The 72,089-nt window shown below is 41.8% G+C and overlaps 2 long non-coding RNA genes across 2 annotated transcripts; both read left to right on the top strand.

Annotated features, from left to right (window-relative positions):
- Nucleotides 1–13,927: 13,927 nt before the first annotated feature.
- LOC147572135 (uncharacterized) lies at nucleotides 13,928–20,533 on the top strand. The gene is made up of 4 exons (XR_015246591.1): nucleotides 13,928–14,229; nucleotides 14,349–14,419; nucleotides 15,481–15,780; nucleotides 19,372–20,533. It is a non-coding gene; the product is annotated as an uncharacterized LOC147572135 (long non-coding RNA).
- An 8,690-nt stretch (nucleotides 20,534–29,223) lies between these two features.
- On the top strand, nucleotides 29,224–60,478 carry LOC147572134 (uncharacterized). Its single transcript, XR_015246759.1, has 2 exons — nucleotides 29,224–29,710; nucleotides 60,446–60,478. It is a non-coding gene; the product is annotated as an uncharacterized LOC147572134 (long non-coding RNA).
- Nucleotides 60,479–72,089: the final 11,611 nt, after the last annotated feature.

The raw sequence follows: 72,089 nt of genomic DNA, 5'->3' as shown, positions 1-72,089 counted from the left end.
CCCCAAAATAAATAAACGTTGAAAAAAAAAAAAAAAGAAAGAAATATAGGCCTTGGGATCTGAACACTAGCTTTCTCCAAACACAGTTGCTTTTTAGTGGTTATTAATTATTCAGTGTAGAGGTTACCCAGGGCTTACTGCTTTCCCTCCTTGGTCCTGCCTCTGTTTTAAAACGTTTTCTAATTGTATCTGATAGGGCGGGGAGGTAGACCCTCAGTCAGTCAATTTTGTGCTCTTTAGTAGATTGGGTAACGATTTAGTGGGAGGGAAGGAGTTATTTAAAAGATAAAGATAAGCTCTTTACAAGATTCTGTGATTTATATCTATGTGATTATATCTATTTTGATCTATTTCCTCTTGTTAATTAAAAATATTTTAGTGTGTGTGTATTTATATATATTGTACCAACATAGACTTATATCAATATATTATCAGAAATATGATTCCAGATAATATTATTGATTAACAGGCTTCATTCTATGATGTAAACAAAAGAAACAGAAAATGGTGCTTTGCAATCTGGTTCAGTTGTCACACATAGGTAGCAATAAACAGTGCACGTCCGTGTAATTCATGCCACATTCTTGGAAATAAAATTAAAAAAAAAATCTGAAGCTAGAGATGGGTTAGAGATACAGGTGTGGCAGAGGTTGGATTGATGGAGAAAGATTTTTAAAGTATAGTGTGAAAATGGGGCGCCTGAGTGGCTCAGTCGGTTAAGCATCTGACTTCGGCTCAGGTCATGATCTCACGGTTCGTGAGTTCGAGCCCCATGTCGGGCTCTGGGCTGACCGCTCTGAGCCTGGAGCCTGTTTCTGATTCTGTGTCTCCCTCTGTCTGCCCCTCCACTGCTTGCACTCTGTCTCTTGCATTGTCTCAAAAATAAATAAACATTAAAAAAATTAAAACAAAAAATAAAGTATAGTGCGAAAGTGGTTCTGCTAGTTGAATAAAATTTAATTTTTTTATGTATGTTATACACTAAAGGCAATTATAACATTTTTTCCCAGTTTTGCATAAGATATTTTTAAAAAGACTTGCATAGGATTACCACGATACCCATCATAAAATTGTCATTGTCAGTATACTTATAGAAGACATAATTTCCAAATTTACTTCTGTCTTGGGTTTAAAAAAATACTAGAGATATGTCCAAAAAGAAAAAAAAGTGAAAGTAAGAAAGAAATACAGAGAGAAAGAGAGAGAGGGAGAGAGAGAGAGAGAGAGAGAGAGAGAGAGAGATCCTTACAGAGGCTCATGTTTAAAAAACAGCCAGTGATGACAAAATTGCCATACACACATGGTTCTTAACACTTTGGTGGCTTGATTAGGGGCGTTTCTTCAACAATTCTCTTCTCCGTAGCATCAATGTTTCTTTTCATACTTAATTACTCCCCTCATCTTTAAAACACAAATAAACTTCTCCTGAGGCCACCTCTTCTCCAGCTACCACCCAAGAGTTACCTCCTTACCATCCTCAATTCCTTTGCTTCCTTCCAAATTGTGTCCTTTTTATTTCCTTTTCTTGTCTTGTTACATTAGCTAGAACTTCAGTTTGATGTTGAACAGGAGTGTCGGAAGGAGGCATCCTTTCATCATTCCTGATCTTAGTGGGAAAGCATTGAGTTTCTTACCATTAATTACGATGCTAGCTGTAGGTTTTTGGTAGATATCCCTTATCAAGTTGAAGAAGATGCCCCTCTGTCCATAGTTTACTGAGAACTTTTATCGTGAATGGGGTAAGATTTTGTCAAATGCTTTTTCTGCATCTATTGATACGATAATCACGTCATTTTGCATGTTCAACACGTCGATGTGATGTATTATATTATTACATCGATTTTCAAATGGTGAACCGATCTTGCATACCTGGAATAAATCTCATTTGGTAATGGCGTACAATTCTTTTTGTATATTGTTGGATTGGATTTGCTACTGTTTTGTTGAGGGTTTTCGCACCCGTGTTCGTTCCAGTCCCTTTTTTGCCGTTGTCTCTTAAACCACTTGAAAGTGTTTATTTCCACCCCTGCCCGGAGACTGCTTTATTCACAGGCCCCCAAAACCGCAATATGTGAAACCAGCGGCCTTTTCCTGTTCCCACCTGCTCTAGCAGAGGACACGGATGCAACTTGTTACTTCTGATCCTTGAAGCTTTGTCTTTACTTGGGTTTCCTCCAGAGTCTTGTGCTCTTCTTCCTCTCTCCTCCCCTGCTGACCCTCCTCTTTGGACCTCATCTGTATCACACCCAGGTTCATGGCATTAGATATCAGCTCTACAGTATCTATTCCCAAATATTTATCTTCAGCTCAGTCCCGTCCTCCAATATCTGATCACGTATCCAGTGTTCTAGGTGAAATCTTCAAAATCTGTCCAAATCGCACTCTTGATTCTCCAAACTCTCCTGCATCTGGCAACTTGATCTTCCAACTGGCTTGGCTCCAAATTCCAAGTTATCCATGATTCTTCCCTTTTGCTCTCACACTTCAAATTCAGTCATCAGGAAAATTCTCTTGGCTCTACCTTCAAAATATCCACTGACACTTGTCACTCCGCCACTCCTATGCCCTGGTCTAAGCCACCGCTGTCCTCTTCCTCAAACCATTTTAATGGACACTTAACTCTTCTGCCTGCGTGCTCTCTTTCCCCATTCTCTCTCCCCAGCGTATTGTCAACTAGAGTGTCACCTCATAGCTGAATTCTGGGCGTGTCGTCACCCTGCTCAAACCCTCCAACACCAAACGACCTCCGGGCAGAAGCTTCTCTGTCTTCACTGTTGCTACCTTCCTTCTCCTGGCCACTTTGGTGCTCCTTGACCACCGGACACGTTTCACCTCAGTGTCATGGCGATGTTCCCATTCTGCTACCTGTGTTGCTCCTCCCCCACATGTCCCCATGACACCTGTTCTCAATCAGCGTTTCTAAGTCTTTGTTCAGTTGTCATCTTCATGATGAAGTCTTCCCATACTGTCCCTTTTAAAGCCTCAGCCCGTCCGACCTGTGGCACTGGCTGTTCCGCTTCTTCACTTTATTTTTTTCTCCCAAGTATTGATCTTCTTCTTTTTTAAAAAAATGTTTTCTAGGGGCGCCTGGGTGTCTCAGTCAGTTAAATGTCAGACTTCAACTCAGGTCATGATCTCACGGTTCGTGAGTTCGAGCCCCGCATGGGGCCCTGGGCTGACAGCTCAGAGCCTGGAGCCTGCTCTGGATTCTGTGTCTCCCTCTCTCTTTGCCCCTCTCCAATTCACACTCTGTCTCTCTCTCTCTCTCTCTCTCTCAAAAATAAGTAAACATTAAAAATAATGTTTGTTTATTGGGGCCCCTGGGCGGCTCAGTCGGCTAAATGCCTGACTCTTGATTTCAGCTCAAGTCACAATCTCACAGTTTGTGGGATTGAGCCCCAGGTCAGGCTCCACGCTGATGGTGCAGAACCTGCTTGGGACTCTCTCTTTCCCTCGCTCTCTGCCCCTCCCCCACTCGTGGGCACTCGCACATGTGCTCTTTCTCTCAAAATAAACAAGTATGCCTATTTATTTTCTCAAAATAAAGAAAATGTTTACTTATTATTTCTCTTAAAATAAATAAATAAGCAGATTTATGACAGAAAGAGAGAGAGAGCAGGGGGAGGGGCAGAGAGAGAGAGGGGAAAGAATCCCAAGTAGGCTCTGTCCTGTCAGTGTGGAGCTGACGTGGGGCTCGATCCCAAGAACCGTGAGATCGTGACCTGAACTGAAATAGAGTCAGACTCTTAACTGACTGAGCCACCCAGTGCCCCCCGCAGCCCAACATTTCTCTTCTAATAGCATATTGTTTTACTTATTTTTGTGTTTATGGACTGTTCTCCCCCTAGGATGCAGGCTCCACTGAGGTATACATTTTTTGCCAGTTTTTTCACTGTTCCATATCCTCTGCCTAGTGCAGTTCCCGTCGCTCGGCAGACACTGAAATGTTTGTTCAGTGGACGCATGAAAGCAAGTTGGGGTCCTATAAACCTGCTGAAAATCCCGCCGGTGTAACTCAGGGTAGGTAATGGCCCTCCCTTGGGACGAAGTTTATTGATTTGTAAAACAAAACCAATAAGACCTCTCATATGTTGTTTTGAGGCATAAATTTTATAATTGTGCGTAACGCGCAGAGCAGAACCCTTAGTGAGTTCTTCACATATTGTAATTGCGTGCATGTTTTTACTCACTTTCCACCTGTGTATTCTTTCAATAGTGGGTTTTTTTTTTTTTTTTCAAAGTCAAGTAGAAAAATTTTAGTGACTTGTTTCTTCCCTGGCTGGTAAAATACTTGCCACATAACCTTCAGATCTTCGTAGTTGTAGTTGAAAATATTTTGAGTTATTTTTCCTAAAATTTCATTCAAGAAAACTTTCAATGCTATTATTTATAAGTTGGTTTTTTTTTCCTCTAGAAAATGTTTGCACACACTTTAGTATCACTGTTCACGGTGAAGAAGCACATGTGGTCTCCAGAGATTGCTGGTATCTTATTCATGGTGTTTCAGGCTAAATAGAGCATTTCGCTTTTCCTTTCATAAACCATAATAAAGTAAATTTTTAGAAAATTAATTGCCTTTTGATGTTTAATATTAAGTGGAAAAAAGTCAACAGCATGAATGCTAGATGTGTTTTCCTTCACTGCTAATATTTGATAATAGCTTTAGTTTTAAAAAATAAATTGCTAATGATTTTCCCAATGGCAGATACCATTTATTATTTTAATCAAAAATAGGTATTGTATTAACATTTAATATTACTACTTGTACCCATCTTAGCTAACATTCTAAAAACAAACTTTACTGTGAATAATATTGTTTTTAAAGACTCAGTGCTGTAATGGTACACAGCTGCCTAAGAATATTGCTCAAATTGAAAATATCTATGATGTATGGTTTTGACAAAATTTTACAGATACCTCAAATGCACCTGGCCTAAAATTAAGTGCACATATCTTCTGAACTTTTCCCTCTGTTCCTTCTCTCAACTAAGAGCATCCCACAAAGCTGGGGGGCAGGTGATTACCTGGGGATGATCTTAAATCTCTTTCTGTCTCTGCACTCTGACAATACCTGGTTAGGAAAAAAAGATTGATGTTTGCCATTCAAATATCTCATAATAATTCCTATTACCTTAGATGAATATGAGTTGCTCTTTCCTATAAAAACTACTTTGAAGACAAGCTCGTCATTGAGCCTCTGGCTTTGGCCCCTTTGGATCTATTCATCTGGTTCCTCGAGTGATGTGTCTGTAGGTCTCGGTGGCCTCTATGCTCCCGTCCAAATATCTTAACAGAACACATACCATCTGATGTTCAGACCACTTGGGGCTGGAGTCCTGTTAGACGATGAGCTGAGGAGAGCACTTTAGCCAGAGCAGACAAGTCTCCCTTGGTCACCCAGTGTGTGCCATGTTGTTCGTACAAACACAGTCCTCCGCAAAGGGGAGAACGCCTGGAAAGGGTGTGGGTTGGCAGAGGATGGGGCCACACAGGTAAAGCGAGACCTGAAAGCTAAGACAATATGAAAGAAATAATAAAAGACAGCCCTATGAAGCAGGAGGCGAGGAGGAGAGATTTTTTTTTGTTTTACGCTTTTTACTTCATTTAAAATTAGTAAAATGATAAACACAGTTTTAGGTAAATGACGATTCAGTACACTTAACTGGGTGATATAAAAATATACATACTCACAAGCGCCTTCACCAACATCGAATATTTCAACCCTTTTCGTCAGAGTACCCTCGAATCCCAAAATTTTGTTGTCAATTTATTTTTTTCAAATCCAAATTCTCTTTTGGCCCAAGAGTTTTACAAATATGTGATCACTCCATCTGTTAACAGCTTCTTTGGCTACTTTATTTTCTCGGTGTGTTTCCTCTCTGACTTCCGGGTCACAATCTTTGTATTTTTCTACTGCTGCCCTTAGCTATTCCCTTTGGTCTCAAAGTTAAAAAGGAAAAAAAGCTCTTTTTCTAGCATGGTTGGCTCCTACCAACTCATGTTAGTTTCCGGATGCTGTTTGGTAGTCCATGTCTTTAACCGAAATTTATTTTTATGTCAAAAACTATTTCCAGCAGGTGGGTTCTCTTTTCCTCTGAGCTCAGTCCTTGTTTTCTTCGCAGGATCTAACCCAGCGTGGCATGCAAGCAAGGCTGAGTGAGGTGCTTCCCTAATAAAGCCACTAACTCCCTATCAACCAGCAGCCAAAGGGCAGAGGGGCAGTGATTCCCACCCGTTAGTGAAAACCCACAGATTTTCACCGAAATCATCTAACTAGTGTTGAGTGATGATTCGTTAGGCTACTTTTGAAACTGTGAGCAATTTGGAATTGTGCCCTACATGCACATACATGTACACAGAAGGCTCATGGGTCAAAGATCAAGAGAGCCTTTGGGGATCTGGGGTGTCCCAAGGCACCTGCCTGCCAGCCGGCTGACACCTTGTTTCTCTCTCCTGATAAGGGGTTGCACCTTTGGTGGCCCTAATCCAGGAGCCTGGGGCACCGGTCCTGAAGTGACTCGTGGTGCTTTTGAGGCTGTGCGATGTTCAGGTAACTTCTCCAAAGCCCGGTGTGTTCAACGGAACCTGCCCTCGAGGGCGCGGTCAGAGGGGAAGGAGGTGGCGGGTCCCCACGCTTAGGTCCCATGGTTCAGGGGCGCCGAGGAGAGGCTCGAAGACACTGGGCTCCCTCGGTTGGTTTGTGATGAGGGAAAGGACTGCACAGGCATCGCGTCCCCCGTCTTTTCCCAGGCCAAGTGCGGTCAGTGGTCTCCCCCTGGGCTGGATGCCAGCCGTGAGCGCTTCCTGTCCCCACCGAACCCAACCTGCTCTTACCTCCGCCTTTTTGCGAGCTGCTCCCTCTGCCTGGCAAGCTTTACTCAAGGTGCTTGCAGAGTTCTCTCCTCCCCACCGAAATGAAGGCGTCTGTGCATCTCCTCCCAAACCCTTATTTTCCAAGAAGAATAAAGCACCTGTCCTTACCCGCATCACACCTTTGTAATATTGTTGCCACTCGAATTATCAACTTGCGTGTAGCTTTCTTTTTATTGACAGCCTTACTCCATTATCAGCTGGATCCCGGAGGGCTTTCCCCCTTCCATTTTCTTGCACAATATCCCATATAGATCAAGCTCTCAAAATGTTTTCTGCGCTTTAAATGTCAAACACAATCTTAATTCTTTCCCCATGGAGTGATGGTAGAAAAGGAAGAAAGTCACCCCCACCCTCCAGAGGGTACTGTTAAAAACATGTAAGTTGATTTTATACTAAAAGAAGATTTTATTTTTGTCATTTTGTTTTCGTTTTTTAAATGTGTATTTATTTTTGAGAGAGAGAGCACAAGTCGGGGCAGGGATAGAGAGAGGGCGGACAAGACCCAAAGGGGGCTCTGTGCTGACGGTAGTAAGCCTGATGTGGGGCCCGAACTCAGGAACTGTGAGATCAAAGTCAAAGTGGGTCGCTCAACTGACTGAGCCACCCAGGCGCACCGAAAAGATTTTAAATGGTTTGCATCCTTTTTCTACTTTTCAGTGTTTCACTTGTTTCATGATTTTGAATGTTAAGGTGGCTCGGGCAGTCGACCTGAAGAGATCAAGGTTTTCCATTGGCAAAAATAACATAGTAAGGTTGAGTTTAACGAGGATATAACACCTGCTGGGTCCCAAACTCTAGTCACCAGGCGGGGTGGGCTGGGGGTGGAGGGTGGCCGTGGAACATAAGGAGGCAACTCTGGTCAAAATTTGGCTTCGAGGTATTTTGAGTGGAGTTTCTAGGAGTGGAATTTTTACGCTTCTAGCCCACAATTTAGAGTTGCCAGCTGTCGTAGAGTTGGGAGAAATGACAACTTCTTCATCCCTCTGCTTCTTTTTCTTGAATCTGTCGATTCGCCACGCAGGCAAAAAGCGACGCCTTGGGGTCAACTGTCTAGTAAGAGAATCTATCAGAATCTGTGTTCCGGCAGTGGTAGGAAGAGCTGTGTGTGATGAAGTCAGGAGAGTTTTGTTGTGGGTTCTGCTGTCCTTTATGGGGTGCGGGTGTTTCTGGTTTCATATGTGTAGTGTTTGTTTAATTCTGAGTAACCTAGATTTTGCAAAATGTGGTGCCGGCTGATCGCAGCAGTGGAAATGAAGCAGAGGAAACCGAGACTACAGACTTCTCCTAGGGTTCTCAGGCTTAAAATTAGACTTGCTGGCGAGTTTTCTTTTTTGTGAGAATGTACCTTCTGAAAATAGAAGTGATATTTTAAGTCTTTGCAAAAATATGCACCCCATATATAAAGTCTATGAGGTTCCTGCGTAACTGATCTCAAAACGTACTGTCTGCATTCTCCCGTTTAAAAAATTGTGTAATGGATTAAAGTATCACTTTGCGTACCATCGATGAATGTTCCCCTACTTACCAGAGTGATATTCTTTCCTTTTTCTTTCCTTTTATGATTGTGAAAAAAAAAATGTCTGCCCTGACATCTCTAGCAATATGAAAGCATATAGAAAGTGCATATATATGCTTTGTAACTTCTTTCTTTTCTCCCCTCTCATTCTAGAGCTCAAGAAGCCACCTCTATTTTCAGTTGGGTGGACATCTTCCTAAAATCCTTATTGCGTGTGTTAGTTTCCTAAAAACTAGGCTTAGTCCTTACTGTGTGTATTAGTTTCCTACGGCTGCCATAACAAATATGACAGACGGGGCGGCTTAAACAGCAGAATCTGTTTTCTCCTAGTTCTAGAGGCTGGAAGTCCAAGATCAAGATGTTGGCAGAGTTGGTCTCTCCTGAAGGCTCTCTCCTTGCCTCGCAGATGGTTTCCTTCTTGCTGTGTCCTCATATGGTCGTTTCTCTCTCAGGTCTCTCTCTCTCTCTCTCTCTCTCTCTCTCTCTCTCTCTCTTTTTAATGTTTATTTATTTTTGAGAGAGAGAGGCAGGGGAGGGACTGAGAGAGATGGAGACACAGAATGCGAAGCAGGCTCCAGGCTCTGAGCTGTCAGCACCAGAGCCCGATGTGGGGCTCGAACTCACGAACCACGAGACCGTGACCTGAGTCGAAGTTTGATGCTTAAATGACCGAACCACCCAGGAGCCCCGCAGATGCCCATTTTTCTGTTGGGTTGTTGGTATTTTTCTTATTCATAATGGCTCTTCATATGTTATGACCATTTATCTTTCATCTGTTATACACTTTAAAATACTTCTTTTAGATATGACTTGAGTTTTAATTTTGTGTGTGGGTTATTTTGACCTGGAGAGGTTTTACATTTTTATGTGACCAAATCTACACATGTTTTCCTTTGAAAAGTTTGCATGTTTTTTAGGAATGCCATCGCTACTAATAGGCAATGGTGCTTTTCCTCTACTTACATGCATCCGTATCTCTCATTATAAAAACATAAGATCAGGAGTTATGTCTGTTCATTTCACTTACTTTTTCCATGCAGCAGTATGGCTCAGAAACTTTAAATGTCAGGCCAAATAAGTCTACCTTATTCTTCTTAGTTTCTTGGAAACTTTAAATGTCAGGGCAAGTCAGCGTACCTTAAATGTTGGTGCACAGTGCTGTGTTATACTTTATTTAAGTACTTCGACCGTGATAACCATGCAGCCTTTTCCAAATTGTTTTGCCATTATCACAGTTTCAGAAAGCAGAGTCGCTAGTCTCGGTGATTAATGTTTAGATTTTAATTCACTTGATATTCTGTTGTATAGACAACATTACAAGATTCTTAGACATGTAACAGCCCATCTTTTCTTTATCATTTTGAAATGCAGCTTTCTTATGTTTCACACTATTATACCTCATTCTGCTTCTTTTTTTTTTAATTTTTTTTTAACGTTTATTTATTTTTGAGACAGAGAGAGACAGAGCATGAACGGGGGAGGGGCAGAGAGAGAGGGAGACACAGAATCAGAAGCAGGCTCCAGGCTCTGAGCCATCAGCCCAGAGCCCGACGCAGGGCTCGAACTCACGGACCGTGAGATCGTGACCTGAGCCAAAGTTGGACGCTTAACCGACTGAGCCACCCAGGAGCCCCTCATTCTGCTTCTTGACTCACTTTTATTATTTTCCTATTGCCGTGCCAAGACAATACTCTTTTAATTATTGAATAATTATAAAATGTTTGATTATCTGCTACAGCAAGTTAATCTAGATTATATATATATATTTTTTTTCCCTAAGAGTGTTTAGGTAGTTCTTGCCATTGGCTTTATTTCCTTAACTAGCTGGAAACAGCTTGTCAAATTATAGACTCTTTTTGAGTCTGATTTAGATTGACAAACTGATTTGGGAAATGTTGACTTTTTTAGCGTATCAAGACTCCTAGGGTATCAATGGTATGTCTCTATTTTTTCTAGTTCTCTTTGCTGTCCTTCAATAAAGGTTTCTTTATAAAGGCTTCACCTGTTTATCTTTAATTACATTCCTAGGTATAGCATTGCTTTGGTGTTAGAAATGAGATTTTTTCCTATTACATTTTAGAATTGGATATCGCCGTTATGTAGGAAAGTTATTGTTTTCGTTGGATATTTATCTTGCATCCCGTTACATAGCCCTGTCCCCAAGAGCTTACAAATTTAATGCAAACAAAAGCCAATCTCTAAATTGGAACATAAGGATAATTAGAGGCACAATCGCCAGAGATAGCAATGAACCAAAAGAAAAGGTGGGGATGATTATGGAAGTTCCTCAAAGCTCTTCGAAGTGAGTATTTTGGCTTTAATTCAATAAATGATGGGAATCATTTTGGGGTCAGAGAAAGGCCATTGAGACCTTGGAGTTGTAGAATTTTTTTTGTCACCCTGGATGCAGTCTGGAATCAAGGTAGCCTCCTAGGAGGCTATTCTGGTACTATAACCTCATAGAGAAAAGGGCCTCACACAAAGTGGCAAATAAGTCAATCACTTCCAAAGAAGACACAGGGGCGCCTGGGTGGCTCAGTCGGTTGAACATCTGACTTCCGCTCAGGTCATGATCTCACAGTTCATGTGTTCGAGCCCCGTGTCGGGCTCTGTGCTGACGGCTCAGAGCCTGGAGCCTGCTTCAGATTCTGTGTCTCTCTCTCTCTCTCTCTGCCCCTACCCCACTTGTGCTCTGTCTCTCAAAAATAAATAAACATTAGGGGCGCCTGGGTGGCGCAGTCGGTTAAGCGTCTGACTTCAGCCAGGTCACGATCTCGCGGTCCGTGAGTTCGAGCCCCGCGTGGGGCTCTGGGCTGATGGCTCGGAGCCTGGAGCCCGTTTCAGATTCTGTGTCTCCCTCTCTCTCTGCCCCTCCCCCGTTCATGCTCTGTCTCTCTCTGTCCCAAAAATAAATAAACGTTGAAAAAAGAAAAAAAAGAATTACTAAAAATAAACATTTAAAAATTTTTCAAAGAAGACACAACTAGGACTTAAAAAGGTTGCATATGAGAGAAGAGCATGGTATTTATAATTTTTATTTTAGTAGAATGGAATAACAACGATATGATTTTCCGCAGCGAGTGGGAAGCTGGTTTAATGAAAGACAAACGACGTTTGGATTAAGACACATTTAGATAAGTTTTGAAATAGAAAAGCACGCTTGGTATGAAACCAAATCTGGGTGATCGGTGCACTGAAATAATTCAACAGCATAGCACGCTTCTGTTCTTGGGACAACTCACCATTTCCCAATCTGCTTTTGAGTCGCGATGTAGTTAAGACCTATTCCTTCCGGGGTGCTTCCTGATGTGGTTAAAGGTCTTCTGTTTTTGCTTTTGTTTTGTTCGAAAATTATTAAACTGGTGAGAAATGATTAATTGGAATGAGTTTACAGGGAGTGTGATTCTCTAACAAGTACACCTGTGCTCAAGTTGAGCTCTTTGTAAATGGTGTTTTGATGATCGAAAAAGGGTAGAGACATTAGATTTAAAGTTAAAGGTCACATGTATGGGGAATAGGAGGGAAAATGAGAGATGCTTTCAAAAGCCTTTGCAAAGGAATAATTTCTGTTGATGGACAGTACGGATGTTTGAATCATAGAAAGTCACCAAATGCAACTTACGGTATTTATATGTATCATTAATGTTTTTTATTTTAATCAATAAACAGTTATTGACTATTCCATATTAAAAGTTTCCTAAAAGTACTCTCGAGAAATCTCAAAAATAAGGGGGGGGGGGGAATATTTGATTGACAAAAATAAATTTTTGGAATTTCAAAGTTATCTCTTTCATAGGATAGATGTTATGAATAATATCCAAGCAGCAGTTGTAGATGTAAGTGAAAATACTATAGGTGAATTTTAGGCATCCTCTTGTTAAGCTTCTTGTTAAGGGATTATGAGAACATAATGCATTTTATGGTCCATAGCACATTATAAGGGCCAATCAGAAAACTAATAGCATTTCAAGGATACAGAGATTTCCAGTAGGAACTCAACATTTATTCGATGGTCAATGCTAATTACCTATCCATACAAATAGTTGAAAAAAATAGAAATGCTTGATTGAGAGCTGCCATCAAGTGTTCGGACTTTTTTTTTTATGTACAGTTTTACCAGTTTTATTTTATTTTATTTTTATTTTAGAGGTGCGGGGAGAGGGGCAGAGGGAAAGAGAGAGAAAATCTAAAGCCGGCTCCACGCTCAGCATGGAGCCCCACGCCGGACTCCATCCCAAGACCCTGGGATCATGATCTGAGCTTCAATCGAGAGTCGGATGCTCAACTGACCGAACCACCCAGGAGCCCCCAGTTCCACCAGTTTTAACACATAGAGAGTCGTGTTGCTGCCACCACATTCAATATACAGAACAGTTCTGTCACTAAAAAGTCCCTCATGATGCCCCTTTGTCATCATTTCCTTCCTTGACCACCGACCGTTGGCAACAAAGGATCTGTTCTCTGTCACTGTGGTTTTGTGTTTTTGAGAGTATCAGACAAACAGTATCATACAACATGCAACTTTTGAGACTGGCTTCTTTCACACAGCCTTATGCGTTTGAAATTCATCCAAGGTGTTGAGTCCGTCCACAGTTCATTCCTTTTCATTGCTACAGCATCACTTCGTTGTGTTGTCGGACCTCCATTTATACATCCACTCGGCCACTCAAGGACATTTGGATTGTTTTTGGCTTTTGGCAATTATGAATAGAACAGCTATAAATATTTAGCTAAAGGTATTTAAGTGAGTATAAATTTTAATTTCTCTAAGGAAAATAAGTACCTAGGAATGGGATTACCAGGTCATATAGTAAAATGTAGGTTTAATCTATTGAGAAAGCGCTACATTATTTTTCAGAGTGGCTGTGAGATTTTGCGTCGCCGTCAGCGATGTTGGAGATTTCCAGTTACTTCATATCCTTTTAGCACGTGGCGTTTTAGCCATTTTCATTGGTGCGACTCTCACTGTGGCTTTAACACGCATTTCTCCAACGGTTGGTATTGTTGAACATGTTTTCTGCGTGTTTATTGGCCATCCTTATGCCCCCTTTGATGAAGTGTACGTGTAAGTTTTTGTCTATTTAAAAAAATTTTTTTAGTGTTTATTTTTTTTTAGTTTTTAACGTTTATTTATTTTTGAGACAGAGAGAGACAGAGCATGAATGGGGGAGGGTCGGAGAGAGAAGGAGACACAGAATTGGAAACAGGCTCCAGGCTCTGAGCTGTCAGCACAGAGCCCGATGCGGGGCTCGAACTCACGGACCACGAGATCGTGACCTGAGCCGAAGTTGGACGCTTACGGACTGAGCCACCTAGGCGCCCCAGTTTTTGTCTATTTTTAAACTGGATTATTTTCTTAATGTAGAGATATGAATTTTATTTACTTATTTATTTTTTTGGTATAGTCTGAACACAAGTTGTTTGTACAAATGAATATTTTTTCCTAGTCCGTAACTTGCCTTTTCAATCTCTTAACAATGTCTTTCCCAGTTCAAATGTTTTAGAATTTTAATACTATTTAAGTAATCAAGATTTCATTTTAAAGATTGTGCTTTTGGTATCATGTGTACTCTAAGTCACAAAGATTTTCTCTATTATTTTCTTGTAAAACTTTATAGTTTTATGTTTTTTTATTAAAAATTTTTAAAAAAATTTTTATTTATTTTTGAGAGAGAGACAGAATGTGAGCAGGAGAGGAACAGAGAGAGGGAGACACAGAATCGGAAGCAGGCTCCAGGCTCTGAGCCATCAGCACAGAGCCCGATGCAGGGCTCAAACTCAGGAACCATGAGATCATGACCTGAGCTGAAGTCGGAGGCTTAACCGACTGAGCCACCCAGGTGCCTCTATGTTTTATATAAAACATAAATGTTAGGTCTGCAATCCACTTTGAGATAATTTTGGTATAAGTTGTAAGGTTTAAGTCAAGTTTTACTTTTTTTTTTTTTTTTTTTTTCAGGCATTGGTTCATTTACCTGGGTTGTTGAATTTCTGTGTGTAGAGTTATCAGGACATTCCCTCCTCCTCCTGGTAAGGTCTGTGGAGTCTGTTGTGATATTCCACCCCTTCCCACACCCCCACTCTCTTCCCCCCCTCTTATAACCCCCCTCCAATTTCTCCTCCCCCTTTCATTCTTGATATTGATGGTTGTGTCTTTCCTTTTTTTCTTTGTCAGTCTTGCTTGAGGTTTATCAACTTGAACGATTGTTTCAAAGAATGAGCTTTTGGTTTCCTTGATTATCTTTATCTTATTTTGGTTTGCTTTCCATTTTATCAGTTTCTGCCCTTTAAAAAAAAACATTATTTCCTTCTTTCTATGTCTTTGCTTCCCCCCGCCCCCCTACTATCTTAATGGGGAAACTGAGACTATTGGGTTGAGATTTTTGTTCTTTGCTCTGACTTTCCCTCTAAGCACTGCTTTATATTTGTTCAGTTCAGAAGGTTTTCTAATATCCTTTGAGGTCTTTGACCCATGAATTACTCAGAAGTGTATCGGTTAATTTGCAAGTATTTAGAGACTTTTTTGTTCTTACTGCTATCGATTTGTAGTTTAACTCCATTACTGTCAAAAAATATTCTTCGTATAATTTAAATACTTTGAGTTTGTTAGGGCTTGTTTAAAACTTAAGATGTGGTCCATATTGTTGCATGTTTCACGTGCACCTGAAAAGAATGTCTTTTTGGTGTAATGTTCTACACATACCAGTTACATTCAGGTGATTGATTGTATAGTTCTTTTATATCTCTTCTGTATTCATTTCTTCTCTACCTGTTCTGTTGATTACCGAGAGAGGAATGTTAAAGTCTACAACTATACTTGTGAATTGCTCTCTTTCTTTCTGTTTTCTCAATTTTTTTCCATTGTGGTGAAAAACATATATAAAGTTTATCATTTTGGCCATGTTTCGATGTACGATTCAGTGACATTCGGTACGTTGACTTTGTTGTGCAAACATCTCTACTACCCATTTCCAAAACTTTTTCATCATCCCAAATGGAACCCTAAATGTTAGCGACTCCCCACTCCTGCCTCCCCGCAACCCCTTGTAACCCTTATTCTACTTTCTGTCTCCATGATTTGCCTATTCCAGGTACCTCATGGAGGGAAGATCACACAATATTTATGGTCTTCTTGGTCTGGGGCTGCCTTGAGCCTAGGCCCGGGCACAGCCGAGGAAAAATGGGAAACTCATCACTCGTTTGGAGTCGAAGAGTCAGGATGGATGTGCTCATTCTGTCTTGCCTGGAACTAAACCTCTTCCCTTCGACATGATTGTTTTATCACAGCTTGTTGAGAAAACTGCAGGATGGAAAATGTTTGCCAGAAAACATGTATGGGGGCACCTGGGTGGCTCCATCGGTGGAGACACGAACTCTGGATTTTGGCTCAGGTAATGATCTCACGGGATTCGTGGGACGGAGCCCCATGTCAGGCTCTGTGCTGACAAGCAGGGAACCTGTTGGGATTCTCTCTCTCCTTCTCTCTCTGCACCTCCCTCCAGCCTCCGCGTGCACTCGCACCCACGTGGGCTCTCTCTCTCTCTCAAAATAAATAAAAAAATAAATAAATAAATAAACATTAAAAAAATCACTTATAGGGGTACCTGGGTGGCTCGGTTGGTTAAGCATCCGACTTCAGCTCAGGTCATGATCTCACAGTTTGTGAATTCGAGCCCCGTGTCGGGCTCTGTGCTGACAGCTCAGCGCCTGGAGCCTGCTTCCGATTCTGTGTCTCCCTCTCTCTCTGCCCCTCCCCTGCTTGCACTCTGTCTCTGTCCCAAAAATAAAATAAAAACATTAAAACATTTTTTAAAAAATCACTTAGAAACTAGAAACTAAATTTATTCTTAAAGTTATTTTTTACTATCTAGGTAATGTATTATTAATTCTCCTTGCAATAGTTAATTAACATAGTTAGGACCAAAAGTTTCCTTTCATCAAACTGTCTTGTCTCAGTTTTTTTTTTTTTCCCCCTTTCCTAGAGGGTACTTCATTAAACAGCTTTATTCTCCTTTCAGTGGCATGTCTTAGAGGTCTAGCCATGTTTGTCCATATGGAGAAACCCCACTTTTAACTGGTTCATTGTATATGATCGTTGCGATTTACCTCAGTTCATTAGGCCATTCTCCTATTTAAGTACCTAGATTTTTAAAATAAAGACCATGTTTGCTTAGAAAGAATGTTAACATCTGTGTTTTAAATGATCCCTGCGGCTTCAAGTAGTCTGATCCTGTGAGTTTTAATGGTGTTTGCTGAGGTTCTTAATTTGATTGCTAAAAGCTCACATTTTTTGTTTCTCAGCATCAAACTGTAGTCTTAACACTATTAAACCAAATGTCAAGTCTCTTTGCTCAAAAGCAATGCACTCAATTGAATGCCGGTGGAAATCAGTCACCTTTAATTGAATTCCAGTAGCTTTCCCAAGAGTATAATTAAAATAATTGGCTCAATCCATAGCCACAAAAACTCAGTCCAGAATAACATAGCTTTCCTTATAATACTCTAATAGGATTTGATTTCTATACAAACTGGATTTTTGCCAGACTCCAAATCCTCATCTAACATCATTATTTATTTATCGGGCCATACACGGTTCTGCTTCTTGGGGTATTGAGAATTGCATTTTACTCCAGCTACAATACTGATGTTCTCTAGAAATCCATACATGAAGTCTCTATTTCCCTTTCCCCTAAGGACAGACTATGTGATTAGCTGAGTTTAAGTCATGTCTCTGCTCCCTGGAGGTACTGGGGAGGGGAGAGAGAAGGTAGATTTTCTGTTCCTTAGTGTGAAATGGGTGCCATGGAGGTCACAATGGGATCAGTCATTTTCCAAAAGAAAATCATTTAGCTGCTCAAAAGTGATGTTAATTACATTAATGCCAGCTGCTAGCCTTTTAAATGAGCATGACCCTTCCCATCTTTTTATTTTTATTTTTTTAGTTTATTTATTTATTTTGAGAGAGAGAGACAGAGAGACAGGCAGAGCGAGCAGACTGGGGATCTGTTTGTGTGTGGAAGTCCTGGACCCAGAAAAACTTGATTTTCTCTCCCTCTTACTCTTTGATTCCCAGCTGGGAAAGAGCACGTGTGTGTTTGGTCAGGGATCATCCCTCACTGTTCCAGTTCAGCATGCAGAGGGGTGTAGGGAAATTATTTGCTACTTGATTTAGCTATGCTTTGCTGCAAGGAGTAAGTAGGCGATTATGGAAAGCCTAGAGAAGAAGATATCTAAAAAGAGAGAGAAGCAGAGGAAGTGATGGTTAGATATGTTGGGGATGGAAGTAGTAATTAACTACGAATTCAGAATAGAGCTTCAAAGTCTGTTCTACTTAATCGCCACACTAGCTTGTTGGCTATAGACAAAGATAACCATAAAATAGGGGGAAATAATTTCAGTATTCACTGCTACCTAAGTAGGCCTGGGAAACAGTCAAGGAATAGTGCTTGTACTTGTGGGAAAGTGTTCAGAGGGTGTGCATTGACATGCGTACATACACGCACAGCAGGGGAACTAACAGGCAAGCAGCAAGGCGGAACCACTCTGAAGAGAAGAATGGTAGGTTTTTGTTTCCAGATCTGAGTTTGGGGAGTAATTACAGCATTTGGGAGAGAGCTTCAAGACCAGAGGGGTTCTTTAGTCCCTCTGCTTCTTCTTCTTCTTCTTTTTAAGGAACTTTATTTTTTCTTTAATGTTTATTTATTTATTTGTGTGTGTGAGAGAGAGAGAACACACAGGAGGAAGGGCAGAGAGAGAGGGAGATGAAGAATCCAGAGCAGGCTCCAGCCTCTGAGCTGTCAGCACAGAGCCTGATGTGGAGCTGGAACCCACGAACCATGAGATCATGACCTGAGCCAAAGTCAGATGCTTAACTGAGTGAACCACCCAGGCACCCAGAGTCCCTCTGCTTCTTTTTTTTTTTTTTTTTTTAAATGTCGCAAAGCCTTTGATATGCAAATGGACATGTGAGTCCCCAAGGGAAGAGCTTCTGGAGAAGCCCTGCCTTTTTAGTAAATGCTGCTCCTTTTTTTTTTTTTTTTAAGTTTTTTTTTTCAACGTTTATTTATTTTTGGGACAGAGAGAGACAGAGCATGAACGGGAGAGGGGCAGAGAGAGAGGGAGACTCAGAATCGGAAACAGGCTCCAGGCTCTGAGCCATCAGCCCAGAGCCCGACGCGGGGCTCGAACTCACGGACCGCGAGATCGTGACCTGGCTGAAGTCGGACGCTCAACCGACTGCACCACCCAGGCGCCCCCCCCTCTGCTTCTTTAGAGGGGCTGAGTTGCTAGTGGTCCAGCTGTCTCCTTTCTACATTCCTGCCCCCCTGGTGGGGAAGTGCTACAGGAGAAAAACACCTTCAACACAACTGGAGCTATGACAAGTTGTCCTTCCATACTTGATGAGTCTTTAATGCTTTCTGTTTCCTTGTTCAGCATTCTCTCTTGTGGCCTCATAGGAGCTATTTTCTATTTCCTGCATTCTCTGACATCTCCTTTTTTGGTTACTATTGGGAAATAACTCTACTTCCTAGTTTATGAAGAAAGACGGCACCATAAGCCTGTACTTTCCACAGCTTCTGTTGCCATCTGTGTATTGATAACTCTGGGTCTCCAACTCCGTCCCAAATGCGTCTACCGAACCTGAGTTCTACAGACACTTTGGGTGTTACTGAACGTACTCTCCTTGTCACCCCTTGTGATCAGCACCCTATAAATAGTACTCAAGTTAGGACCCTAGGGAGGGATCATTCTTGATGTCCCCTCCCCTGTCCTTAAAACCATGTCTCCTCCCCTTCACTACCATATCCCATGGGACCAATCACCAGTTCTAGTCGGTCCTGCTTTCTTACTATTTCTCTTCAGCTCTTCTGTCCTCTGGATGACTCTGCCTGAGTCTCTCCCAGTTCCAGGGCATTCTTCCATGCTGCCTCTAGAGTGATTTTTCTAAAGTAGAATTCTATTCCCTTTTTGTTTTTATGTAGATCCTGGCTGTGGCTCCTCCATTGGACTCAGGAAAGTCTCAAGTTCCAAACCTTTGGTGTTCAAGAACCTCATGGTCCAACACTGCTCACCTCACCAGAATCCTCTCTTGCTACCTCCCCCCTTCCCAGACTTCTGCCTTGCCAGAGGATATACAATCCAGAGTGCCTATGTATTCTCTGGAATGCTTATTTAAAATACAAAGTCCTAGGCTCCAGATTCTGAGGTAGTAGATAAGCCTCAGGGCTCTGGAAGCTGCATTGCAACAAGCTGGGCAACTCATATGGAGGGGACTTATGGACCCCACCTGAGAAATCCTGCTGATCAGGTTCAAAGCTAGGCTATTTCTTAAAGCTTCATGCTGTTTAGTCTCTAGCATTTCCATGTGCTGCATTCACTACCTGGAGTACCCCATTTTTCATCTTCTGCCTTCCTTACTTCCAACCCTGCGTGGTTCTTTATCCTTCCCTTCCAGGATGCAGCTTTCAGGTGGTGTCTTCTGAGAAACCCTCACCACCCTTTCAAAGCTAAGCGGGTGAACCCCCCTTCTTTGTACATGCTAAGGAATTTATTACACTATCACTGCCTGGTCACTGGTTTCTCCTATATAAGCGGATGAGCTCCTTATGGGCTTGCCTCTGATTGGTGAAATCTTCCGAACTTGACATTTTCAAAAGAATGGCAGCGCTGTACGAGGGCCATTAAATAAGTCCTATCCCCTGGCAGCACAAAATACCACAGAAATGGCATGGCGACCTCCTTCCATCTTTCTGTTCAACATAATACCAAGAGTGAATTTCTTTTAGCCTTAGTTATATAACATGTTGGCTTTGCTTAGGGAGAAGCATGGAAACATCTCCCAATAAGCTCAGTATTGAGCCCAGAATTAGCTAACTTTCTTTCTGTCTTTCATTCATTTGATTTTTAAGTAATCTCTACACCCAACATGGGACTCAAACTCATGGCTCCAAGATCAAGAGTCGCATGGTCTACCAACTGAGCCAGCCAGAGTGCCCTTCAGAATGAACTAACTTTCAACACAACATTTCAGGGGAGGATAATTAACCTCACTGAAGTGGAGGATGAGTGTTTTTGTAAATATATTTTAAAAATTGAAGTCTTATTTTTAATAAGACCCATGGTAGTAAATCTCTATGAAAAGCAGATCTTAAGCTGTGTAGGGTTTTTGTGTTCGTTTGCAGGTTTCCATTGGAAGAGGGGAACATTTCTGACAACAGCTAGAGCTATTGGCAATAGCAGGAAAAAGATTATTAGTTTTTGAGCTTTCAGGCAAGAAAATTGATGAATTCAAAAGCCTAACGCATCACTGTAAGCAAACCAGATTTAGGTGAACAATTATCATAGAATGGGCCGAACTGCCACCCGTGCTTCTAGGTGTCCAGGGCAGGAATAATTTTCCCTCAAGCTTAATTTTGAATTGTTTAAAAACAATTTTTCCCCATAAACAGGAAACAATTGTGTGACTCAATTCCGACATTTTTGTATTTATTACCACTCCTGCTTGGCGGTGTGTCAGGTTTGTGCAAATCAGCGATGATCTTGGGTCACGTTAACTGAGGTGTTCTAAGGAGTTTGAAAGTCAGAGAGTCTTCGCTTGGTATTCTTCCCTAGGGTGTGTGCAGCTTATTGCTTTGACCATGCTACTGTTAGGTGGGAGAGAACTTTAAATGTGGCATAGATTGGGTTTTAATGAGAAAAATGAAATCAAAGAAAAGGGAGTGACTGAAGGCACCATCGGCATTTTATGGGATATGTTCCCTGGTCTCACTTGAGTTCATTGACTGCACCAAATGCACCACATCTCAGACATATTTTGTTCAAATACAATTGTTGAAGTATTTTTTTAAAGTCTTTTTTTTTTTTACTGATTTTGAGAGAGAGAAAGAGAGAACGGGGGAGGGGCAGAGAGAGAGAGAGAGAGAGAGAGAATCCCAAGCAGGCTCTGCACTGTCAGCGCATAGCCTGACGCTGTGGCCTGACACGGGGCTCGAACACACAAACCATGAGATCATGACCTGAGCCAAAATCAAGAGTCGGATGCTCAGCCGACTGAGCCACCCAGGTGCCCTGTGAAGTGTGTTGTAACTGATGGCCCCATCCGGGGGACTTCTTCCAAAGCATTCTGTTTTGATTTCCCCAATATAATCGTCTAGACTTAACATCCTTCTCTATAGTCTTTGTAGAGACACTATATTTTTGTGGGCATTTTTTTTTGTCAGATAAATACACAGGAAGTGTTTACCATTATATCTGATAGCTGTACCATGCCATTAGAAAAATATATGCACAGTACATGCTGATGACTAATCAGTACCCATACAAGCCCCAGAGCAAGGCTGACAAGTAGCTTCGTAAGCTGGACGTCTCTCAGCTGTCCTTTAGACACTGTGTTTCCACCTTTAGTCATCCCATTCCTTCCTTGTGTCCAAGAGACCAGAGTTCCAATGCCAAAGTCAGTGGTCCTGAGCCTGGAACCTGAAATTAAGTTTGCCTCTTGGTGGAGATCAAGGCAAAAGAGTGGGAAAAGGAAGGGTTTTACTTGCAACCAGTAAGGGGAAACCAGGATATTTCTCACAGCAGTGCCCGCCCCTTCCCCAACAACAACGTTGGGGAGGTTTTAAGCTGAGGGGGCATGCACATTCATGGACGGTCTTGGCAAAGGAGAGCTCCGTGTAGAATTGGGGCCAGAGTCATCCTGGGTGGACAGAATCCGGGTCCTGGTTGATCGAAGTCATGGGGGCCAGCAAGGGTCCGCATCAAGGGTTCTCTGGATCCAGTTGGTCCAGGGTTTGACTTCTCAGAGGGGCTTCACTCCTGCAAAAATGACTTAATACTCTGCCCTAGGTCATTGCTTTTGAAATAGCACTGGGAGTGTTACCATTGCTTTATTGTCTCTGATAGTGTTAGGCTATTTTTAGGCCTGGTAGAGGCTGTTAGATTTTGCGTTCTCTTTATTTCCTAAAATATTGAACTATCGTGGTCTATTTTTCTGCAATTTGAACATATCCCAGGCAGATCTGCAAGAAATTGGCTTGGGCAAGTAATGCCGGTCAGGCATGGGTCACAAAATGGCGGGAGGGGGGGAGGGGGGGCGCCTAAAATGATATTCCTTATGTTAAGAAAGCTATGTCTCATCTTTCTTTTTCCAGGGGACCCCTAACTTATCTGTCGATAAGCCCATCACCATGGTAACCCTTCTGGGGCTGCTTTTTCCCTCAGCACCCAGTTGCTTGAACATACCCTCTCTCTCTCTTTGACTTCCCATTTCTTCAACAAGAAGGTACAGGAAAAGGTGTTTGAATTTGTGGCCTGCATGATGCTGCTTCCTACTTCTGTACCTGTTGGCCTCATGGATCCAAGGACAGAGATTTGTTGATCATTCAGGGGGAGGAGTCTACTCTGTTTCCTCATGTTTTTAAAAAGAGGGCTAGGAGTACCAGGCACGTGAACATTCAGCTTCCATGGTAAAACATCTAACTTTGTTCATGCAGAGATAGTTCCAGAAATGAAAGATGATTAAAGTTCTCAGAAAAAGTGCATCAACTCTCTCCAACCTTCAAATTAGCTTGTCTACATTTTGGCACAGATATCTTGATCTAGGGATCAGAAAGAACCCTGGATGTAGTTACCTAGCAACAAGCTTTAAATGATAATGAGGTTAAGTAAGTTTGCCCAGGATCCAAACTGAATGAGGAACAGACACCTGGCCAAGGTACAGCAAAACCCATTAACTTGAAAAGTCCCAGGAGTCAAGGTTGCCTTCTTAGGTATAAATAAATATAATACTTCAAAGAAGGTAAATTGTGTTGATGTTTTGAGCTTTTATTGCATTTGAAACTGTCCCTGTGATTGTTTTCTTTTTTTCTCATTTTGTTTCTCTTTTTGTTTCTCTCTTTGTTTCTCTTTTTTCTCATTCTGCCTGTCCTCGCCCCGTCCTTCCTCTTCAAACACATCCAGCCCACCACTGAGTCTTGCCAGCCGTCCCTCCTCACACCTGTGGCGTCAGGTGTCCTTCCATACTTGCTCTCACCCTCTCCAGTTTACGTTGCTATGGCGTCCCCTTGACGACACTCTTCTCTGTATCTTCCGAAACCAGTCCATGGAGACAAAGTGCAAACTTTTATAATTAATTTGGCTTAGACTTTTCTGTTCCTCTTTCTAGTCCTCCATGGCACTGGAATTTGTTGCAAAGCATAATGCTTAGATGATTAAAGTTTATAGTTAAGACAATTGTGCAACCAGGGGCTCAAATGGGACTGAGTGGGAAGGATCCGTTTATGTTCATAATCACGTGTGTTCCCCCTGTGACCTGAACAGGTGTTTCCTGGGAATTGTTGAGAAAGGGTCCTCCCTTCTCCTCACCCACCTCTCTTCTGAGTTGAGTGCCCATGTGTGTCCGGACAGACGTGCACAAATTGCTTGCAGCCTGCCTTTTTCTCTGGGTCATTCTCAGCACCGGAACGGGCAACTGTGCCTTGCGAGAGACTATGAGGGAACACGGCCGCTGATCCTTTCTCAAGATGCAAAATTGGAGTCCGTGTTATCTGCTCATTTTCTTTGCTCTGCTAATGGAGGGATCTACCCCTGGTGATAACCTAGATGGACCTGAAGGGCATTATACTAAGCGAAATAAATCAGAGAAAGACAACTACCGTATGATCTCACTTATAGGTGGAATCTACAGCAAAGCAAAACAAAACAAAACAGCCAGCAAACTCATAGAAAAAGAGTTTAGGTTTGTGGCTACCAGAGGCAGGGTGTTGAGGAAGAGGGAATTGGCAGAAGGTGGTCAAAAGGCACAAACTTCCAGTCATAAGATAAAGAAGTACTACGGATGTCATGTACAATATGATGCGTGACGGCTAATGCTGGTCTATCATCTATAGGAAAGTTGTTAAGAGGGCAGATCCTAAGAGTTCTCATCACAAGGAGGATTTTCCTTTTTCTTTCCTTTTTATCGTATCTACACAAGATGATGGTCGCTAACTAAACCTATTGTGGTCATTTCACATTGTATGTGTATCAAATCATCACGTTGTACACCTTAAACCTTATACAGTAATATATGTCAATTATTTCTCAATAAAACTGGGAAAAAAGGAAAAAGATATTAGAAAATAAGTTTTTGTTTTTTTATGCTTTTACTTTCAAGTAATTTCAAATGTGCAGGGAAGTTGAAAGAAGAATACAAAGGATTTCTGTATATCTGTCTGTATATCTGTATATACTGTCTCTCTCACTCTCTACACATCTACACACACACACACACACACACAGTTCATATTTTTCTGAATCATTTGAGAGTAAATTGCAGACATGATACTCCATTACCCCGAAAACGAAGGCACTGTCCTCCGTAACCAGAATATATCCATCAAAAGCAGGAAATCAACACTTATATGATCCTACCATCCAATGCACAGACCTCATTCAAATATTGAGCTGACCCAATCACCTTTTCTATTCAGGAACCGGATTCAGCCTAGGATCTCATGTTTCTTTTTTTTTTTTTTTTTAATTTTTTTTTTCTTTTTTTTTTTTCAATGTTTTTATTTTTATTTTTGGGACAGAGAGAGACAGAGCATGAACGGGGGAGGGGCAGAGAGAGAGGGAGACACAGAATCGGAAACAGGCTCCAGGCTCCGAGCCATCAGCCCAGAGCCCGACGCGGGGCTCGAACTCACGGACTGTGAGATCGTGACCTGGCGGAAGTCGGACGCTTAACCGCCTGCGCCACCCAGGCACCCCTAGGATCTCATGTTTCATTTAGCTACTACCTGATTTTATTTTCTTCATTCTAGAACAGTTCCTCACATTTTCCTTGTGTGTGTGTGTGTGTGTGTGTGTGTGTGTGTGTGTGTGTGTGACCTTGACATTTTTGAAGGCCAGGTGTTGCTTTCCTTTCAATTTAGTCTGATGATTTCTTATGATTACATTCAAGTGATGCATTTGGGGCAAAGACACCAACAGAAAGCTATTTTTTAGGGTCAGGCTTCCCCAGTCCATCATGCTTTATGTGTGACCCCCAGATGTTCCTCAGATGCGAGCAGTGATTTTGTGGGTCATTCCACAACTGTTCCATCACTGTTTTCTTTTTCCTGTGCCTCTGCCCCAAAGCAGAGGGGAGGTGGAGAAGGAGGGAGGACTATGAGGGGTGGAGAAACCGGGCGGTCGGGTTAGGGAGGGGTGAAGTCAGGGACAGGGTTACAAGCGAGGCCAAATTGGATTTGGGTGGGGCTGGTTGGAAACACAAGTGACACGGGAGGGAAGTGAAAGCAGCCTCACCCTTGAAGGTCCTGGGTTAGGGTTGGGGTTAAGCTCATTACCGTGATGCACTGCTCCGAGGTATGGATAAGTTCTTACTAACTTTGGACAGGTCAAAAGTTAACCCACCCTCCCGGCCTGGCATCCACTTCTTCAGCAAGGCCTATCCAGTGACCCTAAAAGATCTCTCACCACTTTGCTAATCAGAGGGTCCTCTGTGTATCAGCAGCCTGGCATCCTGTGGGGGGATCTACCATTCTACCAATGGAGAAACTCAGCCAAACTCCAGACTGGCTAAATCACAATTTCCATCTTAACAAGCTTCTCAGGTGGCTCCTATGCACATTCAGCTTTGAGAAGCACTGTCCTGGAGAACGTCAAATCTGCCCTATAATCTTCATTAATTCATTCCAAAACATCCCAGCACTCACATCATGTGTTGGGCAATGTGACAGACTGGGGCAGAAGGAGACTGTTTTGTCACTCTTTTTCTAGTCTTGGACTGAATGCATTTGCCTTTTAAATGCATTTTATACTTCTCTTTTAAACTCTAAAACAAACGTCCTTCACCTCAAATATTCTAATTCAACCTTTCTAGTGTGGTACCAGCGTCTTTATTTTTTAAAGGCTCCCCTGGTGATCCTAATATGCATCTAAAGTTAGGTCAGTACCACTTTTTTCACACGCGGAGGAATGATAGGAGTTAAATGTATACATGTGCAGCAATCTTAGGAAGAAAAAACTTCCAATACTCCTGCCTCCTCATTCTTGAACTTCAGGATTCAGGATTTTCCTCCCTAGTTTGTTCCCAGGCTTATACAGATGTTACAATTAAGAAACACAGCCTCACCAAATCCCAATTTCACATGGTTCACTTTCTGACCTTCACCTCCTCTCTTCCGCTCGCTGTCTACGGTATCTGGGCTCCAGGAGTCCTGCGACCCCACTAGAATTTATAATCTATCCATCCCACCATATTTTCACTTCCTGCCTTATCAAGATTACATTTAGTGGCCCAACACCATAATAGCTTCTTCCTTCCCTATACCCCTGACTCCCTTGCCCCTCCCTCCTCCTCCTCCTCCTCCTTCTTCTTCTTCTTCTTCTTCTGTTTATTTATTTTGAGAGGGTAGGGAGGGGTAGATAGGGAGAGAGAGAGAATCCCAAGCAGGCTCCACACTGACAGCACAGAGCCCAGCGAGGGGCTGGATCTCATCAGCGGAGAGATCATGACTCAACTGACGGAGTCAGGCGGGGGCCCCGCCCCTCCCTTATCTCTTACCACACCCTCGGCAAACCCCGAACCCGGTGGAATGTGACTTTCTCTCTGTTCACACCCGAACCCATGCGGTAGAGTGTGGATGTAACACAAACACAACAAATACAAAATCCCAGATCGTGTTGACCTGCTGATTGATCTCGCCTTAAGTCCAATGGACCGTCGGTGCTGCCCAACAATCCTACCCCATTTCCCTAGTCTGGTAACCTGCCACATGATTTTTTGTATTTTAGCCTTCCCCCCGCCAGACCTCCTGTTCCCACTCTCAGCACTGGTTCCGTCCTATCTCCGGGAAACAGAGTAAGAAGTCCACCAAGCTCCTACCACCACTTTACCGCTGCCTGCTGAATTTGCACACGCTCGCCTGGCCTCTCTGGCTGGTCTGTGGGCGAAGAGCCCCGTCCTTAACCAACACCATCCCTGCCCATGCACTCCAGATCCCACTCTTCCGTCTACACAGGCACCCGAGTGGCTCCTGCTCTCCTAGAACACCAGTCTTCGCCTCCTCATTTCTATCAACTTTCAGGCATGATTCGCATCCCATTAAAAAAAAAAAAAATCTCGGGTGTGGAGTTTGGTGAGCTCTTTATAGATTTTGGATACTAGCCCTTTGTCCGATATGTCATTTGCAAATATCTTTTCCCATTCCGTTGGTTGCCTTTTAGTTTTGTTGGTTGTTTCCTTTGCTGTGCAGAAGCTCTTTATCTTCATAAGGTCCCAGTAATTCATTTTTGCTTTTAATTCCCTTGCCTTTGGGGATGTGTCGAGTAAGAGATTGCTACGGCTGAGGTCAGAGAGCCAAAGCATAAGAGACTGTTAAAAACTGAGAACAAACTGAGGGTTGATGGGGGAGTGGGAGGGAGGGGAGGGTGGGTGATGGGTATTGAGGAGGGCACCTTTTGGGATGAGCACTGGGTGTTGTATGGAAACCAATTTGACAATAAATTTCATATATTGAAAAAATAAATAAATAAATTCAATGCAATCCCCCCCCCCCCCAAAAATCTCTTGAACCAGCCTCTCAGGCTGTTACCCTTTCTTTGTTCCATTTTGCTCTCTCTTATTTATTTTTTGAGAGGGAGAGAGAGAGACCACGAGCAGAGGAGGGGCACAGAGAGAGAAAGAATCCCAAGCAGGCTCTACGCTGTGCACCGTGAGGTCATGACCTGAGCTGAAATCAAGAGTTGGAGGCTCAAACAACTGAGCCACCCAGGCGCCCCCCCCCCGCCCCCCCCCCCCCACTTTGCTCTCTTCATAAGGGGCTGTCTATATGCATTATCTCTCATTTTTTTTCAGGCCATTATTTCTTGAACTCACTTTAAATTGCTATTTTATGATAAAAAAAAATGATCTCCATGATGCTAAGGGCAACGAATATTCTCAAGTCTCATTTTACTTCCTTGGGCAGCAGAATTTCAAGAATCAGCCCACTTTACTGGAATATTTCATTTCCGTTTTCATTTCCAGGACGTCCCTCTGTGGTTCCGCTCTCGCCCCTTGTCTGTCTCCCTTGCTTGCTCTGTTTCCTCTACTCCCTTAATATTAAAATGCCCCACGGTTCTGTCTTCCGTCCTCTTTTCTCCTCTCTCTGCACCTGCCATCCTGGCGCTCTCAACCGGTCTCCTAAGTTTAAAAGCTCCGCTAGGCCTTCCGGGGAAGGCCCTGTTGTCTCTGACGTCACCTTCCGCTGCCGTGGTTCCTTCCGGCTGCCGCCATCAGCAACCCCGCTCCTGCCCCCCCACAGGCAAGCTCCCTGCAAAGCCGCCCTGCTTGCGATTCTTCCCCTTGGAATCTTCTTTCCCAGATTTCCACGTGACTTGTTCCCGGAGCCCCTCCCAGTTGTTATTTACATGTAGGGCCTTCCTGGATCTCTGTCCTTCCATCTGTCCGTGCCCTTTCCGGCCCTGGGCGCTATTATCTCTTCACTGGCTGATTTTCCTTTGTGCTTACACTGCGCTGTATAATTCACTTATTTACTTTTTGGGTTGTCCTCTGTACCAGTTGAAGTCCTCGCAAAGACAAGATGTGTTTTGGGTTTTTTTTTGCCTGATACTATAAATATCTGTAAAATGAATAAATCCTAGAATAGATCTCTAGATACAACAGCTATCGCTCCTTACATGCTGGAAATTTAAACCAGAATTTAATTTTCCAACATATCCTTCCCCACTCTGTCCCCTCCCTACACCGTCTTCCTAACTCCCCGCTATATTCCGTTTTCTTACCTTATACAGATAGCAGCATTGACTTAGATTAGGCAGCTTCTCTAACATCTCGCAGCTAATACACGGCAGAGCTGACATGGGTTCCCTGTTTAACCAGAGAATCGGTCACTCTGTGTTTTCAGACATTCCCAACCACTCTCTGTAGGGTGATCCAAATACAGCAGAGTCTGATGAGAAACCATCCTACCTTTTTTTTTTTTTTAATGTTTATTTATTTTTTGCAAGAGACCGCACGAGTTGGGGAGGGGCAGAGAGGGGCTAGAGGATCTGAAGCAGACAGCCTCTGCTCCGGCTCACGAACCCTGAGATCATGACCTGAGCCAGAGTCGGACACTTACCCAGCTGAGCCAGCCAGGCACTTCTGATGATCAACTGTTCTGTCGTTAGATGGTGACCTGGTGAATGACATCTGGTGTTCATTGTCTACAATCACGTGGTGAGGGTGGCCAGTGAGAAGCTCTGTCACCTGGATAGGGACTTCAGCAGGCAGCTGCCCAGGACACCTATGCGAACATGGACGAGGAGGCCACTATTGGGAAAGACTTCTTCCAGGTACCTAAGAGGGGGGTGTGTGGTACAAGGTGTGATGAGTCAGGGTGGGAGGAAGGAAACTTGGCCGAGACTCCTGGTGGGTACGTCCACAGAGATTTGGCCGTGAATGCACAGAGGTATTTCTGTTCATTTATAGCCACAGCCCCCCTTAGTGACATCCAAACTATTTATAGGATGTGCTGTCTCCAGCAATCGGGTGATTCATGCAGATTAGTCTTTATTATGCTTTTGGAATACCTGGTGTAAATTATTTTATCACCTTCAAAAGCTAATCCATCAGCATTATTATCAGAAGAAAGTCTACATCACGTTTCTTGATAAAAGAAAACGATATTAGGTCCTTTAAAGGTCATTTCAACCGTTGTAAGCCACTGAAAGGTTGTACAAATAATTTTACGTTTTTTGTCACCAACTTGTGAAAGTTTCCCCTTGATGATGACTACCAAGTGAAGACAGTATTGTTCAAAGCTCTTATGAGAGCTCTTATGCATGTGGTTATTTCAAGTTAAAATCTGTTGGTAAAATCAAGTTCAAATATTGAATTAAGAACTAGAACACATTTTATTAGAAAGTTTTATTTTTTTCCTATCATTATATCATATCAGTGTATATGATGTATATGTATTGATTATGTATATTGATTGTATATGTATTGATCATTGTATATGATGTGTATGTATTGATATGATATATATGATATATATGATATATAACTATACATATATAGTTGACACACAGTATTACATTAGTTTCAGGTGTAGAACACAGTGATTCAACAGCTCAACATGTTATGCTCCGCTCACCACAAGTGTGGCCACCATCTGTCACCATACAACCCTATTACCATACCCTTGACTGTGTTCCCTCTGCTGTACTTTTCATTCTCATGACTTACTCATTCCTTAACTGGAAGCCTGTATCCACCATTCCCTTCACCCATTTGGCCCAGCCCCTCCTTCCCTCCCCTCTGGCAAATATCAGTTTGCTCTCTGTATTTATGGGTTTGTCTTTGTCCATTTGTTTTGTTTTGGTTTTTTTGGATTCCACACGTAAGTGAAATCATATGATATTTGTATTTCTCTGTTTGACTTATTTCACTTAGTGTGATATCTGGTAGGTCCCTCTTTGTTGCCACAAATGGCAAGATCTTTTTAAAGGCTGAATAACATTCCATTATATATATATATATATATATATATATATATATATATATATATATCACATCCTTTTTATCCACTCATCTATCAATGAATACCTGGGGTGCTTCCATATCTTGGCTACAATAAACCTGGGGTGTGTGTATGTTTTTGCATTAGTAAATACCCAGTAGTGGAGTTACTGAACGTAGTAATTCTATTTTGAAGATTTTGAAGAACCTAAAAATAGGATTTACCATATGGTCCAGTCACTCCATTCCTGGGTACTGACACTAATTCAAAAGCATATCCATACCCCTATGTTTATTGCAGACTTTTTTTTTTTTTTAACAGAGTTTCATGTTTATCATAGAATTTGCTCAGAGGGCTGAACAAAGGACATTGTTTTCTGCGTGTGCTGTGATGTGAACAATGTTCGAGCGAGCACAGAGCTGCAGCCTCGCTCAGGGAGAGGTCCGAATCTCAGTGGGTGTCAAGACGAAGGAGCTGTGATCGTCACTGAGGTGCCCCAGTAGTGTCAGAGGCCAGTGTTAATCAGAAATTTGAGAATTGCGGTGTAACTTCTCAGTGGGACACTAGGGCTGACTGAAATATACAACAGTGATATTAAAATGTTACTAAAGGTCTCCGGTTCTGTCTTCGATTCATTGATATTAATGGTTCATTTTGAGCAACACATGGTAATTGCCAGTGTGCTTTTTCCTTCCCTTTAATTGTGTAAAATACATTAACACATAGTTGTCTTTAATCTAATTAGGGATTATTGATCTCAGTGCAGGTATGAGTGCCTTCGTTAGTCCCAGTCAACTTCAGTCCTACACTCGTGTATTTCTGCACTGTAGTTTCTGGTTGATTTGCTTCTTCCGTCACCAAGTGATTTTTAATTGCTTTCCTGTTGGCAGGTCCCATTAGTTTCTCTCATTCTGAGGTGCGTTTCTCCTTTGTTTGAAAGCCCGTACCGTATCTCATTTAATAAACCACAGCAAATCTTTTTAACTGTATGATGTCATCAGACGACGCTTCTTACCTACTTCGGCATATTCTCTTTCTGGTTGTTCTTGTGCCAGACGATTTGAAGCTGGTTCTGGAATGTTAACTGTGGGCAGCATGGCTAACTCAGGTTTGCCTCTTTTAAAGTCTCTTTCTCGGAAGCCTAGGTCTTTTGCGTCACTAAATTAGGAAAAGACCATATTAAATAATAATACCCGTGGTTGTCAAAATGGACTTGAATCTACTCTTGTGCTTCCTTGGTGACTTTATAAAATCACATAAGCCTTTGGAAATTAATTTGGTTATATTAAGCACGGAGAAGGCACTATTCACTTACATCGTTTCAGGAATTCTACTGCAGATATCATCTAATACAGGGGAAAATGATATCAGGATGTTTATGCAACAGGGGAAAGAGTGAAATTGATGGAAACAAATGTTCAAAATGGAACAATAATTAAATTAACGATATTATTTTTGTTCTAAGGAGCATTTTGTGACAAGGAAATATCTGGCAACATGAAAAAATTTACTTCACATACTACTAATTGAAACTCACAACTAAATACACTGTCATTACAGCTATGCGCAAACACTCATTTCAAAAAATCTTGCAAGGAAATGAACAAGAATGGTATTGGGTGAGTTAGGTAATGATGACGGGATCACAGGATATCAATTTTCATTTTGTAATTTTCAAATTTCTATATAATACAATTATACTTACTTAAATCTTAAAATAAGTAATGTTCAAGAATAGGGCCATGCAATCTGAATTTGAAAAATCCTGACTTATCATCCAGCTGACCGACATGGCCCTAATAGAGGGTGTGAGAACTTTGATTCATCACATGCTCTGCACCCGTGCGAGCTGTCTTTCAAAACATCACCATTTGTTAATGTAAGAAGCAAACGTGGTTTGTTTCTATTGTAACTTTTAACCTTTAAAAAAAAATTTATTTATGGAGTGCCTGGGTGGCTCAGTGGGTTGGGCGTCCGACTTCGGCCAGGTCATGATCTCACAGTTCGTGGGTTCGGGTCCCGCCTCAGGCTCTGTGCTATATCAGCTCAGAGCCTGGAGCCTGTTTCGGATTCTGTGTCTCCCTCTCTCTGTGCCCCTCCCCTGCTAATGCTATCTCTCTCTCTCTCTGTTTCGCAAAAATAAATGTGAAAAAAATTTAAAAAAAAAAGTTTATTTATTTTGAGAGAGAGAGAGAGAGAGAAGGCACAAGCAGGAGAGGGGCAGAGAGAATTGGAGAGAGAGAATCCCAAGCAGGCTCTGCACTGCCAGCACAGAGCCCAACGCGGGGCTCGATCCCACAAATCGTGAGATCATGACCTGAGCCGCAATCAAGAGTCAGATGCTTAACTGAGCCGCTCAAGCTCTCCTCTTTGCCTATTTTTCCATTTTAGTATTTTTTGGTGATTGATTTATGGAAGGCCCACGTAGATTAAGGAATTTTGGAATGATTGTGGAATCGTTGTGTTCTTCTTCTTATTTTGTTTATTTATTCTTGAGAGAGAGAGACTCAGAGCAGGAGTGGGGTGGGTCAGAGAGAGAGGGAGACACAGAATCCAGAGCAGGCTCCAGGCTCTGAGCTGTCAGCAGAGAGCCCGACGCGGGGCTCGAACTCATGAGCCCTGATATCATGACCTGACCCGAAGGTTGGCTCAACCGACTGAACCCCCGGGCGCCCCCATTGTGTTATTTCTTATGGCCAATTTTCCCCTTTTAATTTATTGAATAATGGTTTTAGGTACAAAGATGTTTAAAATATTTTTTGTTATTTAAATCAATAATGTGGATTCTATTTTCTGTACATAAGTATTTCCTACTTTTTTCATTTTGGGGCACTGAAACCACTTAAGAGTGTTTTCTACACACACATACAATTTCACATATATGAAGAAATGCAACGTTGCCAACCTCCCAGAAGCCTCCTCTGTCTCTTTTTCACTTTGTGGTCACAAGACCCCTCTTCCCTCCAGCGGTAACTGCCCGTGGGAGGCAGCCTCCATCCGTGTTCTTCCCTTCCGCGTGGGCTGGACTTGTTGAATTGCCACAAACCAGTAGAATCCAGGAGAGACAATGAGGTGGCAATTTCGAGATTAAGTTCCATTGCGGTTTCTGTTTCTTCTTTCTCCTCCTCTGCTCCTCCCTGTCCCTCTCTTAGCCCTTGCTCTGGGGAAAATCAGCTGCCTTGTCATAAGCCCTGTGGAGAGGTCCATGGGACCAGGAACTGGCATCTCCTGTGAACAGCCATTGAGCATCTGAGGCTGCCAATGGCCACATGAGTGAACTTGGAAGAAGATCCTGACCCGGTCCAGCCTTGAGATGATAGCAGCCCCTGTAACATCTTGCTTGAGCCTGCGAGAGGCACACAGCTAAGACGCACGGGGATTCCTGACCTGTAGCAACTACGGGATAAAAAATGTTTACCGGGGGCACCTGGGTGGTTCAGTTGGTTAAGTGTCTGACTTCAGCTCAGGTCATGATCTCACTGCTTGTTACTTGAGCCCTGCATTGGACTCTCTGCTCTCAGTGCAGAATCTGCATCAGATTCTCTGTCTCCCTTTCTCTCTGCCCTTCCCCTGCTTTCTCTCTCTCTCTCAAAAATAAATAAAGATTAAAATAAATAAATAAATAAATAAATAAATAAATAAATGTTTACTGTTTTAAGCCACTACATTTGGAGATAATTTGTTATGCAGCAATAGCTAACCAATACACTATTCATTTTTATGGTAATAATTTACATGGTAAATGGACCATGTAAATTTGGCTTCCCTAAAATTGCAAATTGATGTATAGGTATATCCTACCATTATTTATACCTAGCTTCTGCCACATAACGATTGTAGGATTCATCAGGTTTGTGGCATGTAGCTGTCGTTTGTTTATTTTTATGGCTGTGTGGTATTCAATTTTAAAATATATATCAATTTATTCACTAACTGTCAATGGACATTCGATTTGTATTTTTGGCTATTACGAGCTATGGTTCTACATGCACAGTGGTGCAATACCCATTTATTACCCAGCAGCGGAATTCGCTGTGTGATAAAATATCGATGTCTTCAGATGTTCAGACTGTTTTCTGAAGTATTGTACTAATTTATTCTCCCACAAGCAGGTTATTAGAGTTCTTTCATTCCACTTTCTTGTCAAGTGTCATAAGACTTGAAATATTCCTTCAATCTGGTGGGTGTATGACACTATCTCATTGTGGTTTCAGTTTTCATTTATTTTTTATAATGCAATGAGGAAGTTTTTGTGTATTTATTCGCCATTAGGATGTTCAATTTGTCAAGTATCTGAGTTTATTTTTTTTATTTATTTTTTATTTATTTTTAATTTTTTAATTTTTTTAATATATGAAATTTATTGTCAAATTGGTTTCCATACAACACCCAGTGCTCATCCCAAAAGGTGCCCTCCTCAATACCCATCACCCACCCTCCCCACCCTCCCACCCCCCATCAACCCTCAGTTTGTTCTCAGTTTTTAAGAGTCTCTTATGCTTTGGCTCTCTCCCACTCTAACCTCTTTTTTTTTTTTTTTCCCTTCCCCTCCCCCATGGGTTCCTGTTAAGTTTCTCAGGATTGAGTTTATTTTTAAATGGTGTCAGTTGTCTTTTTCTTTCTGATTAATACAATTTAAAAATACATTCTGTATAAGAGGTAGTTTTTTGTGGTTATGTGTTACAGATATCTTCTCTCATTTTGTGGGTGTTCTTTCTTACTCTTACAGCATATTTATTTGAACAAAATTTTGTCTTGTTTAAGAAATCCTTCCCTGCCAGGAGATCATGAAAATATTCTCCTCGTATTTTTTTCTCGTATTTAGGTATTTAAGTGGACTTAAATCCTTAAGTCCTTTTTAAGTGGACTTTTTGTGTAGGTGTAAGGTGGGAGTCAAATCTATTTTTTCCTACACGGATACTTAACTGTTTCAGCACCATTCATTAAAAAGCCCACCACTGGGTGCCTGGGTGACTCAGCCGGTTAAGCGGCCGCCTTCGGCTCAGGTCATGATCTCGCGGTCCGTGAGTTCAAGCCCCGAGTCGGGCTCTGTGCTGACAGCTCAGAGCCTGGAGCCTGTTTCAGGTTCTGTGTCTCCCTCTCTCTGCCCCTCCCCTGTTCATGCTCTGTCTCTCCCTGTCTCAAAAATAAATAAAACGTTAAAAAAAAATTTAAAAAGCCCACCTTTTTTTCCCCCTTTGCTGCTGGACCTGTTTCTAGGTACTAATTCTGCTCCATTGGTATGTTTTTCCAAAATCAAGACTCTGAGCCTTAACCAACTGAGCCACCCAGGTGCCCCTCTACATACATTTTAGAATCAGCTCATGTAGTTGTGCGCACACACACACACACACACACTTACACCCCAAGACTCGGGGTTTTCTTTGAGATGGTATAAATTAACTCAGAATTCACATCTTTACATTTCTGCCTGTTCCTTTTCCCCCCCAAATTTTTATTTAAATTCCAGTAGTTCACATACAGTGTAATATGAGTTTCAAGTATAGATTTTAGTGATTCATATGTGTATGCAACACCCAGTGCTCATCACAAGTGACCTCCTTAATACCCTCACCTGTTTAACCCATCACCCCACCCACCTCCCCTCCAGTAATTCTCAGTTTGTTCTCTATAGTTAAGAGTCTGTTCCTGATTTGCTCTCTTCCCGCCCCCCCCCATGTTCATCTCTGTTTCTTAAGTTACGCATATGAGTGAAATCTATGGTATTTGTCTTTCTCTGACTGACTTATTTCACTTAGCATAATACTCTCTAGCTTCAACTGTGTCATTGCAAATAGTGAAATTCTGTTCTTTTTATGGCTTACGTAACTTTCCATTATATATATATACACCACATCTCTCGTATCCATTCATCAGTCGATGGACATTTTGGGCTGTTTCTGTAATTTGAACATTGTTGATAATGGTGCTATAAATGTTCAGGTGCATGTATCCCTTTGAATCAGTATTTTTGTATCCTTTGGATAAGTACCTAGTAGTTCAATTGCTAGATCTTAGGGTAGTTCTATTTTTAACTTCTGGAGGGATCTCCATACTGTTTTCCACCAACAGTGTAAGAGTGTTCCCCTTTCTCCGCATCCTCGCCAACACCTATTAATTTCCTGTGTTGTTGATTTTAGCCAATCTGACAGGTGTGAGGAGATATCTCATCATCGTTTTGATTTTTATTTCCCTGATGATGAGTGATGTTGGGCATCTTTTGATGTATCTGTTAGCCATCTAGATGCCTTCTTCTGCCCATTTCTTTTTAACTGGGTATGTTTTTTGGGTGTTGAGTTTGGTAAGTTCTTTATAGATTTTGGCTACTAGCCCTTTATCAGATATGCCGTTTGCAAATATCTTCTTCCATTTTTCCGGTTGCCTTTTAGTTTTCTGGATTGTTTCCTTTGCTGCACAGAAGTTTTTATCTTGACGAAGTCCCAATAGTTTATTTTTGCTTTTGTTTCTTTTGCCTCAAGGAGACGTAGCTAGTCAGAAGCTGCTCTGCCTGAAGTCAGAGAGGTTGCTGTCTGTGTTCCGCTCTAAGATCTCAATTGTTTCTTGCTTCACATTTTGGTCTTTCATCCATTTTGAATGTATTTTTGTGTCTGGTGTAAGAAAGCGGTACAGTTTCATTCTTTTGCATGTAGCTGTCCAGTTCTCCCAGCACCATTTGTTGAAGAGACTGTCTTTTTCCCATTGGGTATTCTTTCCTGCTTTGTTGAAAATTAATTGGCCACATACTTGTGGGTCCATTTCTGGGTTTCCTATTCGATTCCATTGCTCTACGTGTCTGTTTCTGTGCCAATACCGTATGTTCTTGATGACTGCTTTGTAATACAGCTTTGTATGAGATTGTGATACCTCTAGCTTTGGCTTTTTTTTTCAACATCACTTTGGCTATTTGGGGTCTTTTGTGGTTCCATATAAATTTTAGGATTGTTTGTTTTAGCTCTGTGAAGAATGCTATTGTTATTTTGACAGGGATCGCATTGACTATGTAGATTGCTTTGGGTAGTATTGACATTTTAACAATATGTCTTCTTCCAATCCATGACCGTGGAATGTTTTTCCATTTCTTTGTGTCATTTCAGTTTCTTTCTTAGGTGTTTTATAGTTCTCAGAATACAGATCTTTTACCCCTTTGGTTAGGTTTATTCCTAGGGTTTTGGTACAATAGTAAATGGGATTGATTCCTTGATTTCTCTTTCTATTGCCTCATTATTGGTGTACAGAAATGCAACACATTTCTGTACATTGATTTTGGCTGAATTCATTTATCATTTATAGCATTTTTTCTCTTTTCTTTCTTTCTTTTTTTTTTTTTTTTGGTGGAGTCTTTTGGGTTTTCTACATAGAATATCATGTCATCTGTAAATAGTGAATGTTTGACCTCTTCCTTGCTTATTGGATGCCTTTTATTTCTTTTTTTGGTCTGATTGCAGTGGCCAGGACTTCAGTTCTATGTTAAATAACAGTGGTGAGACTGGACATCTCTGTCATGTTCCTGACTGTAAAGGAAAAGCTTTCAATTGTGCCCCATTGAGAGTAATATCAGCTTGGGTTTTTCATACAGGGGCTTTAATACATTGAGGTATATTTCCTCTAAACTCACTGTGTTTACTTTGAGTACTTTACTCACTGTGTGGTACTTTGTCAAATGCTTTTTATGCATCTGTTGAGAAATTTATATCGTTCTTATTCTTTCTTCTACTAATGTGGTATATCACATCGATGTATTTGTGAATATTGAACCGCCCTTGCAGCCCCGGAATAAATCCCACTTGATCATGGTGAATAATTTTTGTTAATGTATTGTTGGATTCAATTTATTAGTATTTTTTGAGAATTTTTGCATTCATGTTCATCAGGGATACTGGCCTATAGTTCTCTTCTTTAGTGGAGTGTTTGTCTGGTTTTGGAATCAGGGGGTAATGAAGGCTGCCCTCATTGAGTTTGGAAGTTTTCCTTCCATTTTTAATTTTGTGGAACAGTTTTGATTGTTTTTTATCTTCTCTGATTTGGGATTTTACTTATTTGGGTATTTTCTCTTTTCTTTCTGACAAGTCTGGCTAGAGGTTTATCAATTTTATTATTTTTTTTCAAATTAACCAGCCCCTGGTTTCATTGATCTGTTCTTCCTTTGTTTTAGTTTCTATATCATTTACTTCTGCTCTAATCTTTATTATTTCCCTTATTCTGTTGGCTTTAGACTTGGTTGTTTTTTTCCTACCTCCTTTAGGTGTAAGCTCAGGTTATTTGAGATTTTTCTTGCTTCTTGAGGTAGACCTGTATGGCTATACACTTCCCTCTTAGGACTGGCTTTGCTGCATTCCAAAGGCTCTGGACCATCATGTTTTCATTTTCATTTGTTTTGATGTATTAAAATTTTTTTTCTTTAATTTCCTGTTGATCCATTCATCATTTAGTAGCATGTTGTTTAACCTCCATGTATTTGAAGGCTTTCCAAATTTCTTCTTGTGGTTGGCTTCTTGTGGTTGGTGCTGTGGTCAGAAAAGATGCATGGCATGATATCAGTCTTTGTGTACTTGTTGAGGCTTCACTTGTGACCCAGTAGGTGATCTATTCTGGAGAATGTCCCATGTGCACTCGAAAAAATGTGCATTATGCTGTTTTAGGCTGAAATGTTCTGAATGTATCTGTTAAGTTCATCTGGTCCAGTGTGCCATTCAAAGCCCTTGCTTTCTTGCTGATTTTGTGCTTGGACGGTCTGTCCATTGATTTAAGTTAAAGTCCCTTACTATTATTGTATTATTATCCATTAGCTCCTTTATGTTTGTTGTAAGTTGTTTTATAACTTGGGAAGGTTTTATAAACTTGGGAAAGTTGGGGGCATAAATATTTGCAACTGTCAGATCTTCTTGTTTGATAATTCCCTTTTATTATTATGTAATACCTTCTTCTCTTATTACAGTCTTTGGTTTAAAATCTAGATTCTCAGATACAAGTATGGCTACTCCAGCTTTCTTCTGTTGTCCTGTAGCATCATAGATGCTTCTCCATCCCCTCATTTTCCATTTGCTGTTGTTGTTGGGTCTAAAATGAATCTCTTGTAGGCAGCATATAGATGGATCTTGTTTTTTAATCCGTTCTGACACCTTATATCTTTCATTTAGTCCATTTACATTCAGAATAATCATTGATAGATATGTATTTAGTTCCATTTTATTACTTGTTTTGTCATTGTTTCTGGAGGTGTTTTATCTTCCTTTGTAGTCTTTGTCACTTTTGGCCTTTTTTTTTTTTATCATTCAGAGAATCTTTAATATTTATTTTTTTAAATATTTTTAAATGTTTATTTATTTTGGGGTGACAGAGAGACAGAGTGCAAGCAGGGGAGGGGCAGAGAGAGAGGGAGACACAGAATCGGAAGCAGGCTCCAGACTCCGAGCTGTCACCACAGAGCCCTATGCAGGGCTTGAACCCACGAAGTGCAGGATCATGACCTGGGCTGAAGTCGGGCACTTAACCACCTGAGCCACCCAGGCACTCGTAGAGTCCTTAATATTTCTCGCAAGGCCTGGTTTAATGGTCATGAACTCCTTTAGTTTTTGTTTGCTGGGAAACTCTTTATCTCTCCTTCTATTCTGAATGATAGCCTTTCTGGATAGAGCATTCTTGGCTGCACATTTTTCCCATTCAGCATGTTGACTATATCATGCCACTACCTTTGGCTTGCCAAGTTTCTGTTGAGAGATCTGCAATTAGGCTTATGGGTCTTACCTTGTAAATTAGGGTCTTCTTTTGTCTTGCTGCTTTTAGGATTTTTTTCTTTATCACTATATTTTGCAAATTTAATTATAATATGTCTCGACATTGGCCTGTTTTTGTTGATTTTGATAGAAGTTCTCTGTATCTCTTGGATTTGGATATCTGTTTCCTTCCCCAGATTAGGGAAGTTTTTAGCTGTTATTTCCTCAAATAAACCTTCTGCCTCCTTTTCTGTCTCTTCTTTTACTTCTATGGTGTCAGTGTTATTATGTTTTTTTTTTTTAATTTTTTTTAACGTTTATTTATTTTTGAGACAGAGAGAGACAGAGCATGAACGGGGGAGGGGCAGAGAGAGAGGGAGACACAGATTCGGAAGCAGGCTCCAGGCTCTGAGCCATCAGCCCAGAGCCCAACGCGGGGCTCGAACTCATGGACTGTGAGATCGTGACCTGAGCCGAAGTCGGACGCTTAACCGACAGAGCCACCCAGGTGCCCCTGTTATTATGTTTGATGTAGTCACTGAGTTCCCTAAGTGTGCTCTCATGATCCTTAATTCTTCTTTCTCTTTTTTGCTCAGCTTCCTTATTTTCCATAATTCTATCTTCTGTATCTCCTACGCATTCTTCTGCTTCTTCTCTCCTTATGATTATTGCATCCACTCAGTTTCAACTCTAAGTTAACACATTTTTCATTTCTGCTTGATTGTTTTTTACCTCTTTTATCTCTGTGGTAAGGGTCTCTCCCTAATGACCTCCATGCTTTTCTCAAGCCCAGAAAGTATCCTTACCATTGTTACTTTAAATTCGCCACCAGGCATATTACTTATATCTGTTCGATTAGATCTCTGACTGTGACCTTTTCTCGCCCTTTCTTTTGGGATGAATTCCTCCATCTTGACATTTTGTCTAGGTCTCTGTCTTCTTTTCTATGTTGGAAAAGCCTGTTAAGTTTCCTGCTCCTGAGGGTAATGGCTCTATGAAGAAGAGGTCATATGGTCTTCGGGGCCTGACGCTTAGGGAGTGTCTCTGGTATGTGCTGCGTGAGCTCTGCTGCTGTGTCTTGACTGCTCTGTCCTTCAGGTCAGTCATCCGCAGAGGTTCTTCTTGCCTGCAGTGGGCAGTGCTTTGTCCTTGGCCAGCATGTGGCAACTTTGAACGGGATGTACTCTGTTCTGCCTGCTAAATGAGACCTGCTGTTATTTCCACTAGAACTGAAGCCCTGGAGACTCTACGGTCAGTAGACATGGTGCGTAAGGGGGTTTCCACCAGTCTTCAGGGGAAAGGGCCCGCTGCACTGGGCCTCGGGAACACTTGCTCAAGAAAAGGAGTCCCAGAAGAGTGCACGGGGTGGTACTTGGTGTAGACAGGGTAGACAACCAGTGTTGGCACCGTGCTGTTTACTGAAGTTGGCGTATGCTGGGCGGGGGGGCGGGGAGGATGGCACCAACCAATTTCTTTGTCCCTGGAGGTGGGGGGGGGGGGGTGTTCCATGCTTGCTGCTCTCAGGGAAGCATCCCCTGAAGATTGAATAATTTCCCCTCGTGTGTCACAGGCATTTTTCAGATCGCCGTTTTCACAGTCTGTCCCTAGAGTGTTTGCCTACCTGTAGCAGTGCAGTGAACCTTGGACTGTATCCCAGCAAAGTCTGCTGATTTTTAAAACTCCAAACATCAGGGACATGCTGTGGCAGGGACTGTCGCTGGTCTTCTGGGAGGGTCTTGCTGTGCCGGAGAGCAAAGCAGGCTAAAGGTTCAGGTTAGCTGCTCCCAGTATGTGTCCTTGCGCAGATGCTAAGGGGTAGTGGAAGGAAATGGTGCCCACTGGCTCTCTTGTCCCCGGAGAGGTGACTCTGAGATTGCTACCTCTCACAGATGTACTCCAAGGAGACGTCTCTTCCTGTGTGCTTTAGGGGATCCTTGGGGTTGTTTGCCTGTTTCTTTCAAGGAGTAGGGAAGTGCCCTCTGGGTTCTAACCCAGCCAAGTCTGCCAACCACCAAAAGTCTAGTCTTTACGCCCTCTGGTGGCAAAAACTTGCAAAAATCGGCCCCTCTCATCTTTCCAGCCAATGGCTTGGGGGAAGCGTTCTCCTTGTGTGTATCCCCGCGTTCCCCCACTACCACCTACTGGACTCTCTCTGCAATCTCCCTCTCCTCCACAGCATCCATGATCTGTTTCTCCCCCCAAACCACATCTCTGCACTTTGTAGCTTCCTCAGTGTGGCCTCTTCTGTCCCTCTGGTTGTTCAGTTTGTTCTGTCGGTCCTCAGGTTGATTTCTTAGGTATTCAGAATGATTTGATAGTTACCTATTTGTGTTCAAGGGATGAGGCAAGCCTAATGTTCTCCTACTATGTTACTGTCTTAGCTCCCCCTCCCCATAAGTCTTCCAGTCCATGACCATATTATAACAAGTATGTCTCATATACTAACTTACGGTTATCTATAGAGGTTTTGAACAGATTTTGATTTCATTTGATCCTTAGTTACGTGATAATTTTGAAGCTATTAGTGGTATTTTAAAAAATATAGTTTCTTGGTTTGTTTATTCGTTTACTTTTTGCTGGTATACAGTAATTATATATCATATATTATTTTTGTGGGTTGTATGTTTTGTTAAATTCTCTTATTAATACTAAGGGTTTATTTGTAAATTCTTTTGGATTCCTTAGTTAAGCAATCATGTCACCTGTGAGTAATGACAATTCTTTTTAATTTCTGCAATTCATTTTATGCTAAAGAAATAGTTATCTCCTTCCAGAACAAGTAGCCAACTAGTTTTACTAATATTTGTTATACGTTAAAGTTTGTTTTTATTTACCTCATTTGCCCCACTGATTTGTTGATTCTTGTACTGATTACTGTTTTTTTAGGACTCTTAAATTGATGTAGCAGAGTTTGTGCTTTAAAATTTTTTTTTTTAACGTTTATTTATTTTTTTGGGACAGAGAGAGACAGAGCATGAACGGGGGAGGGGCAGAGAGAGAGGGAGACACAGAATCAGAAACAGGCTCCAGGCTCCGAGCCATCAGCCCAGAGCCCGACGCGGGGCTCGAACTCACGGACCACGAGATCGTGACCTGGCTGAAGTCGGACGCTCAACCGACTGCGCCACCCAGGCGCCCCAAGAGTTTGTGCTTTAAAAGCCAGGTCTCCTGTAAATGGAAGGTTCAGAAATTAGAGCCATATTCAAGATTGTTTTTAAGTCATTGGTAAATATTTTCTGAATCCCATAATGACCTAAAATGTATCCATTTTCCATTGGTGCTTCGGATTTTATGACTTCGTGGCTATGAAATTACTAATTTCTAGGGGTCGGCTGGTGCAACTTTTCTGGGAAAAGGTGCGGCATGTAATCCTGTCCTTTGTGAAGAAGAAACAGGTTACTTCCCACCGTATCCATCCAAGGAGAGTGTAGCCACATTGGTGAAGGGCATAAGCCTAGCACAGTGAGTGCACAGTGCAGGCATCAGTATTCTCGCTGGCTCTATTTAAGGGAAATTTGGAATTGTGAGCTTTGTTATTTGTTCTTTTTATAACCAAATGGAAGCTATCATTCAATATTATATCAATATTATATTATTAACATAATCTGTTGGGAGTAATCAAAATCATTACCATGTTCTCATTGACTCGCAGAAGATTTGAGAAGTATATTAATTATTTGGTAAAGGTTTTCTAATCGTTTTCACGAAAGGGGCCGAGTTTCAAGGCCGCCTGGCTGTCTTTGAAGTTTCAATTTACAGAGGCAAAACATTTGTTTTCCTGTCTAAATATGACCCCCATCCACTTCCTTATCAGGCTGTGTAATAGAATGCATGGCAGGTTTGGATAAGCTCGGGAAATGGTATTGACTGGAAACCACACATTTTGGTTCAGAGATTTCCTCATTTTAAGATGTGGTTAACGCTAGACGTGAGAAGGCAGTACTATGATTTCTGAGTGTTGGGAAGTATATTTCAGGCTTCGCCTCCTGCCAGAGCCTGTTGGGTTGCCATCGCCCCTCAAAGCTATCTTTTAAGTCACAAATGTCTTCTGGTGCTGTAGAAGGAGATCTTTTTAGATGTCCCACATGGTCTTCATCCAGAGAAAGCAACTTTGTTCTACCTAACAAATATGCCATGGGCAGTGGCCAAGAGCTCGCTCCCTTCCTTAGCTCAGAGTTTTGTTTCCAACCCACTGTCTTGGGACAGTTAAGAGGAGGCAAAGGAAAGGTATAAAGAATTTTTATTATAATTTCATTGCTCTTGAGTTGGTAGAGAGAACATCATAATAGAGTTTTCTTAATCTGACATCACTGTTTCAATGCTGGAAATCCAAAATCACGGGTTCAGTACTGGAAGTGAGCTTTTGACTCATTTTCTAGTCTAATTATTTAGCTCTTTTCTGTCCGCTTTTTTTTTGTGTGCCAGAAATGTAATTGTCTTCCTAGTAATTTCTGAATAACAAACATATTAGCACACCTGTTTTTATCTCTTTCCATTGTACACTAATTAGCTATTTTTCTGAATGCTAAGTGGAACATTAAATTCTGAAGACCTCTCTAAAACAGAAGAAACATAGTGACAGTATCCTCATGGTATGGCCCCAAAACCAAGAATTTGACTTATTTTGATTGTACTTATATAAAAAAACAGTAAGCAAACAATCAAGATGATTAGTTGCTAAGACTCTATTCCCAAATGCCAGTTTAGATGTGTTGCTTGGAATCCAAAGATATTTTTTCTTTGTTGTTGGAAAGTGCCTCCTCAATCATACCGAATCATAATTATGTATTGTTTCAGGTTGAAAGATTAGCTATCGATCTATATAAACTACCTGAGATCTCCGCCCACTAAGGAGATCTGTTAAATTATTATTTATTTCAAGCATTCTCACTTGGATTTATTCTAAAATAAGTAGAAGTGAAAAAGTATTATGTAAACTTTACAAGGAACATAGGAAGACTATTGACATGGGAAATTCGGCAGAACCGTTGCAAGGCATCACAGTGAGGTATTTATGCCTCATTTTCTCTTTGTGAATAAATAATTCCTCAGAATGGTACTGCTTCCATAGAGATATTGAGATGTTCCTATTGTCTACCTTCATACTATATTTTGCCTTGGTGACACTGCTCTGTTTTTTGTTTTTTGTTTTTTTTTTATGACAGGAAGAGAACTCAGCATAGAATTTTAGAGTGAGAAGGAACATTAAGGGCATCTCATCCAATCACTCACCCACAGTGGTAATTTCTTTAACCATGTCCATATCCATACCATGTGGCCACCCATGTTGTCTTACATGGCAGGATTCCTTCTTTTTTTAAGAATGGAGAATATCCCATTGTGTGTATGTGCCACATATCATGGGCCCAATCATCTGTTGATATTTATCTGGATGGTTTCCATACCTTGACTACTGTGAAAAACGCTGAAATGAACACAAGGGACGTATATCTCTTTGAATTCCTGATTTCATTTCTGGATAAATACCCAGTAGTGGCTTTGCTGGATCATATGGTAGTTCTGTTTTTACTTTTTGGAGGAACTTCCGCACCGTTTGCCATAGTGGCTATTCTAGCCCCATCGAAGCGTTGCATAAGAGCTCCCTTTTCTCTACATCCTCGCCAAAACTTATTTTTCTTGTCTTTTTGGTAATAGCCATCCTAACAAGTGATGGAATGATATTTCATTGTGGTTTTGATCTGCATTTCCCTATGCTTGGCGACATTGTGTACCTTTTCATATACCTCTTCGCCATGTGTATGTTTTCTTTGGAGAAATATTCAAGTCCTTTTCTCATTTTTTAATCAGGCTATGATTGTTTTTAATGTTATTCAGTTATATGAGTTCTTTATGTATTTTGGATATTGACTCCATATTAGTTTGCATATTTTCTGCTACTCCATTTTTTCACTTTACTGATGATTTCTTCTGTTGTATAGAAGCTTTTTGGTTTGATGTAGTCCCACTTATTTATTTTTAGTTTTGTTGCCTGTGTGTCTGGTGTCCAATGCAAGAATCACTGCAAGACCATTGTCAAGTTTTTCGCTCTATATTTTCTTCAAGGAGTTTTACGTTTAAGGTTTGAGCTCAATTTGTGTTAATTTTTGTGTATAATATAAAAGTCTAACTTCACTTTTTTTTTTTTTTGCAGGCAGATTTCCAGTTTTCCCAACAGCATTTGTTAAAGAGACTATCCTTTATCCATTGCTTTGTCTCTCTATTCTGTTTCATTGGTCTATATGTCTGTCTTTATGCAAGCACCACACTGTTTTAATTACTGTAGCTTTGTAATATATTCTGAAATTAGGAAGTGTGATGCCTTCGGCTTTGTTCTTATTTGAGGTCATTTTGGCTATTCAGCATCTTCTGTAGTTCCAAATGAATTGTAAGATTGTTCTTCTATTTCTATTAAAAAAATGCCATTTGCATTTTGATAAGTATTGCACTGAATCTGTAGGGTGCTTTTGGTAGTACGGACATTTCAACAATATTAATTCTTTCAATCCAGGTACATGGGGATGTCTTTCCATTTATTTGTGTCTGCTTTCATTTTCTTCATCAGTGTTTTCTAGTTTCAACGTACAAGCCTTTTATCTTCTTGGTTAAGTTCATTATGCTAAGTGAAATAAGCTAGTCTTAGAAGGACAAATACTATACTGCATTGTTTTACTTATATGAGTTATCTGGAATAGTCAGACTCATATAGCAAGAACACAGAATGGTGGTTGCCAAGGGTTGGGTGAGGGCACAGTGGGTAATTGTTTTCATTGAGAATAAAGTTTCTATTATGAAAGATGAATAGATTCTAGACATCTCCTGTGTAACACAGTACCTATAGTAAAGAATATGGAATTGTATGTTGAAAAATGTGTATTGAAATAATTTCTAGGCCCAAGATGGACCTGCCCCTGCCTGGAGTGCCACATCAGTGAGTCAAAACTTAGATGACTTTTCCATTCCTATAAATGTAATGTATTTGGATAAGCACAATGGAGAAACTTCTGGATGAATACCCAGACAAATATCATATGACTTCACTCATACGAGGAATTTAAGATACAAAACAGATGAACATAAGGAAAGGGAAGGAAAAATAATATAAAAACAAGGAGGGGGACAAAACAGAAGAGACTCTTAAATGCAGAGAACAAACTGAGGGTTGTCGGAGGGGTTGTGGGTGGGGCATGGGCTAAACGGGCAAGGGGCATTGCGGAAGACACTTGTTGGGACGAGCACTGGGTGTTATACGTAGATGACAAATCGCTGGATTCTACTCCTGAAATCATTATTGCACTAGATGCTAACTAACTTGGATGTAAATTAAAAAATAAAAATAAAAAATATACAAAAAAGAGGGGACATCAATTTGATACGTAAATTTTGAAGTAAGGTAAATAGTAAGATTATGTCCGATAATGTGAGGTTTCAAAACAATATTGATGAGGAGTTTAATGCCAAAATTTTTGCCATTTTTAACATCTGTAACATATTTCTCTATATTGTTTAAATATCCCAAACAATAAACAAATAGCTAAATAGCTATAAAAATTACCTAAAATCCCATCAAATTAGTCAAAAGCATCATTAAGTTTACTCTTAGCGATAGAGAACAAACTGATGGTTACCAGAGAGGAGGTGGGTGGGGGGATGGGTAAAATATATGATGGGGATTAAGGTATGTACTTTAGGGGCGCCTGGGTGGCGCAGTCGGTTAAGCGTCCGACTTCAGCCAGGTCACGATCTCGCGGTCCGTGAGTTCGAGCCCCGCGTCGGGCTCTGGGCTGACGGCTCAGAGCCTGGAGCCTGTTTCCGATTCTGTGTCTCCCTCTCTCTCTGCCCCTCCCCCGTTCATGCTCTGTCTCTCTCTGTCCCCAAAATAAATAAACGTTGAAAAAAAAAATTAAAAAAAAAAAAAAGGTATGTACTTTAAAAAAAAGGTTTTTTTTAATGTTTATTTTTGAGAGAGACAGAGTGCAAGTGGGGGAGGGGCGGAGACACAGAATCCGAAGCAGGCTCCAGGCTCTGAGCCATCAGCACAGAGCCCAACGCGGGGGCTTGAACTCACAAACTGTGAGATCATGACCTGAGCTGAAGTCGCTTGCTTAACCAGGCTGAGCCACCCAGGCAGCCCTAAGGTATGTACTTGTTATGAGCATAGAATGACGTAGGGAATTACCGAATCACTATATTGTACATCTGAAACTAATATAAGACTGTAGGTTAACTATACTGGAATTGAACTAAAAGCATCATTAAATTTGATTTTGATGTCCACAAATGAGAAAAAATGTAATATTCTTAGAAATTGACACTTATTACGTTAACCACTATTTTCTGAATGACCAAGAGGCCATTTCTTCCTCACCTCCCAGGTTTGTTCTGCCAAATAGGTAAAATTGTTTTTGGTAGCAAGTAACATACTGTCCGACTATATCGGCTAAACAATAAGGTTTACCATTCAATTTCACATGAGAATCAAAGATTCAGGCCATTTTTGGGTTGGCTACCAAACAATTACATCAGAGGTCTAGGGAGACAATATATATGTGCTTCAGGACCTATCCACACCCTCCCTTCTGGCCAGTAGATCTATAAAGAGGGTTAAGTTATAGTATAACTCATCTAGGGGCATACTGGGTCTGATAGGGGAGGAACAGGTCATACTTCACAGCAGATACAAGGACCTAGATAGCATGTACTGGGGGATCGCTAGAAATTCTGATGGTGCTTGGTCAAAGTGGCCAGAACATAAAACATAAGAGAGAAGGAGGGAGGTCATTGTTCTGGGAGGACTCTCCCCAGATAATGGATTTATCATCCTATCACAAGTTCCAGAGATGGTACAGGCTCAGTGGTAGGATGGCTGCTAGAAACATGAAAAAAACGCAAGGACCCAGGCTTGTCAAGACACCAAGCAGTCTCTGAGTAGTTGGTGTGTTAGAAAGAGTATGCCGTGTAAGACTGGAAGGTTCGTAGCTGATTAGGTTTTATGGGCTGGCCCAGACGATAACCATTTACTAAAGTCTTATGTCTTATGCAAAGTGTTAGCAAGGAGCATCATTAAAATATTCAATGATGGCTCTCTATAAGCCAAGGCTGATTGGGAAGAGGCCATTACGGAACTAGACTCATCAATAACAAAGGGGATAATAGAATCCTGCAATAATGGAGGCCAAGAGGTGACACTTAATTTGCCGAATTTCCTGAAAGCCACCATTATAATGAGGTGTAGGGTCAGAGTGGTTGCCAAGGATGACGGACCTGCAAAGAGATGATTGATAAACCCAGATAAGACAGATGGGTACTACTCATTTTGCATTTCGGAAGAAATCAGGCATGGATGGCCAGGAGTCTGAGGGCAGTCACTCCATGAAGTCACACTCACTTTCCCAGTTTCTGTACTTGAGTCAGTTTTTAGACCTAGAATCTATTAACTGAAGAGGAAGCTGGATCCCTAGGAGGAAGGAATTGCAACACCATGATAAGCATCGACGGTTATGACTGCCCTAATCCTTCCCCTAGGAGACCTAAGGCTATTTACACAGGTAACTGTTAGCTAGTGAAAAGGGAGCATCTGAACGATTCGAACATAGGATCTGGTTTACCTGTGAAATCCAAAGACCCGAAAAGTCATCATAGCCCCTCTGCTAGAGTAGGGGTATACAGAAGCTAGACAAAAATTGCAGTCTCGGCTAAATTCCTGCTTAAATGGATCCACTGGGTTTGCAGTCCCACCTGATGATAATTTCTCCGTTCTCGAATGTGTATCTGTGATTCACATACTTAGTAGTTGGTGCAGTCCCCACCTTGGGTTCTTGACCTATGAATTTGGTGCTACTTTAGTAGGGAAGGCCAAGAGATAATCTCTGATTACCCCCTGCCTACAGCCAATATAATCAATCAAAAATAATATTGTCTTCCAAGATGGAATAGGTGTACAAGTTAGATTCATTGGTGGTGACTGGTCAGGGGCCTGGAAGAAAAAAAATTGGAAAATTAGGAGAAGGAGGTCTGGGGTGGGGGAAGTAGGATATACATGTGGGAATGGAACAAAGTATGTTCTATAAAAAGCATCCACTACTAAACAACTGGGTTGACAGGATGATTTGGCCACATGATCATCAGCCTTTGTCATCGGCCACTCCAGTACGGGTGTGATAGGTACATACATGAAAGGGGGAGAGTGGGAGAGAGAGGTTATGCATTGGCCCACCAGTATGGGTTTGCACTTAAAAAGGCTTATTTAGGTTCTGCAGTCATGGAAGGTTGAATTTGCCTGTAACAGAGACCAACACTGAATTGGTACAGTCTCATCCCACAGAGAGACCAACCACTGCTCAGTGGCAAGTTGACTATATCAAATCCCTTCTACCCTCGAAGAACCAGAGAGCTGTTCTAACAGGAAAAAACACAAGCTAGGGAGAGATTTGCTTTCTTGCCTTCAAGGTCTCAGCTAACATGACTATCTGAAGGGTTTGATCCACTGCGTCCCACATAATGTCACATTAGACCAGAGGATCTGCTTTGGAGCAAAGGGTATATACGAATGGGATCATGAAAATTAGACCCACTGGTTTATTGCCTCGAAGCTGCTGTCCTTATAAAACACCATAGCAGCATCCTGATGGTAGAGTTAAAGGGACAACTTGAGGGAGACACTCTATGAAGATGGGGTGACATTTGCCAGCTCTACATGTGCACCCTGAATCCAAGACTTTTATCGGCATGGTATTCCCACTGAAAATAATGTTGAGGTACAGGAACCAAGGGGTGAAGGCAGGAACAGCCCCACTTGCCATCATTCAAAGTTTATGCTTTCCTTCCCTTTAACTCTGGGCTCTGGACAGTTAAAGGTCCTGGCCCCTAAAGGGACTGTACTTTGCCATAGGACAGCAAGAGTGCTATTGAACCACAAGCTACAACTGCTGCGTGGCACTTGAGATCATGGGTCGCGGGGCTAGCAGACAGGAGGAAAAGCCTCCATCTTGGCAGGATTATTGACCCCAATCATCGAGCAGAGTAGGGGATGCAATTATAGAATGGGACAGGGAAGAATATCTGTTGCACTTGGGCGACCCACTTGGACGCCTCTTAATGCTTCTTGATCGATTGTGACTGTAATTGGACAAGTATAGTGATCTCAGCTTAAGCAGAGCACAGCGACTATGGGCTCAGACCACTCAGGAATGAGGGTTTGAGTCACACCATCATGTCATCTACAGAGACCAGAGGAGGTAATAGGTGAGGGCAAGAAGAATCCAGAATGAAGGGCAATGGGCATTAGTCCCGACAGAAGACCAGTTGCATCAGTAGAGCTGTGGTTTGCCCTACTAAGCCCTCTTTGCCTTCTAAAGAAGCGATGCCCTCTGGAATCCTGGAGAAGACAGTCCCACGTGGATATGACGGAAATCCAAGTGACACAAAGGGGGACTGTGGTGGCACAGAGATGTTCTACCCTGACCCTTCCATGAGGAAGCACTTGTTTGTCCAGCTGTCAACAGGAGCTTCCAGATACCAGTTCCTTAGGGGTCTGTCTCAGCCGAAGAGAGCCGTTAACCCACGCACACACCCTTCTGGGGCACTTGTTTCCGATGACGGCGCGGGAGGAAAGAGATTGGCTGTTTTGGCCCCCCTCAGGACAGCTCTTAGAGGCACGTGTGCTTCAGGGTCTGTGTGGGGTAGGCGGAGGCTTTGCTGGGCTACAGAACAGGATTTCTCCCTATGCCCAATCCTGTATCCTCCTCAAAATGCCACCCCCGAAAAGGTTTGATATCTAATACGTTAATACGTTGCAAACCAACTTCTAGACAACAGAGCCTGGGACAATGGCCTTAGCATGATAGCACCAGAGGGAATGAACCAAAATGGCTGAAGAAGACTTAGCATGTGTTCTTATCAAAGTAACTCTCTGAAAAGTTTAGCATTGTAAGGGTTAGCATGCCTCCATTTAAACTGAAATAAACACACACACACACACACACACACACATACATGTATATATGTATATGTATGTGTATATATATATATATATGTATATGTATATAGCACTGGATAATTTCTTTGGGGCCATTTACCTCTAGGCAAGTAAACAAAACAGGCTTGAATGTGAAGGCATGGTTTGGATTTCTCTAGATCTTTCTGACAGATTTGATCAGCCACTGTAGAATGGGTACTCAAGTTAGAATTCTAGGCCAGTGTCAATCTCAAGAATTTCCCCTAGTATTTACAATTGAAGAAACGAGATGAAATTGGACCCTTAAGCGAATAAGCTTTTGAAGGGCATTCACTTAACCCTGGGGGCAAAATTTTATCACGATAGAGGGAAGAGGAGCACATGGGGTCAGGCAGCCCAGCCTCCACTTGTGAGTAGATATGCAGACAGCTAGACTCTCTGCCATTGTGAAGCCTCCCCAGGCAGGTGGAGAAGAGCCTTTGCTAACTCATTTTTGTGTGCAACCTTCCTAGCAGCTTCTTGGTCCCGAACGTAAGGACTCTCAATTCCAGTTATATGGAGCTCAGGGATATGGGGAGCTGCTTGTACCTGACGGAAATAGTTGTGCCAGAGGTTGTTGAATGCAAAAACGGTTAAAAAAAAAAAAAGGAGAAAAAGTAAAAAAGAGACTAGGAAAGAAAGCTAGATTATCTAGAGTATAAACTAGGATGAACCATTAGGGGGAAAAAAAAGAGAGATACGGAAGGAAACAACAAAGTATATTCATAATTGAAACATTTAATATCTGTTTGTTGTTTGAAGCAGAGGGATGGTAGGAAGGGACATTATTACAAGAAATTTTTCTCGAGTATTTTGATATAAGGATGTATATTATATATTGATATAAGGGTATATCAAGTAAGCTTATCTTATTTTTCTCTTTTTAATAATTTATTTATTTTCTGATTTACATCCAAGTTAATTAGCATATAGTGCCACAGTGATTTCAGGGGTAGATTCCTTAATGCCCCTTCTGCATTTAGCCCATCTCCCCTCCCACAACCTCCCCTCCCCTCTCCAGCAACCCTCTGTTTGTTCTCCATATTTAAGAGCCTCCTATGTTTTTGTCTCCCTCCTTGTTTCTATTCTTTTTGCTTCCCTTCCCTTATGGTCATCTGTTTTGTCTCTTAAAGTCCTCAGATGAGTGAAGTCATATGATATCTGTCTTTCTCTGACTAATTTCATAAGTAAGCTTATTTTAAACAATGCTATCTGGTAAGGATAGAGCTATTTTAAGGGCAAGCATTTACTTATTTCATCAAAAGACTTGCAATTTACAGTGGAGTGTGATTAAGATATTATATCAAGCCTGGGATGATTCCTATTTGCTGCTAATTAATATTTTTATGCAGTCTTGAGGCATGTTTTGTTTATTTAGTTGTACCGTCGTTATGTTCTCCTTAATCCTGACAGTCTCCAAGGGGTGATGAAAGGGGACAGGCGATCATCACTTCTGGAAGATTTGTGCTCCAGAGCAGCGTCACGTGACTCCAGGTGGCAGGGACAGAACTGGGAAGAGTTAGTCCTCGGGAGCTACCGGGTCAGTTTTTGTTCACGGCACTCGTGGCGGTCGGGGTGGTGGGTAAGGTGACAGAAGGTGAACCCGGGACATTCTGGGGAATTCAGAGTTTGTTACATAAATGGGGAGAAGAATAAATGATATTAAAATTGTCAAAAGAATGAATAAATTTTCTACACAGAATATGCATTTAAATGGACATATATTAGGATCTTTTATATTTTATGGATTTATATTTACATATTCATTTCTCTGGGTACGTATGTGTGTAGGTTCGACAGTAAAGATACTGATGGGGCAGCACCTTTGTAAATGTATACTTTGGACCACAAAAGATCTTTAAGGAAAAAAACAACTCAAAGCATTAATGGCACCAACTGACTTTCTGCCAGTTTGAGGGGTTTACATGGTTTAATGTTCAACCATTAATGATAATCATGACAAAATAACTTGAGTGAAGAGTTTCTGCTCTACCATTTACTAGCTGTGTGATATTTTGAAAATTTCTTATTTCACCTAGCCTGGGGTTCTCATAAACATCAAGGGACAACCTGTACCTTCTTAGCCTCCTCCATGGCAAATTTCCTTTATCTTCAGAATGGTAAGTATCAACTTAAAAATATGTGTATGTAAATATTCAAAGAGTAAGAAGAATTGTATGTATATTATATATAATTATATATAATTGATAATTTATATAGACAATTGTTCATTATATATTAGAATAATTATATATATATACATATACATATGTATACATATATATGTATACATACATATATATGTATACATACATACATACATATACACATATGTATACATATGTATATGTATATATGTATACATACATATATACATATACATGCATACATACATACATATATACATGTATACATATGTGTATATGTATACATACATATATACATATATGTATACATACATATATACATATATATGTATACATGCATATATACATATATATGTATACATGCATATATACATATATATGTATGCATACATATATACACATATACGTATGTATACATATGTATATATGTATATATCTCTAACATTTGAAATCTGGAGTCAAGATATGTACAAAACTATTAATACTATTTCCTCTAGGTAGTGGAATGGGTTAAGGGAAGAACATTTTTACTTTTCATTCCTTTCTTTGCTGTTGTAATTTTTTACTAAGTATAGATATTATTATTCTAATATTGAAAAATAAGCAATAGCCTGTCTCAGGCTTTGGTATTTTCCCAACTTGATATTGTCCCAGGGAAAACAGGTCAATAGCACATATATAAACAGGGCAGTGTTCACAGAACCTGAGAAATTTGTTTTGGACAAGCCATAATACAACTTACCTGTAGCTTTGCCTGTGGATTACGGAGGATAATCAACTAAATATTTTAAAATTATTACTAATAGTATAACTTGTTTATTTTGACATTTTAAACTTGCAGAAAAGATGCAAGTATAATATGAAGATTTCCTCTGTGCCTTTCACTTAGATTTATTAATCTTTTACGTTGGCCTTATTTGCTTTGTACCTATCTCTTTATGCATACATGTACATGTATATATTTACATAAGTATACATAATATTAATACGTATATGCTTCTGGAATGCTGGAGATTTGAAGTGCAGAAACTGTGCCTCTTGACCTTTGAATGCTTTTGTGTATATTTCCTACCTACATAGAACTACAGTACAGTTATCCAAATAGGGAAAGTTGCCATTGATACAAACTTAGTATCCAATCCATATTCCATATTCATATTTTGCTAATTGTCTCCATATATCACTTATAACTATTTCCCCAAGACCAGGATCCAATTAAGAGGTACGTATTGCATTAAGTTGTCATTCCTCTTTATTCTCCTTCATCTGGAACAGTTTCTCCGTCTTTGTCTGTCATGATCTTGACATTGTTGAGGAGAACAGGACATTTACTCTGGAGAATCTCTTTCAGCTTGGCTTTGTCTGGTGTTTCCTCACTTTGATTCAGGGAAAAAAATTTTTTTTGTTTTTCCCCGAGAAATGCTGGAAAGAGGATGTTGTGTTCTCGGTCTATCACTTTCTAAAGCATCAATGGGTGATCACTTGGTTTCTATGGTGTCAGTAGATTTCTTCACTGTGAAGTTCCTACTTTTCTCCTTGTAATTAATATGTCATTTGTGAGGAGATACTGTAAGCCCAAGTGCATATCTTTTTTCTCATTGTGATGATCTCCTAATTTTAATGCCCATTGAAGATTGTTGCCTGACACGATTATTACTTTGGTGGTTGCCGAACGGTAGCATGCCATTTCATTCCTTCTACGTTTATTGGTTGGCATTCTTCTGTAAGGAAGAGCTATTTCTTTTTCCACTGTATTTATTTATTCACTTGTTTATTAATATCTGTATAAGCATATGGGTTTTTATTTAATTCAACCAGCTATAAAGTGTTCTATTATTGTTCTTTCGTTCTTAAGACTTTATTTTTCAGAGCAGTTTTAGGCTCGCAGCAAAACTGAGTGGGAGGTACAGAGATTGCCCACATACCCCCGCCCCATTCAAGCATAGCTTCCCCCATTATCAATACCCCCACTGGGGTGATGCATTCATTGTAGTTGATGAACCTATACTGACACATCATTATCACCCAAATCCATAGGTTACATTAGGGTTCACTCTTGGTAGTATAAATTCTATAGGTTTAATGACAAATATTTAATGCCATGTATCCACCATTATAGCAACATGCAGACTGGTGTTGCTGGCCTAAAAATCCTCTGTCTTCTGTCTGTTCATCCCTTCCTCTCCCTGTAATCCCCGGCCAACACTCATTTTTTCACCGTCTTAATGGTCTTTTCCAGACCATTCCAGAATGGTCGTATGGTTGGAATTGCATAGTATGTAGTCTTTTCAGACTGACTTCTTTCATTTAGTAATATGCATTGAAGTTTCCTTCATGTCATTTCATGGCTAGAGAGCTCATTTCTTCTTAGCACCGAGTAATATTCCATTGTCTAGATGGATCACTGTTTGTTTATCCACCCACCCACCCACTGAGGGACATCTTGGTTGCTTCCAAGTTTTGGCAATTATTGTTTGTTTTATGCTCAAATTATGCAACGTCTGGTCAATGGTAGTCGCTTCAGCTGTCCCTGGGTCCTTTTGATGCAGTCCCAGTTTTTGTTTGTTTGTTTGTTTTTGTTTTTGTTTTGTTTTTAGCATTTCCTTACTTTCTGGTACAATAAGATATTTTAAGCCTTTCTGGTATTTTCCCTGTCCCAGTCCTATCTCTCCAAGAAGCATTGCTTTCTTTTATTGCAAAATGGCATTACTCCCACCATCTGGGTACTAAATGTGTTCGCTGCTACGAGAATGTCACAGCTTCTAGGACCTCTTGGTGGATAAAGAAAACACAGGCACACAGACACAGACACAAATATACTCATACATACATGGACACACACACTCACATACACATACACTCACACGTACACACACATACATAATACACACAGGCACAAAGCACACTTGTATATTTAAATGCTTATTTAAAAATCCAGTCATACTCATATGATACTTCCATTTCCTTCTAATTTAATACCCCAGAGTTCATTCTGTTCTCTTCCTTTCTATGTGTGTGACTGGCCGTGTGGAAGAGAGAATGAAATCAACGTACGGAAAAGCAAACTAAAGCTGGACAACGATTCTTGGTGACAACACAATCCCTGACTGCAGTTGCCCTGAACCTGCTCTGCACCTACCTTTCCTCGGGTTTTTGAAAATTCCAGGAAGATGCCTAACTAGCTTGGTTGGATGATAGTCTTTGGAAACTAGGATAGCATTGACTAATGCTGCAATGAAGGACAATCCGGTGCACGGTCATTGATGTGTCCTCCCCTGTTCTGTCTCCAACAGTATTGGAATGTAACTCACTAAGTTTGACCCTCGTGCTATTTTACTGTATCTGCCTGCAGGGGTGAGGAGACTATAGATATTACGATGTGGTGCTGAGTCTTTTAGGCATGTAATAAAGTGTAGTCCCTGTGAACACGCGGAGTTAGGAATAGAGCCCCATTTACAGATAAGGGAGTTGGGGTTTAGGGAAGTGAACAAAGTTCTTTGGGCCACACACGTTGGAATGAAATCGTTGGCCTCTGGAAAACTCTTGGTTGTCTTGCCCACACAATGTCACCTCTTCTGCAACTCTTTACTGTGTGAATTAATTGGACAATTGGTTCTGAGTCCTGCACACGCCCATCTACGCTCGGGTTGATTCAACAGACTTATCAACGCTTGTCAACTCTGTTGGTTCCTTCGGCACTTCGGAGAAATTTTAAATTAACTCATGTGAATTGCACTCACATAATAGTGGGAAGGAGCTGAAAAAAGTCTTGAGTCAAAGCTCTTGTATGCAAAGAATAATAAGTAAATTAGTTTACATTCAAAACTGGTTCTGGTTTCCCAGGGGGGAAGGATTACGTGTTAGTGTTCATAAATACTTATTAGCAAATGCTTCTTGTGGTATTATATACAAACGATAGTCATTATTTCCATCTAAACTTCTCATAGAGATGGCCCCTCAGAAAGTTTCTTCGGGGTGGGCCTGACTCCTACTGCTGGATTCAGATTCAGTCTCATGATTCAATTGTTCCTTCATAGAGACAGCGATAATATTTCAGAGTTATTAGATAATGGTCAAAACACTAACACACAATATTGTCAGGTAGGAATGAAATGTTTTATGTCCTTAGAAATAGCTCAGCTATTAGAATCCCAAGGCTCTGTGAACCCCCCATCTTGGCTATGCATGATGAAAGTAATCACTGTTGTTCTGTGCTTTAATGTGGATAAGCCAGAGCAACAGTCCAGAGCATGCTGGGTAATGAGGCTTTGGGGTTTTTTGAACACCCTGTGAGCAAGCCTCTCCTCAGAGGACTTCGCCACATCAGACAGCTGCTGCCCTGAGCATCACGACTAACTTTGCAAAGTTATGGCGTTTCAAGTTTAAAAATGCAGGGCTCGCATATATTAGCCCTTGTTCTATCCTCGTCAGAAATGAAGGAAACGCTTCCCCCGTCATATTCTTCAATCAGCAGCGGGCAGACACGGACGTTACTACAAGTGCAGCTCTTCCGCCAGTGACATTTCATCTTATACCATCATTATAATAACCCAGGGAAGCTATTTTAACTCTTTCCACTCTGCATGTGGGAAATGGGCTCGGGCACTCCTAAAGGGCAGACTCTGCACCTGAACCTGAACGTCTTTGACTCTGCTCAGCCTTTTAGGCAGTGCTAAGCCACCACATATCCCAGTGGGCTCCTAACTGCCGGGTCTGTCAGGACTTGGGAACGTGGTTTCTGTATTAACTGGGTAACTATTTGGCCGATTGTTTTCAGGGCTGCCTATATTCTAATAATAATAATTGTATGGAATTGAGTATTTTCTGTCAAATGCTTATATAGTATGTAATTATTGTTACTTAGAAATCTTACCAAAAATTTGGTGTTAACAATAAGCAATACTGTGTGGTCAGGAATTGCTAAGAGGCTCATATATTTATTTCTTTTTTCTTTTTTTTTTTAAATTTTTTTTTAACGTTTATTTATTTTTGAGACAGAGAGAGACAGAGCATGAACGGGGGAGGGTCAGAGAGAGAGGGAGACACAGAATCCGAAACAGGCTCCAGGCTCTGAGCTGTCAGCACAGAGCCCGACACGGGGCTCGAACTCACGGACCGCGAGATGGTGACCTGAGCCGAAGTCGGGCGCTCAACCGACCAAGCCACCCAGGCGCCCCTGAGGCTCATATATTTAAACCTGTCACGCCCCCGTGGATAGCATGGACTGCTGCTTGTTAGGATTTTATTATCCAAAATGAGTGAAACTGATATAACACGACATTCTTATATGATTACATATTACATTTGTTACATTTTCTGGTAATAAGATATGTAATAACATATATATGTAATTATACACATTCATAATAATAAAAATGCATAAAAATAAATGTTATAGGTTTTGTCCCATTGCATAAATAAAGCTTAGCGCATTAGAAAGGATATTATTCCTATCCTGCCTAATTTTGAATAAGCAGTGTAACAGAAATCTTTTTCAGACCGGTGATGGGGGAGAGTGCATATTATGTGCGTGTGTGTGTGTGTGTGTGTGCACGCGTGCTCAGGCATGCGTATGGTGTATTGACCCAACATCTCTCCCTGACCAGCTCTTTCTTCTGGTCTATACCACATTTTGTATTTGGATGGTTCTTAATACATCGAAATGACAAAGTGCTACTATACAGATATTAAACACTAATGTTTTACCCTTGCAGAATGAAGATAATAAAGAAGAAAAAGATGCAACATGCTGATATCTCTCCTTAGCTCTGTGGCGTTTCTTTGACTATTCTAACTGGCCTTGATTTGAACTCAGTGAACTTTCAAACAAGCCACAAACAGTACGTTACTGTTTCCAACTAGTTTCTAAGATGCTTCTGCATCACGTGTTATGAAGGGAGCCTTTTCATTATGTGCTGTTCGGGTCTCAACATCATGACGTCCCAGCCTCTCTGTTTGCTGCACTGTTTTTCCCTCTAGATTCCTTACCCCCATCTCCCCCTCCAGGGCCTCCAGATCTACCTCTGTGGTCCGTTGCCTATCTGGGTGGCTGGTTATGACCTCAGTTTGAATGTGCTTTTTGGCTGTAAGTTTGGCAGTTTTTCTAGGTCACCACTCGCTTCTGGTATCAATCTACTGTCCCATCTTTGAACCACTAACTTGAGTCGGGCCATCTTCAGCTTCTCCTAAATCCTATGGGACCAGCAACCAGGCCCTTTGAATCAGAGAGACGCGATTTCAGAGACCATATACTTCAGCCACTGAATGCATTTGGATCTTTCTGATCCTGTCTTTATCTAGAATTTTCATATTTTTGTTCATCATGGATTTTTTGCATGAATTTTGCTTTAAAAATACTGTGTTAAAATATTATTTATCTTGGGGCGCCTGGGTGGCTCAGTTGGTTAAGCAGCCGACTCTGGATTTCGGCTCAGGTCATGATCTCACGGTTTGTGAGGTTGAGCCCCGCGTTGGGCTCTGCACTGATGGTGTGGAGCCTGCTTGGGATTCTCTCTCTCCCTCTCTCTCTCTGCCCCTCCCCTGCTTGTCCTCTCTCTCTCAAAAATAAACATAAAAAAATTAAAAATAAATAAAATATTATTTATTTCGATGACTGAGATTTTGGCACCCCCTTATTCACCAGGCCCCACTGTGTCTGAAATTTTTCTAGATCTAAACTACAGTCGCCCTGCTCCTGATCCCAGCCTTTCTTGCTTTGTAAGCTCTGCCAGAGAAACAGAACCAGTTGGAGGCAGATGCATTAAGAGACTTATTGCCAGGAATCCGCTTACGTGATTGGAGGACCGACCAGCCTAGTCTGAAACTCACGGGAGGGCAGGCTGGGACTCTTGGCTCAGGTGGAGCTCCAGACCAAGGTAGAATTGCTTCTTCCTTAGGGAAGACTCAGTTCGAGCCGTTCAACTGATTGGATCAGGCCCACCCAGACTACCTAAATAATTTCCCTTACCTATAGTCAACTAATTATGGACTTCACTCACTCGTACAAAGGACCTTCTGACAGCACCTAGATGAGGGTTTGAATAGCTGAGGACTATAATTTAGCCCAACTGACACATAAAACCAAACCTGCCAGACCCCAGGAGTCTAACTGATTAGGCCGTGTCTTGTGTGGGGTTCCCTGTAAAAGTAATCACTCTTCAAGTTTAATATAAGTTATCAAAAAATAAAGAGAACATTTTTCTCAGAGGCTGTGCTATGAACATGCTCTAAGTCTCATGGAAGAGACTCACATTTATTACTTGTTTGTTTTCTCAACAGCTCCGGGATAACAATAGCCTGTCTTGGTGACTTTACCTTAACTGTTCAAAACTTGGAACATATTTTCAAACAGAAGGAAAAAAAAAAAATGAGTCAAGGCTCATTCCTGGTCCCTTTTTCTCTTCAGGACTTGTCCTAGGCCAACTTTCAAAATGTGTTGCCAGGAGCCTCCACAGCCCGTTCTGCATTTCCTTCTTGCAACCTTGGGTTTCAAGAACTGGGGGTTCTGGATGAATCGCCCACTGTGGTGGCCGTGCCCTCTGTCGCCACTAGGGGGCAGACCCACGGTGCTGCGCGCGCGCCCATCCAGGACTCCCAGCCTGCTTGCGGCTCCTCTCACCTACTGAAGTCAGCCTCAGCCGGGTACTCACTGGGACTAACTTGACTGGACCGTTCTGGAACCCTGGACTCCTCCTCTCTCTGACCTCCGACTCAACTCTAATTTCCCTTCCACTGGACCTTTGGCCATTTTAGGACTTTAGGGGAGAGAATCTCAGCTCAAGTGACCTGCCTGGAAAGGTCACTCCCACCCCAGCCCCCTGACCTCTCGCACCAGAACGAGGTATGCCCTGTTGAATTTTCATTGTGAACTGGAGCCACCAAAGTGAGGTAAATTCTGAGGAGGGGTCTCACTTTCTTCCTTGCTTTGGCCCTTTTCTTTACTGGTGCTGATAACAGGGTCAGTGTAGGCAACAGACATCACTTAGTATCTTGAAGGTGGGCCTAGTGAGACTGATGTGTCCTGTCCATGGGGGTCTGCAAATAAATATACCAATCATGAGTTTTTATTCAGTATTCCATAGAATCCAATAATACATTTATTTTTGAAATATAACTTGTATCGGTTAAACTTTTCATAATTGTTTTTCACAATTATATATTATATAGTTAGACATAGGTACAAAATAGTGTCACTTGGTTTCATCACAGGTCATGGTCTTACTGTTTGTGAGTGCGAGCTCTGCATCAGGCTCTGTGGGATTTTCTCTCTTCTCTCTCTGCCCCTCCCCCTGCTTGCTCTCTCTTTCTCTCAAAATAAATAAGTGAAACAACAGAAAGTTAAACAAAAATAGGTACAAAATATAATTCCATTTTTCAAAGTCTCTGTCAGTTATGGCCTCTCTTCAAACGGAGGATGCATGTAGTGTTTGAGGCACTTGGGCCTGTGCCCTCTGACTGGTCCCCTGGTGACTGGTTGACTATGAACCAGGGCCCTTGTGGCACTGAGTGGGGTAAAATTTCGGGATCACAGGTGTGCTCAGAGAGGGAAGAGGGGACAGGAAGGAGGAGGGAGGAGGCCTGAGAACAAAATGGAACTCCCCCAATCATAAACCCCAAGAACAGAGGCCTCTGGAGTCAGGAGAGGCCTCCGGAGCTACAGGGGCCTGGGTTCCGCACCTCAGCTCTGTGCAGCACGCGACTGCGGGCCACTGGCAGAGATGTTTTCTTTACTGGTGCTGATGACAGGGTCAGGGTAGACAACAGACATCACTTAGTATCTTGAAGGTGGGCCTAGTGAGACTGATGTGTGCTGCCCGTGTCTCAAGGCTGGTGTTGGTGGTGATGTTTTTTTCATCTGTAAAATCAGGACGCCATTTTATCTACCTCATAAAATTGTTTCGTGGGTCCAAAAAGATACCACAGGTCAAACGTCTGCCACCAGGGTGGTACTTTATAAACGATAAGTTTCATCAGTAGGACTATTAATATGGGGCTACAAGTCCTCAGAATACGCAAAGTGCTTAGTTAAGAAGCAATAAATAATGGCTGTTGCTTTTATTAGTAGAAATGACAACATGAGTCCTACTATAGTGGCTAAGGGAGAAATTCAAGGACATAATTTGCAACGTATATTTACGATGTGTGTGTGTGTATATACATGGATGGAGGCAGGGAAAAATTTGACTGGAAATGCACTTCACTGGCTCGGGGACTTGGCGCTGAGGTGGGCGCAGAATGGGGCACTGAGTCAGGAAGACGGGGGACAGACTGAGTAAAGGCCCCCGTGGCAGAGTTTCTAAAAATTCAGATGGACGAGTTTTGCTTCCCCAATTGATTTTACTAACTTAAAAAATTCATGATGTGACAAGTTCTGAAACGGAGACCGCGAGACGGATGGTGTATATTAAGCGATTCAATCTGGCGTGACCTCAGGCAGAGCTTGTCCTTCGTAGCCTGTGTGTGTCTGTGCCTGTGTGGGGCGGTGAGCCACTTGGGACAGCCGAGGGAAATCAGTCCCACTCATAAATGAATCCATCTGGCGCATGGGAAGGGCACATTTGGAGATGCCAGGATCTTTCCCATGGGGAGCAGTGTGGCCAAGTAACGTCCATCCGAGCCCCGAGCGCTGTCCAGCAGCTGAGAGAAGGCTGGCTGCGGCGAAGTGAATTCCTCTTGGGAGACAGTCCCCTCGCTCCTGTCCCCGTGTAAATGGCTGCATTTTGACAAAGCGAGTTAACACTTAGCGCACTCACCTATTTGAGCCACGGGTGCAAAAACTGCTACAGATGTTAAGAACGCTTGCTCTCTGATGGCAGGAAAATCTGAATCTAAATGCTGCCACGTTTGACAAGGAATGTTGGCTCTCTACTGAGAAAAAGCATAAATGCAGTGCAGTGTCTGAAGGCCTGAAAGTTGGAGGGGGGGTGTCAACATTGAAATAGATAGAATTTATCCTTCAGATAAATCTGAGTGTCATCATTTTGATCAAATCATCTCTGACACATAGCAACATGTGACGCAATGCATTATTTAGCCGATTTAGTAGGAAAACAAAGTTTTTTCAAAAAATCTTTTTTTAGATTTTTTAAAATTTATTCTTGAGAGAGAGAGAGAGAGAGCACAAGCAGGGGAGAGTCAGAGAGAGAGAGAGAGGGAGACACAGAATCCGAAGTAGACTCCAGGCTCTGAGCTGTCAGCGCAGAACATGACATGGGGCTCAAATTCATGAACCATGAGATCATTGCCTGAACCAAAGTCGGACGCTTAACAGACTGAGCCACCTAAGCTCCCTCTGTTTGGTTTCTTCTTTTATTTTTTTTTTTAATTTTTTTTTCAACGTTTATTTATTTTTGGGACAGAGAGAGACAGAGCATGAACGGGGGAGGGGCAGAGAGAGAGGGAGACACAGAATCAGAAACAGGCTCCAGGCTCTGAGCCATCAGCCCAGAGCCTGACGCGGGGCTCGAACTCACGGACCGCGAGATCGTGACCTGGCTGAAGTCGGACGCTTAACCGACTGCGCCACCCAGGCGCCCCTGGTTTCTTCTTTTAAAAAAAAATTTTTTTTCTTAAATGTTTATTTACTTATTTTGAGAGATAGAGACAGAGCATGAGCAGGGGAGGAGCAGAGAGAGAGAGGGGGACGCAGAATCTGAAACAGGCTCCAGGCTCTGGGCTGTCAGTACAGTGCCCGATACGGGTCTCAAACTCACAAACCGTGAGATCGTGACCTGAGCCGAAGCCGGACACTCAACCGACTGAGCCACCCAGGCACCCCTGTTTGTTTCCTTCTTAATTCACTGTCAAGTAGGTACTGTGTTTGTGGGATCGGAGCTCAAACACTCAATAATGGGCTGTGTCTTTAAAATTTCATCGTGCAAATTTCATATTAGAAATATTTTTCCTTTGGGAAAGAAAATCACTTGTCCTCGTATTATTTCCCTGAACACGTATCCTAATGATAGTGATGCACCTGGGCGTTTCAGATAGAGGCAGATGGAGATCGGCCTACAATTCAGACCTCTGGGAGCAAGTGTGGGAGGCAGTTGGAACGTGACCCACGAGAATGTACCTGTAGCAGTGACAGAGGCATTTCTTAACGATTTCTTGTTTTAAGCAGAGAGAGTGGAGCACATAAGCTTGGCATAAGAACAGCTCTGAGTATTCAGCACGTTCTCTGTCCCATGGTTCAGCTCCAGGCACGCGTACCTGAGCCCGTCGAAAGAGGAACTAACGGCCACAGAAGTGTCTTTTGAGCCGGGGGGGGGGGGGGGGGGGGGGGAGAACAAAAGGCAGCACTGTTTTGGAACCCGTGCCACTGAGTAGAGAACTTACTACATCGCGGCTAGAGTAGGCTGTGAAGACCCGCAAATGTCATCAGTGGCCTGGAGGCCTTTGGCGAAGAGTCACCTCCAAACGGTTCAGTGTTCGACTCAGCAGATCGACTCGGTGGATCCAGAAGTGAGGTGGCAGGAGCAGCTGGGCAGCCGCGTGGTCTTTTTTGGGGACACCGAGGCTCACAGTGATCAGGAGCTGGGGGTTGACAGGGGCCACATGGTGAACAGCACATGGCCGGTGGAGGGGTATTAAATTTTGGATTTTGAGCTAAGCCAGGTAAGGGGTGGGGACGTCTAGGCAGTAACACCCTGGATCGAAAGGAAAACAGCCTGGCAGCCTCTTTCGGAGTTAGCAATACCAGCCAGGTGCCTGGGACCCGCCACCCGCCCGTGGCTTCCACAATCCCTCCCCCGCACATACCCCCTTTTGCTTTGCACGTGCGAGTCTCCAGAGACATACTCACCTACCAGTGGTCATTCTCAGGACTCATCTTCTTTGACTTCTCTGTGGCATTTGAATGCGTTGGCCCTCCTTCCTTCCGGAAACTTTCCTATTTGGCTTTGAACTCACTGCCTTATACAGATCCGCCCTGTGTCCTTCCTTCCATCTGTCCTTCCCTTACCGGCTCCCAGACACTTTCTGTTTCAGGATTCTCTATTCAGGAAGCTGGGATCACCAGCATTCAGGCAGGTACCTAGTCTTAAATCTTAGAATCATCATCTGATACTTGTCCCTCCATATTTTTTCCAGACTCTTCCTCCCTTTATACCTACCAGTTTACCATGTTGGCAGCCCATGCGTTTGCCTCCTACTAAGTCTCAATGACTATAAGCTCCCTCCCCTCCAGCACAAGCCGTGAACATGTAGATAATAGGCACTGTAGTGTTCCTGCCTTAGACAGTTCTGGCCTTCCCACTGCACTCAGCACAATGCCTTTTGAAACACAGGCACTCGACAAATGTTTGTGCAATGAATGGGTAAAAAGAGGTGTGCTGGGCACTTCTGAAGCATGAGTGGCAACCCAGATAGGGAAAGATGGCAAATGCAATTTGTAAATGCTCTTTTGTTGAAAATGAACAAGAAGATTAAGCTATAAATATTCTTTCCGAGTAATTAAACAGAACAAAAGGTAATAATAGTTAGCATAAAATGCAATCATTTTTAATAGCTTCTGAAAATTAAACAGGCCTTATGGCAATAAATCTTAAAGCGCTTCCATTACCCATATTAAAGAACCATAATTCCTGGGACTTAGAAATGGCCCAGTCCTTTGAATTGCATTGAAATTATCACTGTGGAGCCTGGAAGTTGCATTCCTGGCATTAAAGAACCAAAGAGAATCATTTAAATATTAGATGTCGTCAGGTTCTGACATTTGATCTCACCCTGCTTTCTAAGCTTGTAAGTTATCCTGTTAGTGCTTAGTGGATATTGACAGAAGACACAAGACTCCTGGGTCAGAGATAAAGGACTTCATTACACATAGCACACCAAGTGGTATGATTTGTGTTGATTCCCTTGCCCTCCAAGTTTCAAGGAGATGAACAGCCCAGACGGATACCTGCACATGTAGTGAGTTGTGTTACAAGAGAGGACCACTGGGCTTGGAAAGCTCTCCAAAGAGTCTGCTCCTTGAGCTAGAAGGAGGCATTATCCATCCTTAAGATTGGTCACTGCAAATACAACCCAGAGAGATGGATCAAGAAAAGGGGGCTTCATATATTTTTTTTCAGGTCAAATATCCAATTTGATAGCAACAAAAAAATCAACATGGAAAAAAATAAGGATGAAACACCTACCAATGAAATGAGAGTGTCTTGACACCAATTGGAACTAACTGCAAAAACAAAATTAATGTTTACAAAATAATAGGGAAAGAGGACCACTAGATATTTGATATTAAAGAATTATTATTTATTTGGGGAAAGTATGAAGATAACAGAGTATCTATATTTTATTTATTTATTTTTAATTTAATTTTTTATTTTTTTTAATTTACATCCAAATTAGTTAGCATCTAGTGCCACAATGATTTCAGGAGTAGATTCCTTAGTGCCCCTTACCCATTGAGCCCATCCCCCCTCCCACAACCCCTCCAGTAACCCTCTGTTTGTTCTCCATATTTAAGAGTCTCTTATGTTTTGTCCCCCTCCCTGTTTTTACATTATTTTTGTTCCCTTGCCTTATGTTCATCTGTTTTGTATCTTAAAGTCCTCATATGATTTTTGTATCTTAAAGTCACTCATATGAGTGAAGTCATATGATTTTTGTCTTTCTCTGACTGACTAATTTCACTTGGCTTAATACCCTCCAGTTCCATCCATGTAGCTGCAAATGGCCAGATTTCATTCTTTTTGATTGCCGAGTAATACTCCATTGTGTATATATACCACATCTTCTTTATCCATTCATCCATCAATGGATATTTGCGCTCTTTCCATCCTTTGGTATTGTTGATGGTGCTGCTATAAACATGGGGGTGCATGTGTCCCTTCGAAACAGCACACCTGTGTCCCATGGATAAATGCCTAGTAGTGCAATTGCTGGGTAGTAGGGTAGTTCTATTTTTAGTTTTTTGAGGAACCTCCATACTGGTTTCCAGAGTGGCTGCACCAGCTTGAATTCCCAAGAGGGCATCACATTCTTGACATTCCCAGCAAGAACTTGCAGGAATATTCAGGGCACACAGCAGACTGCCTATCCCAACCGTTGTCAGATAAGATTCATATTCAAAGTCACAGGATACCGGTCTTAGCTTTTGAAATTTAGAATGTTGGCTATTAGGGTTCCTTGATGAATGTCCTTAGAGAAAAAAGAATGTGAACAGAAAAAATAATATTTGTTAGTAAAACGTACAAATACAAATCAGACCATAAAGAAAGGGAGACGTAAGTTATAACTTGATGTTTTTCCACAAGAAAGTGTAGTAAGCCAAATAAAATTCTCTTGACTTTAGCACAGGAATTGACACTTTAGAAAGAAAACCTTTCCTTGCTATGTATTACCCTTAAAAGCCCATGGCTGTTTTACTGCAGCAGAATCTGACTTTATCCCAATTGTTACCGTAACATTTGTTAGTGGACCTCTTTACTGAGTTGTGCAAGTTATGTCAGGGATACAGGTGCAGAAGAGAAGCTAGCCCCTTCCTTAAAAGGCTTACAGTTGAGTTTGGTCATAGGCCCTGTCATCTGTTCTAGTATGTTTTTTTTTTTTTTTTTTTTTTTAAAGCAGTCTTTTTTTTTTTTTTTTTTTAATTTTTTTTTCAACGTTTATTTATTTTTGGGACAGAGAGAGACAGAGCATGAACGGGGGAGGGGCAGAGAGAGAGGGAGACACAGAATCAGAAACAGGCTCCAGGCTCCGAGCCATCAGCCCAGAGCCCGACGCGGGGCTCGAACTCACGGACCGCGAGATCGTGACCTGGCTGAAGTCGGACGCTTAACCGACTGCGCCACCCAGGCGCCCCTGTTCTAGTATGTTTGAGCACAAAGAAATGTAGTAAAAGCATCTTGGTAGTTCATGAGATGCTCGAGAAGGCCTGACAAGCAGTTCGGGGGGCTGCACCACAAGAACGTATGCAGGGGGGAGCAGCCCGGCCAACGCAGCCGGGAGAAACAGCCAGTCTCACGACAGGGCTGTGGGGCGGACACAACTCAACAGCCACAGCCCAAGGCTGGGCAGCTATGGTGTTGGGACTCCAACTCAGACCCTCTGCCCCAGCTGCCCCGGGAAACACCATGGCTGCCGGAGCATCTCCTCGCTGTGACTGCCCCTTCCACGTTCTCTCTTCTGCTTCTCAGTTGTGTGTCGTGCACCCTGATGGCGGGAGCTTGGTCTCATACAGGACTTGGCTACAAAGGACTCAGGGGAAATGAAATTTTGGCTGTATAGTCTACGTACTTCAGGGAGACAGGCTGGAAAGGGGACTGGAATCAGTAGGCCAGTGTTTATCCTTCTTCTCATCGGCAGGCAGGATAGACAAGTAGTAAATCGCAAGCAGTTATTAAATGGTTGCTAAAGAAAGGACCGCAGTGATGCATGCACATGCTCATTGGGTGTGTATAGACCAGTGCCGTCCGCTAGAAGCAGAGCGTGGGCCACAAATGTGAGTCTTACACGTGGCTTTACATTTTATAGTACCCACATTAAAGAGGTAAAAAGAAACAGGTGACATTAATTCATTACTGTGATCTAGCCCGATATATCCAGAATATTACCATTTTCTCATAAAATCTCAATGTACGATTTAAAAAGTATTTCGGATTCTCCTGCGTTTGCTCCTCCTCCGTGTCAGCCCCTCCTGCTCCTAGTCCGCCAACCCCCTGGGGGAGGTGCGCCCGCCACCGCTGGGCCTGGCCTGTCACCGGCCAGGTGAGAAGTCCCAGCTGGAAAAGAGGGAAAATAAGAAGGATTTTTAAGGCTGTGCCGTTCAAGGGCCATGGGGTGTTGCGGGGAATCGCTCCATCCAGGTTCAGGCTGATGAGGGTTTCCTGCACCTTTGAGTATTTGAAAGTCCCCCGTGCGAAAACTGGCCATTGGTCTTGTCCACCCATGAGACCCACAAAGCCAGCGGTGACCAGCTGGCTTGCTTTTAGGTCCCAGTTTTGAATAGGGCCCATCGCCCGGGTGGGTTTTGTTTGTATTTTCAGGTATAAATAAAGAGGGCTGGGGGCCTTCAGAGAGAGGATCAAGGAACCCCAGGGTGGTGCAGCAGAACTGCATGGAAAAGTGGCATTTGAGTTCATCTTTGAAATAATATTAAAATTAAGAGGAATTTGAAAATGGAAAATAATGTGGCAAAGGTCAAGGTTGGTTATTTTCAAAGGTCGTGGAAGTCTTCCTGGACTAGTCGCCCTTGCTATGTTGGCCAGGGTTGGAACCTGACCCTCAGAAGCCTGATTCTGGGAGCACAATGCATACCAGCCAATCTCACGACATTGATACATGAAATCAAAGTGCCATTTTTTAAAAATTAAACTTTTTAGGGGTGCCTGGGTGGCTCAGTCGGTTAAGCATCGACTTTGGCTTAGGTCATGATCTCACCCTTCGTGAAGTCGAGCCCCGCGTTGGGCTCTGTGCAGACAGCTCAGAGCCCGGAGCCTCCTTCGGATTCTGTGTCTCCCCCTCTTTTTGCCCCTCCCCCGCTCACCCTCTGTCTCTCTTTCTCCCCAAAATAAGTAAACATTAAAAAGATGTTAAAAAGTAAACTTTTACTTTGAGGTAATTGTAGAGTGACAGGTTGTTGTGAGAAATAACACAGAGATATCCCAAGTACCCTTTGCCCAGTTTCTCCCAATGGTAATTATCTTGCAAAACCATGGTCGGACATGCTACCGTGATATTGACATTGATACAGTCAAGATACAAAGTATTTTCATCAACACCGGACCCCTCGTGCTGTTCCTTCCTAGCCACATCTACTCCCCACTTCTTCCACCTTTTTTTTTTGTTTTTAAGCCTTGACATCCACTAAATGTTGCCATTTCAAAATTATATATTATAACTTTATATCAATGGAATCGTACAGTATTATAAACTTTTGGGGCTGGATTTTTTTCACTGAGCAAGAGTCTCTGGAGGTTGTTGCATGTCTCATAGTTTGTTCCTTTTTACTGATAATTAGTATTTCTCTTGTTTACATGTGCCACTGTTTCACCCATTGAAGGACATATGGGTTGTTGATCATGTTTTGGTTACTGCAAATAACGGCGCAACAGACATTTATGTACATAAATGTACAGGTTTTTAAATTTGTTATTTATTTGTGTTTTTAAGGAGAGGTCCATTCTAGGACCTGCCCCTTTAGCTTACCCACCAAGATGACAAAAAGCCTCAGGGTTTTGTGTAAACATAAATTTCCATTTCCCTGGGATAAATACCCAGGTGTGCCATTGCTAAGCTGTATGGTTCTGGTATGTTTAGTTTTTAAAGAAACTGCCACACTGGGGTCTAGAGTGACCGTGCCATTTTATATTTCCACCAGCAATGTGTCAGTGATCTGACTTCTCCACATCCTCATCA

The sequence above is a fragment of the Puma concolor genome, chromosome F2, assembly GCF_028749965.1.
Source record: "Puma concolor isolate L17-30 chromosome F2, mPumCon1.1.hap2, whole genome shotgun sequence".
In the NCBI taxonomy this organism is placed as follows: domain Eukaryota; kingdom Metazoa; phylum Chordata; class Mammalia; order Carnivora; family Felidae; genus Puma; species Puma concolor.
This window is presented reverse-complemented; position numbering and strand designations above follow the sequence as displayed.